The sequence below is a fragment of the Euprymna scolopes genome, chromosome 30, assembly GCF_053919585.1.
Source record: "Euprymna scolopes isolate OS-2025 chromosome 30, ASM5391958v1, whole genome shotgun sequence".
Lineage (NCBI taxonomy): Eukaryota > Metazoa > Mollusca > Cephalopoda > Sepiida > Sepiolidae > Euprymna > Euprymna scolopes.
This window is the reverse complement of record NC_136511.1, coordinates 98,924,077-98,996,165: the sequence shown is the minus strand read 5'-3', so window position 1 is coordinate 98,996,165 and position 72,089 is coordinate 98,924,077. Positions and strand designations below refer to the sequence as shown.

The 72,089-nt window shown below is 32.9% G+C and overlaps 2 protein-coding genes across 3 annotated transcripts; both read left to right on the top strand.

Annotated features, from left to right (window-relative positions):
• The first annotated feature begins 7,712 nt into the window (after window positions 1–7,712).
• On the top strand, window positions 7,713–8,201 carry LOC145254552 (uncharacterized). The gene has a single exon (XM_080113076.1). It carries the CDS (start codon window positions 7,713–7,715, stop codon window positions 8,199–8,201), a length of 489 nt encoding a protein of 162 aa, XP_079969202.1.
• A 23,810-nt stretch (window positions 8,202–32,011) lies between these two features.
• LOC145254901 (kelch-like protein 13) lies at window positions 32,012–65,819 on the top strand. 2 transcript variants are annotated; one of them, XM_080113836.1, is made up of 4 exons: window positions 32,012–32,109; window positions 52,881–52,977; window positions 55,455–55,841; window positions 63,940–65,819. In XM_080113836.1, the coding sequence occupies exons 2-4, from the start codon at window positions 52,930–52,932 to the stop codon at window positions 65,305–65,307; spliced, it is 1,803 nt and encodes a 600-aa protein (XP_079969962.1). In that variant the 5' UTR covers window positions 32,012–32,109; window positions 52,881–52,929; the 3' UTR covers window positions 65,308–65,819. The 2 variants fall into 2 exon arrangements, with proteins under 2 accessions (XP_079969962.1, XP_079969960.1); XM_080113834.1 differs by lacking the exon at window positions 52,881–52,977 and having other exon boundaries at window positions 32,017–32,109.
• The last annotated feature ends 6,270 nt before the right edge of the window (window positions 65,820–72,089 follow it).

Below are 72,089 nucleotides of genomic sequence, written 5' to 3'. Positions count from 1 at the left end.
GGGCTGATAATGTGGCCCAGGAAAACTAGTGACGAAGCACCGAAAACACATTTACCAGGGTTAATCCTCACCTGGAAATGCTGAAACCGTTCGAATAGTAGGCAGAGATGAGTGACATGTTCCTCAGGTGAGGCACTTGCCACGAGGATGTTGTCTATATAGTTATAGACGAAGTCCAAGTCACGCACTACTTCATCCATGAAGCGCTGAAATGTGCTAGCCGCGTTTCGTAAACCAAAGGGCATTCAAACTCTCCGAATGGAGTCGTTACCATAGTCTTGGGTATGTTGGCCGGATTCACTGGAATCTGATAGTAAGCCTTAACCAGGTCAAGTTTGGAGAAGGTCTTACAACAATGTAGAGAGGAAGCAAGGTCTTGTATATGTGGGATGGGGTAATGATCAGGTACCGTCATGGCATTGAGTCATCGGTAGTCCCCAGTCGGACGCCAATCTCCATCTTGTTTCGGGACCATATGCAAAGGGGAAGCCCATGGACTTGACGAGTGGTGTATTATTCCTAGCTGCAACATTGAATTCTGCCTTTGCTGCCTTAAGTTTATCAGCAGGAAGGCGGCGAGGCCGTGAGAAAACAGGAGCACCTGTGGTCTCGATGTGGTGTTTTTTGGTGTGTGTGGGTTCGCTTACCACAAAATTTAAATTTGTTAACTCCGGGTAGGAGTCTAAGGCGGTCTGATACGGGTTATCTGAAGCGGTAATGAAAAATACTGGGCTGATTAGAGGGGGTGTTTGTTTTCACACCAGGGACAGAAAGTTCTGTATTTGCGTCTATCAGCCGGCGTCTGCGCATATCCACTATCAGGTTGAAGTGATGCAGGATGTCCGCATGGGGTAGGGTAAATCTGCTATAGTGAAGACCCACTTAAAGGCTCTCCGTAATTCCAAGTCCAGAAAATGAGAAATTTGACCGTACGTGGAGATGGGGGAGTGATTTACCGCCTGCAGTGTGATGGACGACACTGGAGGCTTCTCTGTGAGAAGTTTCAGTAGCCAGATACTGCAGGCCGCTCTGGTATCAACCAAGCAACGTGCTTAGGATAGGGAGTCTGTGATGAAATAGGCGCGGTTGTTGAAAATATCCCGTGGAGAACCTGCCGTGCTCAGCTCCCCAGACCTTAGTTTCCCTGGTTCATGTATGAACAGGAGATTTTGCATTTCCGCACCTCAGCGCCATAGCGACTATGATAAAAACATAGTCCTGGCGTGTTTGAACGGCGACGGTAGTGTGGAGAAGGCGAACGGCTTTTGTAGTGGCGTCTGGGCAAATGTGACCTACCCGCATTAAGCTTCATAACCTCTTTGGTGAGGTGCTCGATAGCGTCGAGAATAGCCACAGATGTGGCGTCTCAACTTGGATCCGTAGTATATATAGAGGCTGCAGCCTGTGGATGAGGGATGGAGGCGGTAGTAGGCCCCTTAGTGAAGTATCACTTTATCTGCCGATGCCGCTATCTCATCAATGGGATGCTTCTCCAGCATAGGTGTCAGTATCACCTTAACTTGTGGAGGCAGCCTCGAAAAGAAAAGCTGCTTTATAAGAGCACTGTCAGCGGGGACGTTTTCTGCCAGCTCCTCATTCTGCGGAGCAACTCGGTTGGCATACAGTCCGTTCTGTTTGGTGGCTCTCTCAGTAAGGGTGAGTTCTTATTCCTCAAACTGGATGCTGGCCGAATTCCTTAGGTGATAGGAAGGATCAATGCGCCATACCCCTGATTGGTCAGTATGTGGCGAAATAGCACAGGGGAGAGGCATTAGGTGTGTCAGAAATTTCGTGAAAAATATTGAATAATTCCACCTCGTCTTTCCAAGCTTATAACGCCTCGAAAAATATAATTCAAGCCCTAATTATTTTTTTCAATTAAAGGAGCAAGGACCAAGGTTCATTTAAAAAAAAACCCCTAAAAAACAACGTGTTTTTTTTTAAAATGGTTTTAAACTTCGAACTTTATATGTAAATTTCTAAAAAACACTACTTTTTTTGTTTTAAATTTGAATATATTATTTATTGATCTTTTATCTTCAATTTTTGATATATAAAACTTTGGTGAGTAAATTAATTATTTACTTTTTAATAGACATTTCAAAATGGGAGGCGTGAATTAATTCGATCCCTTGTCTTTCCAAGCTTATAACTAGTCGAAAAATGTAATTCAAGCCCTATTTTTTTTTTTTTCAATTAAAGGACCAAGGATTCATTTAAAAAAACAAAAAAACAAAAAACAAAGAACGTGGTTAAAAAAAAAAAGGTTTTAAACTTCGGACTTTACAGGTAAATTTCTAAAAAACACTACTTTTTTTGTTTTAAATTTTAATATATTATTTATTGATCTTTTATCTTCAATTTGTGATATATAAAACTTTAGTGAGTAAATTAATTATTTACTTTTTAATAGACACTTGAAAAAAACGTTTGTCTAAAATATTATATTCAGTTTATTGGAGAGAGCATAAAATTTCACATTGAACCTGAAACTATCGTAAAAATTTAATCAATAGAAAAATTTTGATAGATTTTTTTAAGTTTAAAAATTGAAAAATACTGAGTTCGTAAAATTCAATTAATTTCATTACTGTTTAAAAAATATTTCTATTACTTTTAAAACAACTTTAATAGTTTATTTTTGAAGTATAATCCATAAAGAAAATAAACAACCCACTTTTAAAAGAGAAATTCCGAGTTTTTTATATTTTATTCGCAGTTTCGTGTTAGGGGTGTCAAAAATTCCTACAAAAATTCTGATACACATAGAGAGGCATTGATTCGTTTAAAAAAAAAAGTTCCATTTGTTTCTGCTACACCTTGTCTGGGGCGATTTCCATAAAAAATGAAGTAAAAGAAAAAAACAAAAAACGATTGAACCTTCAACCGACAGAAATCTTTTCCCTGAGAACTGATTGTGGTGAAGGTGAACCGAGACTTTTATCGTTACGCCATCGGTATCCAAAACAAATACATGTTTTTTTTTATTATTCTTTTATTATTCTTTTTATTTTAGGTATCGCGCAAAATAAATTGAACATCATACTTCCAAACAACAGAGATAGGGGTATTTGTTAGAACAACAAACATCAAACTGTAAATAACAAATTCGCTTTTAAAAATAGGATTTATTAAACAAGGGACATAACTCTTTACTGAGATTGAAAAGTTATCTTTCTTGAGTTGAAATGCAGTTAATATGCTGATATGTCCTTTTTTTCTTTGAATCTCTACGAGGGCAAAGTTACACATAAGATCGGTTTTTAATTTGAAGAATATTAAGCTCCCCCAAAAGGGCACTCTGTGTTGGGACAAAAATAAAAATTGGCTTAGTCTAAAAGGATTCCTACTTCTTTTTCAGAAAAGATGAAGTGCAGCTGCAGCATCAAAACAGACTATACTTTGCACAAAATATGAAAATTTACGTTCGGAAAAAAATAAGGCACAAGGCCATCAAAAGTGTGAGGGACAGGGTCGTTGGTCATATTTGGTCTAGAGTGATAACAATATTTATCTTTCTCTTAACTGGAATTATTTCAGTCACCACAATACCATGTTTACTCTCAGGACCATCATACATATCTACAAATTGTTGAATAATTTTTCAGAAATATACTTTGGATTAATTGAGAAAAAAAACCCAACCTTCTCACTAACACCACAATTCATACCAACTCCTCTTAAATTAAACCGTAATTCACGCCAACTTTCAGTGTCTATGTTCTCTATCTCAGCTGTCCAAAACTCGACTCACTGTCTTCCCCTAATTCGTCCTTCTTATCGTTATTCCTCTTATAAATAAATTAATGCCACATATATAAAGTCAAAAGGTTGTAGCAACCGAACTCGCTACAAACAGGCAAAAGCTATTTCTCTCGACGAAATTTGGAATCCATTTTCTCCCTGGCTTGTCCAATCATAAGTCAGCTCTCTATCACGTGACAGAGTATATAAAAGGCGAAATCTGAAACCATTAATTTTCTTTCTTGTTGCTTTGCCCAGAAGCACACATCGTTTGGGGCAAATGCCCCAGGCTGAATGTGAGTACTACAAACTAGCTATGGCTCTTTTCAAACGCACATTTATTTCCACATGCTGTACCCACAAGAATATAGAAATGACGAGAGACAACGCAATGGAGTTTCATTCTAGATTAATAAACAAACTTTATTTGGCATTTTTTGAGCTTCTGATTTTCCTCCTGGCTTGTCCAATCACAAGCCAGCTCTCAATCACGTGACAGAGTATATAAAAGGTGGAATCTGAAACCATTTACCCTCTTTGATCCTGACCCTGCTGGGCAGCAGACATTAGCCAGGGGCAAAAGCCCCAAGCTGAACGTGAGTACTACAAGCTAGCTATCACTCTCTTCTAACTCACATTTATTTCCACGTGCGGTATTGAAACTGACATTGTACCCAAATGAACATTCTTTATCATGCTAAAGAACTGCTCTCGATGACACACCAACACACACACACACACACACACACACACACACACACACACACACACACACACACACCCTTTGTCCTATTTCTACTATTGGACGCACGCTCCCATGACAACACGTCAACACACTGAATACCTTTTCCCTTTCTTTCTCTTTTAACCGGCTTCCTTTGTTCTGGCGACTACTACCTATAAACACATGTAAATGGAACTGAACTGTTCTCTTCTTCAACCAGCTGGCATGATATTAATTCTATCTTTATACAAGAACACTTCAACCTACTAACCCGTTTCTCTCTTGTACTCTTGTACTAACGTTACTAACAAAAATGACAAATAACATTGTTTATTAATATAGAATGAAACTCCATTGCTTTTTCTCATCTCTATAAGGTTTTCTTTTCTTCTTTTTCCTTTTCCAATCCCTTTACCTGACAGGCCAAACAGACATGCTATCACATGATTAGTTTCTTTGACTACAACTTTTTATTCACTATAATATTTTAGACTACAGACTGTCAGATACTACACTTTGCTCCTTATGTCCTCACTCAGATTGTTCACGAACCCACGTGTGTGCCCGATACTGACGGCCAGTATCCAAGTCTCCTAGACCTTTTTCTCACAACTTGCCCTGAACTGTGTTCAACTTCCCTTCTGTCTCCACTTGGATCTTCCGACCACTCTGTTGTATCAGTTAAGATAAAAATGAAATGTAATAAGTCCTCAGATGTACCTCTCCATTGTACAGTATATCGATACACTATGGTTGACTGGGATAGTTTCCGTACATTTATATCGGATCTTCCTCTGCGTTCCATGTTTAAAAAGGATGTGTCCTCTATAGTATCAGACCTGACCAAATGGTTAATTGTAGGTATACACCGTTTCATACCCTCGAAAAAAATTCCAGCAAAAACCTAACAGCCATGATTCTCCAACCTCCAATATTTCCTCCTGTATCAGAAAACACGCTATGTGATATACAAATATCTGTACATGAAGTTGCCAAGCTATTCAAAAACCTTGATTCCAGTAAAGCAACCAGCCCTAACGGTATTCCAATTATAGTACTCAAAAAACTTCAATCAGAACTAGCACCCATACTTACAAAACTGTTTAAACGTTGTCTTAAGGAGAATAGCTTCCCGTCACCCTGGAAAATCTCATCAGTATGCCCTGTATTTAAGAATTCAGGTGATCAGTCATTTCCCTCTCAATACAGGCCAATAAGTCTCCTGTGCATCATGAGTAAGTTGCTGGAATCTGTGTTAAATAGAGAAGTAATCAACCATCTCAGCAAAAATAACCTTCTTAGTGAGACGCAATATGATTTCCATTCTGTTAGATCTACAGCAGATGTGCTTACAGTTATATCTCATAAGATTAGCGAATCTCTCGACAGAGGCTACCTTTCTAGGGCGATTGTTCTTGACATATCAAAGGCCTTTGATAGAGTATGGCATAAAGGTTTACTTCACAAGATCTCCAGCTATGGTATAGCTGGAAATGTCTTCTCAATTATTAAATCATTTCTCTCTGATAGGTTCATAAGAGAAGTGGTTGATGGGCAGAAATCAGAAGCTCTCCGTATTAATGCTGGAGTCCCTCAGGCGTCCATCCTGGGCCCAACTCTCTTCCTGATCTACATTAATGATCTTCCAAATCACATCCTTACATCATTCATAGACATTTATGCTGATAACACTACTATCTATAGTAGCACATCTAAGACCGTAAATGACCAAGTTCTCTCTGATTCTCTCTGCTCTGATCTTGAGCAAGTAGTACAATGGAGAAAGAGGTGGCTTGTTACTTTTAATGCATCTAAAATCAAGCTTTTATCTTTACATCATCAACCATCTGGCATCAATTGAAATGAATGGCTCTCGTCTTGGGGAGGCCTCATGTTTTGACAAGCTTCTGGGCTTGACCTTTACTCCTGATCTGAAATGGAACGCATACATTAAATCCGTTGCCAAGGCCGCTGGAAAGATGGTGGGATCCTTCTATCGACCCAGTAGATATCTCATTGCTGATGCAATTCTCTATCTATATAAGAGCTAGGTACGTCCAAGGATGGAGTACTGTTACCACATCTGGGCAGGAGCTGCTAGAAAGGACTTATCCTGCCTTGATAGAGTTCAAAATAGACTTCATAGCCTCGTAGGGGATGTCCTTTTCTCTTCCCTGCAACCTCTTTCTCACAGAAGAAATGTTGCGAGTTTGTCTCTGTTTTATCGTTATTTTCATGGCAAGTGCTCAGCTGAGCTCCAATCTATGGTCCCCCCTCCCCAAACTTTCAGAAGAAACACCCGTCTAGCAGAAAACTCTATCATTAATTTCCCCCACTCTTTATCTATGCCTAAACTTAAATGTAAATTCCATGAACAAAGCTTATTTCTTAGAACTGTACGCCTGTGGAATTATCTTCCGTTTTCCTGCTTTCCGGCTGACTACAATTGTCTTCAAGCCTAACGTAAACAAGTTTTTGATGAATCGTTCCATATAAGTTAACAAATTTACCGAATTTCCATTATTAACGATTACAATATTGTCCAATTTCTACTGTACACTCTTTAACCCTTATCCTCGAGTGGCCTCTTGACCTTGATAGGCGGTGATGCCTATATATAAAAAAAAGGCAAAAGGCCAAGGAGATGCGGACATGTCTACAACCATTAATAACTCCCACTTAGCTTTGCCTGTGAAACTTTGTGAGTGAATTTTTCCTTTCAACAGCCTCATCACACAAATCACAAAGGTTATGCATTCCATTTATGTGTGAAGTAAAAATAAATCTGAATATAAGATGTAAAAAATGGATTTCATTTAAATTTCTAACTGAAAGTATTTGGCTACAATTTAATTTTAGTATTTTTTTCTATAGTTTATCTGCTCTGTTCTCAATCAATGAAGGGTGAATTTCTTCAGTAAAATAACAGTATAGTTAACAGCCGAGAAATTGAATATATAGTGGGTGCAATAAGCATGTAAAGCAAAAAGTTGATTTATTTTTATTACATGAAAACAAAAACAATAACAAACTGCTATTCTAATGTATTTTTGTATAATAAATACAAATCTCATATCAAAAAACGCATTCACTAGATATCTAGGATTCCAAAAGTATCCAACACAAAGAAAAATAGTTTTAATTAGCCAAATATTTGTCATGTGATGGTTCAGAGAATTATGTAAATCCAGATTACTCTTGACAGCATATTTATCTTGTTCAATTTAGTCGCACTGTTTATATAATGTCTAAAACTGGAGAATTGCCAGAAAAGACAAGAAAATTAGTTGTTCAGCTACACATGGATGGTTCAGGGCATAAGAAAATTTCAACAATGTTGAATATCCTAATTTCAACTGTCAGTGACACGATTTGTAGTTGGAAGTCCTACAAGTGCAGTTCAAATCTGCAACATTCAGGACGTCCTTCCAAAATTTTTAACCATATGACTCGACTTTTGATTCATGAAGTGAAGAAGAAGAATCCAAGAATAACTTGTTCTGAACCCCAGAAAATATTAGAAGTATCTGGGACACATATATTCAAGAACACAATCGGGACAGTGCTTCAAAAGAAAGGATTCACATCATGGAAACCAAGAAAAACTTCTTTGTTAAAGCCAATTCATGTCAAGAAACATTTGAAGAAACCTTCAAGTTTTGGGGATAAAACATTATGGTCAGATGAAACAAAAATTGAATTATTTGGTCCAAATAGTATAAGTCATGTCTGAAGACAGAAGAACTCGATGTTTTACCTAAAGAATACCAGCCCTATAGTGAAGTTTGGAGCTTGGATCATAATGGTTTGGGGTTGTATCTCTTTAGCCGACCCTGGAAAACTTCACATCATAGAAGGAAAAATGAATTCTCAAATGTATCAGGCTATACCCGACGATAATCTCTCAAAATCTGCAGAAGATTTTACGTTGCCCAATGGTTGGATATTCCAGCAGATCCCAAGCACATAACTAATGTAACTACTGCATGATTTTGAGAAAAGGAAATAGAGGTATTAGGATGGCCAAGTCAATCACCTGACCATAACCCAATTGAAAATCTTGGCAAGAATTGAAGTACAAAAGAGAGACCGAGGAATCTGACAGAATTTAAATAAATCTGCCAAGAAAGTGGGATAAAATTCCAGTTAACGTTTAAAACAATCTTGTAAGGAAGTATCCCAAACGTTTGGAAGCTGTTATGGCGTGTAAAGGCTATATTACTAAATACTAATGCTATTTTTTCTTTGTGTTGGATACTTTTTGAACCTTAGATATGACATTTATGCACTTATCTAGTGAATGCATAATTTTATATGATTTTTGATACAAGATTTGTATTTATCATACAAAAATACATTAGAATAGCACTTTGTTATGTTTTTTGTTTTTGTGTAATAAAAATAAATCAACTTTTTGCTTTGTATCGGATACTTATTGCATCCACTGTATACAGTGGGTGCAATAAGTAAAAGTCACAGGGTGCAAGGTCAGGAGAGTAGGGATGATTACGTGTCTTTTTAAAAACATTTACATAACCTTTTTATTTTTATTTATATATCTGTTTAAGCTTTTTTTTTTTTGTCAGTGTACTATAAGGAATTCAGTTGATTGCAACCCTTTCTGCGTGTTCTTTACATTACAATAGTACAACCCTGAATCCGACGACGCAATACTACACCGTTCAACACTGGAAAACTGAAACGAAGCTGTTCTGCTTGAAAAGGGCGCCATTTTCTTCTTATTCATATTTATATCGATTCTTTGCTTTAAACAACTAAAATAATTACGTGTTTACTTTTTTAATATCCCATTTTGTTGTCTCGGATTATTTTACTAAAGTAAGTAAAGCTCCATAATTTTTCAAAACTGTTTTTGTTTCTTTGTTTTTCAATATTTCATCTATATTATTTAGTAAGAGTGTTTAGCAGAAAAGCCAACAAACGACTACCCGAAAAAATAAATATACAAGAAATAAATGTTACCATAGTTAATAAAAGTTCAGTTCATGTTTTTTTGTTGTTTTGAAATAGTTTTTAATGCTCTTTACTTGAAATAATTTCAGAGAGCCGAAATTAGAACGAAATTTGAGGCGATAACTACTTAAATGAATTTTTATATAAACTACACATGCCATAATCGAATATTCCTCAAGCACAAAATAACGGAAAACATTAAAATATGTTTATAAATATTCCTTACGTTGATGAAACTCTCTTAAATTGTTAACACAGAATGCTCAGGTGCCCCTATTTCAAATTGAAAATGGGGCTCTCCATTTCAAAGTCGCTGCCATTTTGATTTTTTTTAAACCGGTTCGTGAATTAAAAAAAAAAAATTTTTTTTTACAAACTACTTAAAAATACAAACCAATGAATTTTTCTACCATAAAAGTAACTTTTATTGACTAGATAACATTTATTTCTTGTATATTTATATTATTATATATATAATATTTTCTCTTTGTAAAGAAACATCATTTTGGTGGGCACTCTTGGCTACGAATGGAAACAAAGTTCGCAAAAATTATCTTTACTTTCATCATATTTTGCTTATGGTAAAATTTTTGAGTATCAAAACCTATCTCTTTACAACCCCCTCCTTTTCATAACCTATCATACTTTCATCAATCAGTCCATTTTCTGTAGGCTGTTTTTGAACCCAGTCAATGACGGGTACTTCTGCTAGTATATATATATATATATATATATATATATATATATATATATAATAGACAACTCTTATTATTAAAAATTAATTGAAATTTAAAAAAAACAAAAAACATTATAAACCTGTAAAGACGGTATACAAAATTGTTTTAATTATACAGATACATTTGAAAGACTTTATTTCGCGAAGTTTCGAAAAATGCAATTCTTCTCATCAGAGGAAAGAGGTTTGCAAAATATGCAATAAATGTTGCAGGTTAATGCATTAAAAGAAACTATAAATATGAATCGAATCATATTTGCATAAAAATTATTAATAAACAGTTAGTGAAAATTTATAAGAATTCATAAAGATTATGAAAGCAGGAACAAGGAAAAAAAGAAAAAAGGATATGGTAAAAATCCAATTGAATAAGAAGGTGGAATCCAGGAAGAACAGGATAAATTAAAAAAAAGTCCATTGATAATCCATTCATGCGCTAAAAAATATATCTATAATATAAAGCTGAATGTGTGTGTGTGTCTGGTCACGAATAGGCTCCTATATGGTTGACTTTTTTAAAAAACTGATTACATATAATGATAGAAGATGTATCGAGACACAGGAATGGGTATGTTTGATCTGGCAGAATGGTGGTTCATTAAAATTGTGGGGTCTGCATTCGCACCTGGTCCACAAAGTATGGAAATAAAAAATTTAAAAATTAGAAAAAAAAACGTTTACAAGTGTTTTTGATATAGATGCACATAATATTTGATAAGTATGTTTTAACTTAAATAAGGATGGTATAATAAAATTGTGGGGTCTGCGTTCGTGCCTGGTCTCCATAGAATGGAAATAGGCACAAACTTTAATAAAGACTTTTCATATCTATCTGCGTAAGTATACTTTGATAATTATGTTTCAGTTTGAAGAAGTATGGTATAATAAAATTATGGGGTGTTCGTTCACACCTGACCTCATAGAATGGAAATATGTCACAAAGTTTAACAGGGTTTTTTTAATATGGATTCATAGGATATTTTGATACGTGTTTCAGTGTGAACAGGTATGTTATAATAAATTATGGGGTTTATCTATTTTATTTTTACTTTCATCATATTTTGCTTTGGTTTTGATACCCCCAAATTCAACCCAAATTTACAACCCTTCCTTTTCATAACCTATCATACTTTCATAAATCAGAGTCCATTTTATGTAGGCTGTTTTTGAACCCAGTCAACAACGGGTACTTTTGCTAGTATATATATATATTTCTTTGTTCCTTTTTCTCTCTTACTTCTCCTCTCTGCCCTGCACTAACCAAGTCTTCCGACCTGTTCCACAAATCCCAAGACTCCATCATGAAAAGTCTCCAGAAGAAAATACACAATCAAACCCAAAACTCCAACTTCCAACATAGACCCAACTACCATCAACATCTACGTTCTAACCTTCCAGAGATTGAAACCCAATTACAGGATACTAAACCAGACCTATCATTCCTAAGCGAAACTGGCATTAGAGCGACTATTTTCCTAGATGAGTTTGTAATTAACAGATAATTAACATCCAAATCTAACCCCCAAGATCGCCATGGGTATGGAATATGTGCTTACATTAAAGATAGCTTTCCATGTGGTAGGGACATCTCCAGAGAAGACCCTAAATTACACAACAGTGGAGTTACTCCAATCTCTGGTCCCCCCTCGCCAATCTTTCACGAAAAACACCCATCTAGCTGAATCCACTGTGAAAAATTTCCCCCACTCTATATCTGTGCCTAAATCAAAACGCGGATTCCATGAACAAAGCTTCTTTCTTAGGACTGCACACCTGTGGAACTCTGTTCCGTCTGCCTGCTTCCCTCCGGACTACAACTTGGATGTCTTCAAGTCTAATGTTAACAAATTCCTAATGAACCGCCCCCTTAAGTAAACACTTCATCAAATCTCCACACTAACGTAATGTACTTGCAATAACCCTTATCCTTGATAAGTGGTGATCACTGTGTAAAAAAAAAAAAAAAAAAAAAAGTTACTATTTTTAAGAACATATCTGAGAAAATTGACCACATCCTGTCTGCTCATCCTTTGGCTAACATTCACGTCAGTAGAGACGTCAATGTTCACAATGTGGAATGGTTAACTCACTCAAACAAGACAAATTTTGAGGGGAAGTTCTGTCATGATTTCTCCAATGCTTATGACCTCACTCAGATTGTTCACAAACTCACCCGTGTGCCCAATACTGACAGTCAGTATGCAAGTCTCCTAGACCTTTTTCTCACAACTTGCCTTGAGCTATGTTCATCTGTTCTGTCTCCACTGGGATCTTCCAACCCACTCAGTTGTATTAGTTAAGATAAAAATGAAATGTAATCAGTCCTCAGACGTACCTCTCAATTGTACAGTATATTGATACTCTGTGACTAACTGGGATAGCTTCTGTACATTTATATCAGATCTACATCTGCATTCCATGTTTAAAAAGGATGTGTCCTCTATAGTATCAGACCTGACTGAATGGTTACTTGTAGATATAGACCGCTTTATACCCTCCAAAAATTTCCAGCAAAAGCCTAACAGTCAGCCGTGGTTCTTACCAGAATGTGCTGCTGCCATTGCGCACAGAAATCAATTTTCCCATTACTTCTAACATAATAGATGTACTGAGACTAAAGCTGCTTTCAAGAACGCCAGCAACCACTGTAAAAGAGTAATAAATAACGTGAGAGTCGTATCCTCAGTCTGTCAAGTCCAAAGTAGCTGGGCAGCAGCTTGGTTCCCACCAATTTTGGCAAATAGCAAACAGGGTCCTGAACAGAAGTGTGTGCTCTATCCCAACTATCATCAATGGACCTGACGTAATTTCGTCAGAATCAGACAAAGCCTATGTGACCAAGACCATCAACCCCCGTATTTCCTTCTGTATCAGAAAACACACTATGCAACAAATATCTGTGCATGATGTTGCCAAGCTAATCAAAAATCTTGATTCCAGTAAAACAACTGGCCCTGATGGCATTCCAATCATAGTGCTGAAAAAGCTTCAACCAAAACTAACTCCCATACTTACAAAGATGTTTAAGCGTTGTCTTAAGAAGTGCTTCCAAACACCCTGGAAACCTCATCAGTATGCCCTGTATGTAAAACCTTGGGTAATCGGTCATCTTCCTCTCAGTGCAGACCAATAAGTCTCCTGAGTAAGTTGCTGGAATCCATATTAAATAGAGAAGTAGTCAACCACCTCAGTAGAAATAACCTTCTTAGTGACATGCAATATGGTTTCCATTCTGCTAGATCTACAGCAGATGTACTAACAGTTATATCTCATAGGATTAGCGAATCTCTCAATGCAGGTTTCTTTTCTAGGACAATTGCTCTTGACATATCAAAGGCCTTTGGTAGGATATGGCATAAAGGTCTACTTTACAAGATCTTCAACTATAATATAGCCGGAAATTTCTTTTCAATTATTAAATCATTTCTCTCTGATAGGTTCATAAGAGTAGTAGTTGATGGGCAGATATCAGAAGCTCACAATATTAATACTGGAGTCCATCAGGGGTCCATCCTGGGCCCAACTATCTTCCTTATCTACATCAATGATCTTCCAAATCACATCCTTGCATCATTCGTAGACATTTATGGTGATGACACTACTATCTATGGTAGCATATCTAAGGCCGTAAACAACCAAGTTCTCTCCAATTCTCTCTCCTCTGATCTTGAGCATGTGGTAGAATGGGAAAGAAGTGACTGCTTACTTTTAATGCATTTAAAACCAAACTTCTTTCTTTACATCATCAACGTTCTGATCCCCATCTGGCATCAATTGAAATAAATGGCTCTATTTTGAAATCTATTTTGTCTTATTACCGCTAACATGTTTGTATTGCAAATATTTTTTCTTTTCTTATTGCAGCTTTGACTTCAACTCGGAACTTAACTTTACTTATCTTGTCTTGCTTTTTCTTTTTTTTTTGTTCTGAAATCTTTTGTCAAATATGCTATTATTAACCAATACTGTTTTCTTACATTTAAAATGAAAAGAAAAAAAAAGTCACCCATGAAAACGAGAACCTTCCAAATTAAAACCTCGAACTATTATCTAAACTCAAAAAAATGTAAATTAATACAAAATAACCCAACTTCACAAATTGATAAAAGTTCATTATTGGATTTTAATTATATGGTGAAGCTCGAAGATTCAAACTCGAGATAGATAAAGCAAAAAAATAAATAAATAAATAGATAAACAAATAAATAAAAATAATAAAAGCATTAACCCCCCCAACACACACACACACACACACACACACACACACACACACACACACACACCAACCTCCACCATATCGTTTAATACCTAGAATAAAAAATCAGTTAGGTCTTCTAACTTTCTTTCTTTTTCAATATGACCTCAAGAAATATGGATCACACTTTTCAGACCCAAAGCTAAGTTAAATGTTTCTATCTATAACTTTTTGAAATTTATTTTGGCTTATTACTGCTAACATGTTTGTATTGGAAATATCTTTTTTTCTTTTCTTATTGCAGCTTTGACTTCAACTCGGAACTTAACTTTACTTATCTTGTCTTGCTTTTTCTTTTTTTTTGTTCTGAAATCTTTTGTCAAAATGCTATTATTATTAACCTATACCATTTTCTTACATTTAAAACGCAAAGAAAAAAAAAGTCACCCATGAAAACGAGAACCTTCCAAATTAAAACCTTGAACTATTACCTAAACTCCAAAAAATGTAAATTGATACAAAATAACCCGACTTCATGAATTGATAAAAGTTCCTTATTGGATTATAATTATAAGGTGAAGCTCGAAGATTCAAACTTGAGATAGATAACGTCAAAAACATCCCCGCATTAATATGGGAGGGGAGACTATCTTCAAACAGCGTCCTAAATTGATAATTGAGCACCGGACTTATACTAAGTAGATATTAATAAGTCCCTAGTACCTATTTTTTTTTTTTTTTAAATGGAGAGTAGATAATGCACTGTGGATGTGTTATCGGCAGCTCCAATAACTCTCACTTCTCCTTTTTCATCCCTCAGTGCTCAATCAAATGAGTGATTTTTCTGACAAAGAGTGAAGAAAAAGCTGCTTTCCAGGTTGGTAGTACTTTGTGAACAGTAGTCTAAGATGTCGGAAATTTTTCTATTTCTATATCTATCCTTCTGGCCATGTCACTAGTAAGGGTGCTGGAGGTAAACGTTTCATCTGGGCTGACGTAATCCGCCTGATAGTCAGGGACCCGAACCTTGGATTAACCACTAAGGAGGCTGTCCTATCAGCAGGTGCAAAGTACTGGGGCTACTGTATTGCCATTTGGTGAATGGATTCTGGACCATGCTGGAGTCTCTGGTGGGGCCTCTCGATGCCATACTTGTGGGTAATTGTTACGGCTTTACCTTATCATGTGATACAAAAACAAAATCCTTTCCTTTTCTCTCTTACTTTCCCTCTCTATCCTGCTCTAATCCAGTATGCCGACCTGTTTCACAAATCCCAAGATATTTTCCATAAATTATCTCCAGAAAAAAAACACGAATAAACATAGAGCCTCATCCTCCAACGTAGACCCCTACTACCATGTCTCCTTCTCCAACATCAGGGGTCTATGTTCCAACCTTCCAGAGATTGAAACCCAATTACAGGAGACAATACCAGACATATTCTTTCTAAGTGAAACTGGCATAGGGCCGACCACTTCCCTAGACGAGTTAAAGGATACTCTAACTTAACATCTAAATCTGACCCCCAAGATCGCCATGGGCATGGAATATGTGCCTACATTAAAGATGGCTTCCCGTGTGGCAGGGATATCTCCAGAGAAGACCCTAATTTACCGTATATGTGCTTCCGGGTTGCACTAGCTTGCACCACTGCATTTATATTTGCCCTCTATCGCGCCCACAACAGTGGAGTTACTATCTTTAAGAGCATATCTGAGAAAATAGATCACATCCTGTCTGCACATCCCTCGGCTAAGATTCACATTTGCGGTGACTTCAATGTCCATAACGTGGAATGGCTGACCCACTCAAATAAGACATGATGAGGCTCCCCTCGTTCTGTCATGATTTTGCCATTGCCTATGACCTCACTCAGATTCTTCGCAAGCCCAACCGTGTGCCCGATACTACCGATCAGTATGTAAGCCTTCTAGACCTTTTTCTCTCAACTTCCCCTGAGCTATGTTCATGTTCCATTCTATCTCCTCTAGAATCCTCCGACCACTCTGTTGTATCAGTTAAGATAAAAATGAAATGTAATAAGTCCTCATGCGTACCTCTCCGCTGTACTATATACCGATACTCTATGGCTGACTGGAATAGCTTCTGTACATTCATATCTGATCTACATCTGTATTCCATGTTTAAAAAGGATGTGTCCTCTATAGTATCAGACCTGACCGAATGGTCAATTGTAGGCATAGACCGATTCATACCATCTAAAAAATTCCAACAAAAACCTAACAACCAGCCATGGTTCTCCCCAAAATGTGCTGCTGCCATCGTGCACAGAAATCACTTTTTCCATAGCTATCAACGTAATAGATGCACTGAGAAGCGTTTCCAACCATTAATCGTAATCTCGTCATCATCAGACAAGGCCAAACTATTTGCCAAGAACTTTGCAGTTAATTCTACCCTATGCGACGAAGGCCATCAACTCCCCGTATTTCCTCCTATAACAGACAACATGCTAGGTAACATACAAATATCTGTGCGTGAGGTCGCCAAGCTAATCAAGAACCTTGATTCCAGTAAAGCAACTGGCCCTGACGGCATCCCAATTATAGTGTTAAAAAAGCTTCAACCAGAACTTTCCTCCATACTTACAAAACTGTTTAAGCGTTGCCTTAAGGAGAAGTGCTTTCCAACACCCTGGAAAACCTCATCAGTATGCTCTGTATTTAAGAATTCAGGTGATAAGTCATCTCCCTCTCAGTACAGACCAATAAGTGTCCTGTGTGTCATGAGTAAGTTGCTGGAATCCATATTAAATAGAGAAGTAGTCAACCACCTCAGTAGAAATAACCTTCTTAGTGACACGCAATATGGTTTCCGTTCTCCAAGATCTACAGCAGATGTGCTAACAGTTATATCTCATAGAGTTAGCGAATCTCTCAATGAAGGTTTCTTTTCTAGCACAATTGCTCTTGACATATCAAAGGCCTTAGATAAGGTATGACATAAAGGCCTACTTCACAAGATTTCTAGCTACGGTATAACTGAAACTGTTTTCTCAATCATTAAATCATTACTCTCTGATAGGCTCATAAGAGTAGTGGCTGATGGGCAAAAATCAGAGGCCCGCAGTATTAATGCTAGAGTCCTTCTCTTCCTAATCTACATCAATGATCTCCCAAAACACATACTTAAATCATTCATTGACATCTATGCTGATGACACGACCATCTATGGCAACATATCAAAGGCCGTAAATGACAAAGTTCTCTCTGATTCTCTCTCCTCTGATCTCGAGTGCATGGTACAGTGGGTGAAGAGGTGGCTGGTTACCTTTAATGCATCTAAAACCAAGCTTCTATCTTTACATCATCAATGCCCTGATTCCCATCTGGCATCAATTGAAATGGATGGCTCTCGTCTACGGGTGACCCCATGTTTTGACAAGCTTCTGGGTTTGACCTTTACTACTGATCTGAAATGGAACACATACATGAAGTCTGTTGCCAAGGTCGCTGGAAAAATGGTTGGATCCTTCTACCACTCCAGAAGATCTCACTACTGATGCAATTCTCTGTCTATATAAAGGCCAAGTACGTCCAAGGATGGAATACTGCTGCCACATCTGGGCAGGAGCTGCTAAAAATAGCCTATCCTGCCCTGACAGAGTACAAAATCGACTTTGTGGTTTAGTAGGGGATGCCCTTTTCTCTTCCCTGCAACCTCTCTCACACAGAAGAGACGTTGTGAGCCTATCTTTGTTTTATCTTTATTTCCATGGCAGGTGCTCGTCTGAACTCCAATCTCTAGTCCCCCCATGCCAATCTTTCATGATAAACACTCGTCTAGCTAAAACCACTGTCAATAATTTTCCCCACTTTTTATCTGTGCCTAAATCAAAACGTAGGTTCCATGAACAAAGCTTCTTTCTTAGAAGTGCACGCCTGTGAAACTCTCTACCGCTTGCCTGTTTCCCTCCTGACTTAAACATGGATGTCTTCAAGTCCAACATAAACAAATTCCTTAAGTAATGACACTTTATCAAATCGCCAATACTAATGAATACTGCAACACTATCCCATTAATTACTGTACACAAAATGACCCTTATCCCGGAGTGGCTTCTGGGCCTCAATAAGTGGTGCCCTCCATGTAAAAAAAAAACAAAAAAAACAAAAACAAATTGGGGGAGGCCTCATGTTTTGACAAGCTTCTGGGCTTGACCTTCACTCCTGATCTGAAATGGAACACATACATTAAATCCATTGCCAAGGCCGCTGGAAAGATGGTGGGATTCTTCTATCGACCCAGTAGATATCTCACTGCTGATGCAATTCTCTATCTATATAAGAGCTAGGTACGTTCAAGGATGGAGTACTGTTGCTACATCTGGGTAGGAGCTGCTAGAAAGATCTTATCCTGCCTTGACATAGTTGAAAATAGACTTTGTAGCCTAGTGGAGGATGCCCTTTTCTCTTCCTGCAATCTCTTTCCCACAGAAGAGACGTTGTGAGCTCATTTCTGCTTTATCATTATTTTCATAGCAAGTGCTCGTCTGAGCTCCATTCTATGGTCCCATTCGCCAAACTTTCAAAAAAACACTTGTTGATCTTAAACCACTGTCAATAATGTTCCCCACACTTTATCTGTGCCTAAACCTAAACACAGATTTCATGAATAAAGCTTTTTTCTTAGAACTGCACATCTTTGGAACTCTCTTCTGTTTGCCTGCTTTCCAGCTAACTATAAGTTGGTTGTCTTCATCTCTAATGTAAACAAATCCTTGATGAACCGTCCCCTTAAGTAATCCAATTTACTAAATTTCCACTACTAACGATTACTACAATATTATCCCATTGACTACTGTACACTCATAAATTCTTATCCTCAAGTGGCCTCCTGACCTTGATAAGTGGTAACTCCTATGTAAGAAAAAAAAGGGGTCTTACAGTTACAGTTTTGCCCTATTTAGTTTGAAGTGGGCCATATTTGTTTTTGTCTAGTGTAGTTTTGGTGAAGTTAGGTTTGGTGATTCCATCTTCAACATCCATATCCCTTTGTCTTATCGTGTCCTGTATGGCGTCATCAAAGTAAACCTTTTTTGTCATTGGAATTGGTATGGCATACAAATGGTTATGATTACAACAGAGTCTAGTTCCATGTAGCTTCTAGGTCCTTCCTCATTCTTAATGATGGTTCCAGGGTGCCATGTGTTATCGAGCTTGTTTAGTGTTCATACACACTGACCTGGAAATAATGATGGTAATTTTCTGGTTCCTCTATAATGATGGTTTTCATGCTTGCTAATCTGTTCATTAGTGTTACCTAATCTGTTCATTAGTGTTGCCTAATCTGTTCATTAGTGTTGCCTAATCTGTTGCAGAACAAGTTTTTTTTGCGTTTTTTTTTTTTGTTGGTTTAATATGTCTTACATGTCTATGAATCTATTGCTTCTGCCATAGTGAATGAGGTTGTGATGTGCTTTATATCCCAGGAATTGTCTGTCATGATTTCGTCTGTATGACAAAAAAAACAAGATATAATATTTCATTTTACTGTTTTGCTGTTTTGCTGGCAACACTGGTGCTGGTATTTCATCGATAATTGAGTACTTTGTATACTTGTTGATGGAGGGCAGGAATAGCTGCCCATCGGTCTCGAATAGGTCTGATGCAATGAAGTTGAGATGAAATATTGAGTGGATGCAATGGTCAATGTCTGTATGCATTTTGGTGTAAAGTGTGCTTGACTGGCACATCCTTTCAGTATCTTTGTTGATATTTATCCAGTACACACTTCATCTTGCAAGTCAGTGTTTTCTTTATACCTTAATGGGCTTGGTGGAGCTGGTATAGGCTGTCTTCCCTCATGAAGTCTAGGATGAGCATTTGTTTGCCCAAGTTCATCACGAAAGAACCATATGATCAGATATTGCAGGTAATTCACAGATATTATCTGATCATCACTGGTATATGATCTCCTTAGTTGGTTCTTTGCTGTTTTATTTCGGAGCACTTTTTGAATGAAAAATTGATGGTTGAGATATTTATACTTTATTTAAATACTAAGTTGCAATTCCGATACCCTTCCTAACATATACAGACTTAGCATAAGTCCTCAATTTCAAGAAAACCCCTTCGCTAGTTATAACCTATAACTACATATGATTAAATAAACATCTACTTTCAATCACTTCTCCTGTATTCTTCCTGATAGTATAGATATGCATAGGCACACATATATTGAATATATGTGGTATAAACCGTCCTTCATTTTGTAATAAAAACTATATTCCTCCTCTATCACATAGGTCACTTTAGTTCTCTCATTTCCCTCCCTCAACAGTTTCAATATATTACCATTCTCCTCTCCTGCAGAATTATTGCACTTGTGATGCAGCTATCGCTAGACGTATCTTTTCTTCTCTTCTGATGAGAAGCATTAGGCTTCAAAATACCATGGTATAAAGAGTTTTACTTATCTTATATCCCTAATTAGTGTATCACCATATTGATTAAATGAATAAATCCGTATGCATTTGTATTTTTATATTGTCATTTTCTTATTTTATTAATACTCTATATAAGCTCCAAAGTAATTTGTTCAGCTTTGCATTATCCCGATAAGTCTCCTGTTAAGATACGATCTTATCTTTTAACTCCTCCTATATATATATATATATATATATATATATATATATATATATATACTAGCATTTTTGCTCAGCATTGCCGAAGTGTTTGGAGATGTATGTTGAGCAAAAAAAAAAAAAAAGTGGTAATAGGAAGGCAGGCTCAAACCCGTACTGTGAAGGACGAAAAGAACGGGGAAAAAACGTGATGTCTTTGCTGTTATGACCACCATCAAACCAGGAGTGACGTAGGTTTTAATTAACGCTAGACAATCGAAAAGAGGGGATGACTTTCGAAAATATCAGCGAAAAAAGCGACCACTCCCTGTAGAAAACTGCCAAGTTGATGGTGAAGGAGTTAATGTTTCGTTGAACTTGGACCCCCTTAACAGCCAAATTTCTGTCCGAAAACGGATTACAAAAATTTTCCCGAATCTCAGTACCCTGCATATCAAATTTCGAATCTGTAGACTTAAAATTGACAGAGTTATTGTCTAGGGAAATGTACACAGACACACAGACAGACAGACACGTTCACTTTTATATAAATATATACTAGCATGAGTGCCCGGCGTTGCCCGGGTATTTGGAGATGTATGTTGAGCAAAAAAAAAAAAAAAGTGGTAAATTTTTTTAACTTTGACCCCTATTATGACCATTCAAATTTATTGCTTTGGGCTCCAATTAAGTTTATTAAGTTAGATCCATGTCCAATGAACCTATATCTAAAATTTCAAGTGTTTAGACCCAAAATTGTTGGAGGAGTTTGGTAGAGTTCTCAAAAGTCAAATCGTTGAACTTTGACCCCTTAATCGCCAAATTTCTGGCCGAAAATCAGTCACATTGATTTTCCCACATCTCAGTACTCTGTATATCAAATTTCGAGTCTGTAGACTTAAAATTGACAGAGTTATTGCGTAGGGAAATATACACACACAGACACACAGATACACAGATACACAGACAGACAGACACTTTTCACTTTGATATTTCTTATCGTTGAGCGCTTTCAGTTGAATTAAAGTCAGTCAATTTAGCTCTTATGCATAGATCATCGTATAACGATTAGATCACTATCTATTGACGTAAATGAACATTTAAAATTAAAATGTTTAAATTCAGCGTTATTTCATGCGGTTAATGGTAGCTGAATGGATTGGGTCTTCGCTAATCGAGCCAGAGATGTCTCGTGTTGCAAGGTTCAGATCGTATGACTGGTATTAATTGTGTCACCCTGCACTGAAGATTCCCGAAAGGATGAAACACTAGTGTCTGTAGGTATTTAATTATTATAGTAAAAAAATAATTATGACAGTCCCTTTAAGAAATTTGTTTCTTATCGTTGAGCACTTTCAGTTGAATTAAAGTCAGTCAATTTAGCTCTTATGCATAGATCATCGTATAACGATTAGATCACTATCTGACTGACGTAAATGAACATTTAAAATTAAAATGTTTAAATTCAGCGTTATTTCACGTGGTTAATGGTAGCCGAATGGATTGGGTCTTCGCTAATTGAGCCAGAGATGTCTCGTGTTGCGGGGTTCAGATCATTCGACTGGTATTAATTGTGACACCCTGCACTGAAGATTCCCGAAAGAATGAAACACTAGTGTCTGTAGGTATTTAATTATTATAGTAAAAAAATATATATATATATATATATATATATATATATATATATATATATATATATATATATATATATATATATATACGAATAATGAGATGAATTAGATCACAGATTAATGAATCTTGTGCTTCCAAGTCTTATGAAATATTTTTCGGAGGTTATCTCCATATAATTTTTATTGCAGAAATTCCCCATTGACCCAAAGTACCATAGGTTTGCAACAATAGATGCCACATACAAATTTATTATGTCTGGACTATTAGCCACTATTTTATGTTACTTAAGAATGCCATTTTAGACACATTTAGTGATTATAATAAAATCCTACATTTCATCTTAGGAGCAACACAATCAAAATAGCAGCATCTTTAGAGAAATTAGTTCCCATTTTTCCTCCTAAATATTAAGTCCTCTTACTGTCGCCAGTCAAGACCGTAAGGAAATATACACATTCTATAGATATTGTGCTTGCACCCTTCATAACTGGATCATAAACTCATAGACATAACATAATCTTTCCATTTCCTGATTCAAAATTAATAAATTCTACCTTCTCAAATTCCACCCATTCTCATTAGCTGAGAGCTGACAATTCGATTATTCCAGAATCTACCTCTTAATACTTAAACGAACGCTCCAGAAATGTTCAAATATGGTGACACTCTCTATAAGAAGCAATCGTTTTACAAAAATAAACTGAATACAATAATATAATAACCACTCAAATAACAGAAAATCAAATACTGATAACCTTACACTTATGCACACATAAACAACATGCCACTATCCTCCCCTCCCGAAAAAAAATTATGTACTGGTACTATTATTTATTTTTCGATTTCAGAGCAGATTAGTGATTCTTAAACGATGCTATTTTTTTTTTCTTTTACTTTGTTTCATTATGGAGCGGTTTTTTTTAAAATCTTTTTATACTTTTTTTTACATGTTACTTATCTTGTCCGCATAGGTTTTCGACTATGAGAGAGAGAGAGAAAGAGAGAGAAAGAAAGTTGGGAAGAATATATACAGAGAGAGAGAGAGAGAGAGAGAGAGAGAGAGAGAGAGAGAGAGAGGAAATAAAAACTGGTGTAGATATTGTTCGCCGTGTAATGTTTTTATGCAGAAGAAAAAACAATAAGCATTTCACAACTCTCTCTCTCTCTCTGCATACATTCTTTCCAACTCCCTCTCTTTCTCTCTCTCTCTCTCTCTCTCTCTCTCTCTCTCTCTCTGTATATATTCTTTCCAATTCTCTTTCTCTTTTGCTCGCTTTTTACATTTCTTTTTCTGCTGAAATATAAAAATATTTTACTGCGTCAACATTATCTACAACAGTTTTTATCTCCTCTCTCTCTCTCTCTCTTTCTCTCTCAATATCTGTCTGTCTGTCTCTGTCTCTCCCTCCTTCTGTATATATTATTCCCAGCTCTTTCTCTCTCTCTCTCTCTCTCTCTCTCTCTCTCACTCTCTCTTTCACTTTCTCTCTCACTCTTTCACTCGCTCTTCTCTCACTCAGATTATTATTTTTTTTGCATGCTTCTGTGTCTATGTCTTTGTTTTACCATACAGCTTGCTATGATAAATTGCTATCACAAAAGCAAAAAAAATTCATCTACTTTTCATTCTGCTTTTACTTACATATTCACAGATTGTCGTGAAACAACAACTATAGGAGATGAGGATAACAGGCCATAAATAAATAAATAAACTATTTTCTTTATTAATTATCATTAATTAACTTATGGATATTTTTATTATTAATTAACTTATGGATATTTTTCCATAATGAAAAAAAAAACAGTTTGCCACACTGATTCCTTCTTAAAAAAAATGAATCGTCTTTTTTGTGTGTGTGTGTGGGGGGGGGTCCATTTACAAAAACTGAGCCACAGCAATGCTTAGCAGGGTACGGCTAATATTTTTATATAAGACAATCCCAGTCAAATATAATTGCTCAATATACTAGATAGAGCAAATTAAAAATTACAGTTTTTATATTTCAGAAAAATATAATTTTCAAAACAAAAATTTATTGTTTGAACAAAGAATGCAACATTTAAAGTAATTTCCTTAATCCATGGATTTTCGATGTAGGCTCATCTCCTTTGAGGAAAGTCATTAGCAAAATATTAATTCTGGTTTGATATAATTTTGCAATTTATCACATACATAGAAAATATATTAAAGATTACATCTTTTTAAGGGACATAGAGAAAGAAAATAAGGGTTGAAACAAAAAAAGATATGGGATTTTGGTATCTAGTTAGAATGGTGATCCTTTAATAGAAAAAAAAATTATGTTATTGAGTTCTAGATTGGTTGAAGATTATCAAATTGAAGGTAAAATTCAATTATGTTCAATCAAGTATCCAGAGTGAAAAGCAATGTTCCTTTGCAAATGCAGAATTTTAGATTCATTAGTTCCCATTTTTTGGTAATGCAAAATCAGTAGGAAGACTTTCTCTCTTCATAAGGTAAAATCCAACTAGTCAAAATGAATATTCCAATTAGCTAAAATAGCCATGATAAATTAAAAGTAATTGAAATTTAAAACAGGTTAAAGTTGTTATTTTAAGAATGGATTTAAAAATAAAAATAGAGACTTTAAAACAAACTGTAAGTTTTTTTATTCACTTAGGTATATATATATATATATATATATATATATATATATATATATATATATATATTAAATGAAAGATGAGGAACGAAAATTATATATAACTTTATTATAGCATCAGAACAATAAGGAAAAGTAAAAGGGGAAAATTAAGAAAAAAAACCCTCTTGACGCCATGGCATTTCAAAGCTAAATGCTTCTTATCAGAAGAGGAGAAGGGCCAGAATTATATAAAATGCAAATATAGATATTTTGGATAAAGTGCTGATTCCATTAAACAAACATTAATTTTGAATTGTCTTCCTTTTTCGGTTGCATAACTTCCGGCGAGTTGGAGTGCGCTTGTGCCACAAATATATAGATATATAACTCTAATTTTCTATTAGTTTTCGAGCAATAATCTCCCTTGGTTGCCGCTCTCCTGTCTACAATATGTTGTTATCTTGTATGTTTATTAAAATCTTTAAAAATCTATGTTTTGCTCTTATTTCTTTTGTGTATCGTCAAAGATATTATGTGATTTATGTAAGTGAATTTGTTCTGTTTAAAGGAACTTGGAATTGGTTCTTTACATCTCTCCAATGTTTTCTTTTTATAGTCTCCAAATTTGATCCATTTGAACGTCTGCATAAAGAAATTATGGAATAGCTGATTTAATAACACTAATAATATTAATCATGATTCGGTAGAATTGCAATATAGTTAACAACCGATATTTTTTTACAAAAAAGCATTAAAATTTAATTTTCTATTGAACATTCTGGAACGATTTTAATTTTTTTTAATTTTTTTCGAAATTATAATTTTTATAGGATTGCTTGTTAGCATCACTAATAAAATAATTAATTGATAGTCTAATAGGAAGTATGGAATAAATAACAAAACTTCTTTTAAAACAATCAGCGGAAAGATTTATTTGGGCAGCAGAAATTGAAGGTTGGACTCTGCCTGGGTTTAGAAAAGAAAGAATAGAAAGTTCTTTAGGTGTGTCGGTCAGGCAAAGAGCAGCCTTACTTTTGTGCTGAATTCGACCAGCACATGAAGTCCTGGAGAGTATCCTGGAAATGGTCAAGTGAGCAACCGTTAGAGAAGTTGTACGATAAAGTGCCCAAATATAAGTTTTCCCCTGGAGCCCATGCAAAATACGACAAGGGACTACAGACTTGGATTGACAACGAGTGACTAGTTCCTTATCCCGAGAAGGAATTGGGTCCCCCAAAGTGCCTGATCCCACTAATGGCAGTTATCCAGCAAAACAAACAGACGGTGATGCCAGTGTTTGACTATCGGGAATTGAACGAGCACGTGGACCTTTTTACAGCTCATGTAGATGTATGCGCTGAGAAATTGAGAGAATGGTGGCAAATGCGATCTAATGTATCTGTGTTAGACCTTCGCAAGGCTTATCTTCAATGTGCATGCACCGATCACTGTGGCCCTATCAAATCGTACTTAATAAGGGGAAAAGGTATTATTTAACCTGTATGAGGGTTGGATTTAATGTGGCGTCATCGATTATGCAGATAATTGTTGATGCCGTTCTGGCTAAGAATGAGCATGTTTAGCAGGCAACATCTGCATATATTAATGATGTGTATGTGGACGAGGGAATTATGGCTGTGGTGTGTGTGAAGGAGCATCTCTGTAACTTAGCAAGGAACCAGAAAGGCTACAGGATGGTGCACGGGTGCTTGGTCTGCAGGTCTGGAAAGAGAATGACGTCTTATGTTGGAAAGGAGGGAACAAGGTCCTAGACATGCCCCACGTTGCTAAGCGGCGAAGCATATTTTCTCTGTGTGGAAAGTTAGTTGGTCACCTCCCTGTGGGCGGCTGGCTTTGTGTTTCAGTGACATTCATCAAACAGAGAGCATCCGATGTTACCACTGGATGGGATGATGAAGTTCATGATGCCCCGTCTGAACACAATGCTCAGGGAGGTCCTTACCAGGGTGCATGAGGAAGACCCAGCATAGGGCAGAGGGTGCGTCGATAGCTGAGACCTCAGTGTGTGAGTTGACGCGAGCTCTCTTGCCACTAGCGTTTCACTAGTCCATGATGGGGCTATGGTGAAGGATGCTTGTTGGTTACAACCAGAAAAGGACTCCCAGCATATAAACCTGGCAGAGCTCAATGCCGTCATCAAGGGCATAAAGTTGGCAATCCTGTGGAAATCGACTACCCTGTGACTGTTCACTGATTGTGCCTGCGTCCACAAGTGGATTTCAGATACCCTTACCAGGAGGGCAGGGTGTGAACCAAAACCATGTGCAAGATGCTTATCCAATGGCAGCTTGACACAAGAATATGCACTGTCAATGGAGGTGTCCCTGATCAAATCCAGCCTGAACAAAGCAGATTGTTTGACAAGGGCACCCCAAAGATGGCTTGACGCCACCAAGAGAGCCATTGAACCTGTACAACTTATCTGTGCTGCGTCTGTGAGCCTTGTTCGATTTAATCAAATCAAAGAAGTCCACCAGCAAAGTGGGCACTCTGGGATCAAACGGACCTTATATTTTGGGAAGTTGGTTGATTCAGAAGTGCAGAAGGCAGACGTCAGAAGAGTGGTCAAAAGCTGTATGGCTTGCCAATCCATTGACCCAACACCCGTTTGCTGGGAGAAAGGGAAGATTGAGATGAGGGAAGATTGAGATGAGGGAAGATTGAGATGAGGGACGACTGAAGTTGGTTGGCGATAGATATTTCCCACCACAACGGCGAGGATTTCCTGACTCTCATTGACTGTGGCCCATCCAGGTTTGCAATATGGCGGCTGCTGCACCGGCAAGATACAGCTGCCATCATCCGTCAGTTAAACAGGGTTTTCCTTGAACGAGGCCCCCCCAACAGAGATACTAACCGACAATGGCACTACATTCACTAGTGAGCAATTCAAAAAGTTTGCCAATGGCTGGGGAGTATGCCTGCAGTACGATGTGCCCACGTACCAAGTGGAAATGGGGTCATTGAGTGGAACCACAGGACTGTCAAGACCATCGCAGCCAGGACGGGCTGGACAGTGTCTGAAGTGGTCTACCTGTACATGACCCCCAAAAGATAATATTTCATCCTCCACGGCATCAGCCGACGCATTGTACAGGTATCACATCAGGATGAAAGGCATAGAGACAAACCCGTTGCCCGAACTGGAAACAACGAGAGATAGGCTGAAGAAAGGGGATGTTGTCTGGATTAAAAACCCATGCAGCAAGTGTACAATGTGGTACAGAATCGGATGATGAGTACACAGGCAGTGCGAGTCGACAGTGTGCCCTGTAACATTTGGGACCTGCAGCTGGCAACGCAGTTGCAACCACCCCTAGACGACACGAGTGAATTAGAGTCAGAGATCAGTGAGGTATCGTTCTGGTTTGCACCAACTTTATCTGAAAGTGACTCCGACATCAGTAGCCTTCCAATGGACACAGTTTTTTTCAACCCACAGACTGGGGATGAGAGTGCAAGCAAAGATTAGGCATGCGTCATCCACCCCCTGAACTTACATTTGTGTGCTTGCAATCTGCACCTCGCGAGGAAATCATCAATATTTTCTGTTTTGTTTTTTTTAGAGTAATTTTATAAGCAGAAACGTACAATCCGAAAATTAACTTGAGGCTCTATCTGTTCTAGGCATTTCTCCCAAATTATAGCAGGATTGCATTTATTGACCTCGTTTGTGAGTAACCAAGAATTATATCGCTTTAGCCTTTCTTTCTCGACAACAAAAGAATGTGATTCCCTTGTCTTCTGTAGTGTTTCTTATGGAAAAATACAACTCACATTGTTGCCTCACGGACTCCACCAAATTCGGTCTTTCCAAGCACATATGTGGTTCACTCGTATGATTCAAAATTATCCTTGTTATTATTAATTAAATTATTTATCAAAAGTGTGGAAGAAAAAACATTAGACAACTCACCGATCACGAGTGTAAATTTAATATAATGTTTTCATGAACACACATGGGCAAAATTCTCTTTGGCTAGTAATAAGACTGAAATATTGTCAAACTCTGTAAAGATCATTCTATTTTTTTACAGTAATAATCCAATAATTAAGATATACCGCTGCCACCATGTTGTACCTTTTTGAAATATTTGTCAGTACAAATAAGTTATAATAAAGAGAATAAATAATATCACTGAACTTCTGGAGCCATTTTTATTATTCCTCAAGGGGACATAACTTGTACAACTCAACAACAAAACAGTGTAAGATAACCCATATCATGACACACAAAGAGAAATCTTTGATGATGGCCTGTGTGAAAACTCCTAGTGAGTAATAATAAAAAGTAAATCAATATTGAATGAAAAATTGTATAGTTAAGATAGAGGAACATTACATAACGAAGAATGACAACAGGACATAAGCGTTTGGATTCATCTATGATGTATGTGAAATCTTTTATTGACTCCGCCATGACAGTGCACTCCTCTCATCCACTTGTGGAGAGCTCGGGTCAAGGATAGATAATTCAGCATTAAGTTACCATGTAATTATTATCTTTTTTAATTTATTTTGTTTTATTTATATATTTAGTTTTTTTTTTTTCTGGAGGTCTTTAAATATAGAGAGTAGTCATCTGTTACAGACAGGTCTAGACTTGACCTCTAGTCCTTTGTTTTATATTATCTCTGTTGTTTGCGGGGTTTCATTCTCTATTTGCATTCTGGGTGCAGAAGGTGATGCTGGCGTTATTTGTGTTTGAGGATGTTGGCTTTCCAGGTATACTGGTTTGGGTAGGATAGACGATTGTGGGGCATGGATGCCCATCTTGTTGTTTGGTAAGCTGTCTGGTAGGGTGTCATCATGAGCCAGGTTGCGGGTATCTGTGTTGATTTTGTGGAGGTTAATTGTGGTTCTCCTGGTACTGCCGCCCACTATGCAGTATTGTCTGTGAGGGAGGGTTTCAGCAACTGTGCTTGTGTTGTCCCAGTGTAGGGGTTTGTGTCCATGTTGATTTTGAATTGACATGTGTTCCCTGATTCTTAATGAGTTGAGTTGTTGCCTGTTTTCAGTATGTTTGGTGTTGATAACCATATCGGCGAATTCCAACCATTCATGGCAAAATTTTGTTGGGTTTGGTAAGTGGTCATTCAGGGGACAAGCAAACAGAAGTTCTGCAGGTGATGCACCTATGTCAGGTGTTGGTGTGTTGTGATGGAGTAAAAGCGCTTTTGCGACTTCATCTGTGTCCAATGAACCATTGGGGCTAATGTTTTTTGTTAGTATCTGCTTCATGTGTTTGACAGCTGCCTTGGCTCTGCCATTGCTTTGCGGGTAATAGGTTGATGACATTCACAGAGATATGGCCCATGTTTTGAGAAATGTCTTCCATTCAACAGAATGGTATGGGGGTCCACCATCACAAGTAAGTTCCTCAGGCACACCATAATTCACAAAGTATCTCCATAGAATGTTGCATACTGTGGATACCTTGGCATCTTGGTATATTGAAGATACCTCTGTCCAACCTGAATACGTCAGTGCATATCATATATTTCCATCCAACCATGCTGAAAATATTTGTCACTGTTGACTGAAATGGGTAGTCTGGGTGAACAGGCTCGAGTGTAGGTTCTTTATGGTTTGATGGGGCAATTTCGTTGTTTTTAAGAGTGTTAAAGGAAATCTCGTTTTGTAAGGAGATTTAAGTGAAGGTTTCTCCAAATATCACGTTTTGCATAAAAGACTTAACTGCAAAAAAATTCAAAGGTAATTAATCTTAGTTTTCACTCTTTTAAAGCATACAGGTCATTAGAATATTAAATTTTAATACGTTTAATGAAAATTATTAGTTGTCATGATGATGATGATGATGCTTTATTTATTTATTTATATTCAGTAGTTAAATATACTGCAAGATTACTCCATGCTAATAAAATAAAATTTTGCAACTGCGCTTTTATACAAGTAATTGAAAAAAGAAAACTCCTATTTACGAATTTATTTAAGAAATATTTCACCTTTATGTGAATATATTAACCTAAAGATAACATTAAAAAAAAAAAAATGAAAAATGGTTTTGACTTAAAATAAAAAATTCAAATATTTCGAACTTGAAATTAATGTTCAAGCAAAACCTAATAAATAAATAAATAAATAAATAAATAAATAATAATAATAATAATAATAATGATAATAATAATAATAATAATAATAATAATAATAATAATAATAATAATAATAATAATAATAATAATAATAATAATTAAATGAAACTTGTAAATTTGAGCATTAGTAAATTTGGAGTTTAATTGTATTTATTTAATTGGATTCAAATAAATATTAATTTAAAATCATATATATATATATATATATATATATATATATATATATATATATATATATATATATATATATATTTTTTTTTTTTTTTTATTGTGGTTGTTAAATTTTAAAAATGATAACATGATGTCCTTTTAAGATTTTGAAAGGAAGTTGAAATCGATTTACTTTGAATAATAAAGAGGAATATAATATAAATAAATATTGAATGAAAAATTGTAACTTTGAGCAAAAAGCTCATTATGATCATTGGACATTTTGCGTTAAATTCTATTAATTTACATTAGAATCATAGAATAAAAATGTACGAAATATCTAATTTTGTCAAATAAATAATGTCCCATTAATTGGATTACAATAAATGCTAATTTTAAATTTTAGTATTTGTTTATCTGGACTAATGACACAACATGAAGTCGTTTTATTATGTTTTAAAATGGTTCAATGAAATCTCGTCGTAAAACGAGATTTGAGCGAAGGTTTGTTCAAATCTCGCGTGATTTGCATAAGGAGTGTTTTTTTTTTATTTTGTTGTGCTCACTTGAAAACGCGATGGCGTTAGGGAAAGGAAACCATCTCGGAGATGGAGCCGACGATACTTTGGTGAGTCACCAGATCTACTTTTGTTTTTTTATTAGATTTTATGCGTGGATAAATATGTTAAAATATCATTCTTTACGAGTGCTTTTATTAAAAAAAAAAAAAAGATAAAAATTTTAAATGCAAAGCAATTCGAATTCTTATCATACGACAGATATTTGTTTCTATCCATATTATTCTAATTGAAATTCATATTTCCACTGAAAGAGATCGGAATTCGTATTTAATTTACTTCAAATAAATAGAAATTCCCAAAAGATAAATATATTAAATGCATTATTTTAGAAGAAGCAGAATTTATTTATATAATAGCTAAAAAAACAAAAAAACAAACAACAAAAAAAGCCTCTGGTAGTTTCTTATCGCATTTCTTTAATATAAAAAAAAAATTAAAAATGAAGCACTCCTTGAAAATGTATTAAAATATATTTAGAAAAAGTAGCAATTAATTAAATATTTTTTAAAAAATTATTTCAGTTTAATCACAGATAATAGATCTAATTATTTTAGTTTGAAAATCCTACGCAAAAAATAAACACTTTTTATGATCACAAAGTATTTGTTAAAACGTTTTTAATTAATTAGAAATTTAAGTAATTATTAAAATATTTCATTTGTTTTTTAGAATTACTTTTATCATTTTAAGAAATCGAAGTAATATTCTAAAAATATTTATCTTTAATTTATTCAATAATTGCACTTTTTTTATTTAAAAGAAATCTAAATTTATTCACAAAAGATCAAAGAATATTACTTTGATAAATGTTTTAGTGCTTTTTTTAAAGTTTCTTTTTCAAATGTTTAAAAATATATTTATTTTATTAGATTTATTATTTGAACGTTCATAGTAAAGACATTTTCTTAGGTAAAATTTTACCCTTTGCCCGCCCCTCGTCACAATAAAGATGTGATTTTATTGTGTGTGTACGATTGTGTGTAAAATGATAAAATATTATAAATAAAATATTTTATGATGGTTATTTTTTATTACTATCTCAATTTAACGTATAATGATCATTTACTTTTTTGGACCGCTTTTACAAAATCACATTGATTTTCTGGTACTTTATGTAGAATACGGACCATGCGGAAATAATAGTTTCATTAGAAAGTCACCTCATAATTGAATAAACAAAAGATACTATAAACATTTAATTTGAAAATCCTATCTATAATTCTGTCCGTATTCTGCATAAGCACCTATTTTCTTATAGTAAAAAAAAAAGTTAATATTTAATTTTCAATAAAAATAAGGAATTTCTTTGGAAATTAGAATCGTATTTTTTGTTTTTTTTATAAATATTTATTTTAAGAATGTGAATTTGAAAGACAAAAATAAGTCGCAGATGCGTATTTTTAAATCGTTTAATACCGGCATTTTTTTTAAAAAATTTTTCTAAGTAATTAAAATCAGTTTAGCTGAATATAAAAGTAGATTAAAAATCATTATTTAAATTACTTACAAATTTTCATATAATTTCTTTGAAGTATCAAGAAGGTCATGCTACAACACAAAACATTATTTAAGCGCATGTTTTTTTCTTGTTCCTTAAATATTTAACCCTCCCCCGCCCCCTCTCAACATTAAAAAAGGAAAAAAGGTTTCATGAAAAGAAAATAATATTAAAAAAGCCATTCTTAACATGGGGAGAGGAAGGTGTTTTGTACCTATTCTGTATTTTAACCTACAATTGAATAAAAAAAAACAAAGCTTTAATTAAACGTGGAAATACGATTTAAAAAATAGCGCAGAGATCACTCTGCATTAGCATCATTTTTCTTGCTATTTAAATATTTTTACACCACTCAACATTAAAAGGTTTCATTAAAAAAGTTTCGTATTGAACACGTATATACCAGGGTTTATATATATATATATATATATATATATATATATATATATATATATATATATATATATAATTTGATCATAAATTAAGCGACTAACTTTACGGAAGTGCAATTGACATTGATGAACTGAGAATCACTGAATCAGAGATATCTGTATATTGATATAAAAACGATTTTATATATATATATATATATATATATATATTTTTTTTTTTTTTTTTTAATAAAGTATAATTTTAAAATGCGCCTCTCTATATAAATATATTGAATTCGGATCATTTTTTTTATATTGGTATAACTTCAAATATTTAAAGACCTTTATTTCGAGACAATAGATTTCGAGAAACGAGTTTTTTTTTTTTTTTTTTTTTTTTTTCTCCTTTCAGTAAAACTTCAGTCTTTTACCCCCGTGCTGTCAACGGTTGTTGTTGTTGTTATTATTATTATTATTATTATTATTATTATTATTATTATTTATTTATTTCGCCTAATTATCCCCAAACCCTAGAAATTACCTGAATCTAAAAAGAAATATTTTAGAAGGGAGGTTTATTCAATAATTACTCTCGACTGTATTACTAGAAAATGTTTTAACTTTTGAGATGAGAATTGGTTATTCGTATATTTTGAATTCTTCGGACTACTGTTCTCATTTTGAGTTTGTTTGTTTTTTTTAATTTTCTTTTGTGAAAATAATACTAAAGATAAGAACTGTAGTTCGAATAAATAAAATGTTATTTTTCTTATGTGACACAATATTTCATAAAAAAGGTAAACAATACTATTGATGACAAATTATTTTAAAGGAAATGCAACTGAGAAATTATTCTAAAACTATTTTCATTTGTCTGCTCATTTGTGACGTGTTTGCGTTAATTAATATTTAATAAGCGTGTTGAATTAGTGTTAAACATCAGTTCTGATAAGCACAGTTGGGTATCCTTACTCTGACTAAACAAAATGACTGACTCCTAGGTACCTCCAACGCGGACCACAGTTTTAACCCCCACCTCCATATATGTGACAGGATGTAACTTTAATTTAATAACTTTTTTTTTTTACCATTTAAAAGACGCTTCAAATAAACCACTATTTAAAAATTTTCTTTACAGTATACATTATCGACAGTTCAAAACGACGTTCCTATGTAGTGACGTTTTTCAAGCCGTAAACATACCCATGTTTTAAAAATTTAATAAAAATCAAATAAGTCATATTTTCATGAAATTTTCGATATTTATTCCTTGTTAAATAAACTTACATAATAAAAGGTTTCGTCAAATATATTATATATTAGAGGAATTTTTTTTAGTCCCCCCCCCATTGCGAAAACTAAACAAAATAAATGTAGGTCCATAAAAATTTCTTAAAAAAATAGTTATATATACTAGCAGGGGTACTCAGCGTTGCTCGGATGCGTGGAACTAGTGTAGTAAGGAACCTGGGGGGGGGGGCTAAAAAAGTAGTAATTTCGAGGTTGCCCGAGTGGAGTAAGGAACCCCGGGGAGAGAGGGGGGTATTAAAACAAATTGATAGTGGGGAGGAGGCGAAACAACAGTAGGCAGGTTGGGTAGAGAGAGAGAGAGAGAGAGAGAAAAAGTGGTAGTAGACAGGCAGGCTCGAACCTGTAAGGCGAAGGAGGAAGAAAAAAACGTGATGTCTTAACCGATGTCTCCGCGCGACCGGAAGTCAAGAGCATTGAAATTAAGTGAAGTCAATCCAACGGTGACGATGACTTGCTAAAATATCGGCGAAAAAGCGACTCCTCCTTGTATGAAACTGCCCAGTTTAGGGTGAAAGAATTAATATTTTTGGCCAATTTTTCCATATTTGTCGTTCGAAGGGTCGAGCTTCAAAATGACACCGATCTCATTAGGATCCGTCGCCTCTGTCAAGTTTTTGAATTAGACATAAAATCAATATTATGTTAAAAAAAAAACTTTTTCTTGATAATTTTTTTTTTTCTTGGTAATATAATTATTTGAGGTACAACAAAAAACAGAATTCTAAAAAATTATTTTTAAAAAGCTTTAAATTATATTAAATTCCAATATTCTGCGATATGAAGTTTGAACAAAGATTTTTTTAACAGGTTTCCAATATTAAAAAAATATATTCATAATATAGGACTTTAGATATAATAAAAATCGAAAATCCACAATTGATCTAAAAAAATTTGATTTGATTATTTAAAATGATAGAGAGTGAACTTTATTTTTTGCGCCTTTTTCCCCCAAAAACGAAGGCCTTTAAACAACATTATCTTCAGATACATAAGTGTCAGCAAAAGACGTTAAAATTAATTTTATTCTATTAACTCTCATCTGTGTAGTTCGTTAAAAAATCTTTGTTTTACAATGAACATCCGCTAGCAAAAAAAATAAAACGTTACTTCCATTAACCATTATAGCACCAATGCCCTAGCAGTGTCAGAAAACGACATTAAAAATGCATGATAAAAAACTGAATAACTCGACCTCCTATCTTTCCAAGCTTATAACTACTTGAAAAATGTAATTCAAACCCTAATTTTTTTTTCAATTAAAGGAGCAAAGACCAAATTTAAAAAAAATAACAGGTTTAATAGCAAATTATGCAATATTTGTTTTTGTTTTTTTTTTTAAATCGGTTTTCTTTAAAAAAGATTTAAACAAAATCAACAAATTTTAACTTGCTTTGATAAAATATATGTATATACAAATTCCAAAAAAATCACTTACCTATAAAAAATACTATTCAATGAGTACTTCCATTCTTCATTGTTAAGAATTTATCCATATTTATATTTTATATTCCATGTATTTTTTAAATAGAATTTTTTTAAACAATTATTTGAAAAGGCTGCTATTACGTAAGCATTTTTACGGTGTTATCGAAACACCAAAGGGGTGTTTGTTCTTGTTTTGAACTACGGATGGACTGAAGGATGAAAAACCATACTTTCGCCTTAGCCGTCTAGCCTGTGCATGAAGAAATATGTCTCAGCATAGATAAAAATAGTCATATTTGCCTTAAAAACAAAACTGTCTAGGAATTTTTTTTCTTTCCTCAAAGAAATACATGAATTTTTGATTTAATATATTTTAATTTTTCTTTATCGAGTTTTTTTTTTTTTTTTTTTTTTTTAATATCTAAAAAAGAAAAAATTGAATGAAATAGAAAAAATTGTCGTCAGCATCCAATATTTATTTGACAATCTAAGCATAACATAAGCTTCCACTTAAAAAAAAAAATCAACATGGTTTTTAAAAAAAAAAAAAAAAAAGGTTTTACACTTTGGACTTTACAGCTAAATTTCCCCAAAACACTTTTTTTTTTTTTTTGTTTTAAACTAGAATATTTTATTTATTGATCTTTTATCTTCAATTTGTGATATATAAAACTGAGTAAATTAATTATTTCAAAATGGGGGGGGGGGGGTTTAAAAAAAAAAAAAGAAAAAAGTTTGTCTAAAATATTATATTCGGGTTATTGGAAAGAGCATAAAATTTCACATTGACCCTGAAAATATCATAAAAATTGAACCAATAGAAAAATTTTGATAGATTTTGATAAATTTTTAAGCTTTAAAAAGCTTAAAAATTGAAAAATATTTAACTCGTAAAATTCAATTGATTTCGTTGCATAAAAAAATGGCTGCATGGAGGCGCACCGGCACTTTGTAAATACTGTTTTTTAAAAAATAATATTTCTATTTTTTAAACAACTATTAGTTTATTTTGGAAGTATATTCCATAAAGAAAATAAACAACCCACTTTAAAAAGAGAAATTACGAGTTTTTTTATATTTTATTCGCAGTTTTGTGTTAGGGATGTCAAAAATTCCCCCAAAATTCTGATACACCTACGAATGCCCATCCATAGAAATTGACACAGAAAATAGTAAACACACGAAATGACATTGTTGTTATTGTGTAAAACGCTGACGTTTTACACAAAGCTGTGGAGGTACCTACGACTTCCGTTACTTTATTCGCAACCAATATTTACAAGAACTTTACAGACTTAAGTTATCCTTACGATTACTGATTCCACTTCACTTCCGGTTGCCAATATCAATATTTAAAAAAATAAAAACGTTATTTAGAAAAGCCCTCAAGTCTTCCTTTACTCATTCTGTCCTTTCACCTAAACAGAATACCGCAAAAAATCGATTAAAAACAGAACCGGTAATCGTAAAGATAACCACTATTTAAAAAAAAAAAATAATGCAAATGGATAAACAAAAACAAATTATTTTTGACCAATTTTACAACTTTTTCCTTTAATAAGAATAAAAGGGTGCTTGTACACTTTTGCCACTGTGCTGAAATGTTATTTTGAAAGCCATTCTTAACATGGGGAGGGAGGGTGTTTGTAAATATTCTGTGCTTCCACCTAACAATTTAATAATAATAAAAAAAAAAGATGCCTGAAAAAACTATTTAAAAATAGCGTGGTGGCAAAAGTGCACGAGCACCAAAAAAAAAAGATATAGCACAGTTCAATAAGTGCACGAGTACCATTTAATGTTTACCTTTTCTTTTTAATTCTTTCTGGGAATGTTCAGAAAGCATTTTTAGGTTTATTATAATATATTCTACACAGACACTTATTTACAGGCTCTATCTATGCCCGGGCGTCTTTGTTTTTTTTAAGGTAGATTAATATCTCCACTTCATTTTTAGTTAGTTTCCTTTTTAATTCAATTCATTTTGTATCTTTTGTTTATTAAATTGCTAAGTGAATGTATAGAAAATAAAATGTCCCCTACCGTTGTTAAGAATGGATATTATCCATAAAAAAACATTCTTAACATAGCGGAAATGGAGACAGGAATGATGTAGGTACATGCAGAATGAATGGACGATCTCCAAAATGTTTATATATTTTGACCCTTAACTTAAAAATTCACCAAAATCAACCAATTGTAAGTAAATTTTCTGTATTTACTAACGATCACAGAATATAATGAACCTATTTTTAAAAATGTTTTTTTTTAATCTAAGTGAAAATGCATTTATGTAACCAACAAAAAAGAAACACCTTCACTAAAGTTATAATTTTAAGTACTAAAAAAGTACATTTATTTATGAAAATAAAGCATCATAGATGTTAAACATTTTTAATTTTTTATTTTGTTTTTAATATCTCGGGAACATTATGAAAAAAGCCCTTACAGTTTGTGTAAATGGAATCAATATAACTTAAAAAAAAAAAAAAAAAATTCTAACTGATGATGTTATGTAATTAAGCATTATTTAATATTTTCATTAAAAAATATAATTGCAAAAAATATTTCATGTGATTTTAATAAGTTTCCGCGAAAATTGCAAATGTATTATTTCGCTTGTACGCATGAACTTGTAAATATCATTTTTATATTCTTGTAAATAAATAAAAAAAAAAATCATTGAGATCCAGGGCCACTAAAAAAAAATGTAAAAAAAAAGTTCCTACTAACGGTTAATTTGAAGTATAAGTGGGCAGAACCGTGAAAAAATGAATAAAAAGTTTATTTAATAAATCTTTTTCTTTCAAATTTGGATTCTATTTAATTAAGTTTTTAGCTTATATTTAATGAGTAATAAAATTAAGTGTTAATGGAGTACTGTAATTGTTGAAATTGACTTTTTGAACATTTTACAAACATTTTATTTGAAGTTCTGGAAAACTAATAATTATTTTTCCAAAAAATTTAAAAGTTAATTTATTCAAACTTAAAATTTGGATTTAAAAAAAAAAAATTTTTTTAACATGCAAATATCCATTTTCTTTTAATTTTAGAGACTACCTTTGGTCTGTTATCTTTCAAACAGAATCCAAATTTAGACGTATACTAAAATAAGTAGGGGTCAGTTCTTTTCGACCATTTTGGCTATACCTACATAACGGTAAGGTTCTTGAGCCTATGGACTGTGCTATTTTTTTAGATAGGTTTTCAATTTTTACTGTATTTTTTGTTTATCAAATTGTTAGATGAAAGTACATAATTACCTCCCTTCCTCTATTAAGACTATTTTTCAAAATAGATATAACACTAATTTTCAACACCCATAACAAAAAAAATTAAAATTTTATAAACTAATAAAATTAGTTCATTGTAATTTTTACTCTATATTGAAGAAGGATCAAAGTTTAAATCCCATATAAACATTATTTATTTTACACTCCATAAAACAAGCAAAATTTTATTTGAACATCGCAAAATGACAAAACTTAAAACTGACAAAACAAAGCAATGGCAGCAAATTTTTCATAAATACAAGAAAAACAGCCAAATTAAACATTAAAAATATAGGGAAAAACGTAAAAAATGTACATTATATTTTGTTAAAGTTTTGGTTCAATCATTAGTTAAGTGAAATATAACAGTAAAGGTCTTACCTTTGTCTTAAAATATAAAAAAGACATAGGTGTATATGTAGAAAGCATATCACATTTAAGCAGACAACACCTAAAACAATTAACTTCCGGTTCCTATGGATGGCCCTAAATGACAAATTTTCCTTGTTGATAACAATTTATTAAGTTTTAATATCGTAATTTGTAACCTGAAAAAGTAATCTTTAAATTATTTTTATTAAATTCTTCATTTTAGGAAACATTAATTTTTAATTCATAAAACTAAGCATTATTTAAATTTTAACTAAATCCTTAAATCAACTTTATCGGAAACTTATTTTCAATTCAAAGTCTTTGTATGAAATCTATATAATTATAAAACTCAACTGACCTTGTAACGGGTGTTATAACCCAACATCCGGTTTACGACTCCGGTTGTGCATGCTTACATAAACAAATCAACGCGACAATTAAAAATATTGTTTTACTTTGTACGTTTTCAGCGTCCCAATTGTTTTTTCCCCCGTTTAAATTAAGATATATCAACATTTGAATGTAACTTTCTGTTCAGTGGACATTTACCTAAAAGTATGGCAAACACTCAATGGCTGTAAGTTATTTTTTTTTTCAAAATTAAACAATTATAAACAGAACTACTCATAGAAATCTATCTATTCTTTATTCATTTTAATATACTTTCATAGGAATCTTTCTGTTATGTCACACAACACTATTTTCTTCAAGTCACAAGTGTCATGCTCATACATTAATTCCATAGCTAATATAACATACTGACCCAACGGGTCACGGGTAGTCTGGTTATAAACTAAGTCACTTTTTTATTTAATATTAACAGATTGTAAAATTAGCCATGCCCCCAAAATTAACTCTGAACTTGTAATTGTTTTATTTACTTGGTTTATTATGTTTTTGTTCTAACAAAGAAGAAACAAGTAATATAGGTTATGTGATTATTTTTATTAGTAAGATGCAAAGATGGACAAATTGGTCTTTCATAGAAAAAATTATTTGCATTCGATTTCTAAATATATTTTTACTTGCTCATTGACGAAAAAAGGGCATCCATTTAAACAAAGAAAAAAAATTTAATTATTAGCAGTAAGATTGTTTGTTCATAAGTTTTAAGAGTTAATCTTCCACTTTTTTAGACTGAAAAAAAAAAAAAAAATTCAATCATTAAAAAAAAAAAATGAAATATTTTGAAATTTCAAAGGCAAAAATATTAAAATGTAAATAATAAAAATTTTTGTGAAACTTAAATAATTTTAATATATTTTCCAACTTTTTTTTTTTTTTTTTTTTTTCTGGAAAATCTGCATCAAAATTAAGTATTTTATTTCATCATTCCAGTATATTTTCATATGTGAAAAAAAAACTAGGATGCCCCCCCCCCATCGTTTGATAAGATAGCATAGGGGAACAAAATATGAGAATTTATATATATATATATATATATATATATATATATATATATATATATATATATATATATATATATATATATATTAATTTCAGTTTACATATAGGTCAGCCTTTTTTAAAAAAATAAAAATTCACGAAATTGATCAATTATTTGATTTTTGAGAGAATTTAAAAAATCATGTTTTCATTGTTTGCGTCAAAATACGTAGAAATAAGATTCGTTTTTTTTGTTGAAAATTCACCTATTTTACAGGAGGTAAAAAAATTTTTTTCTTTTGATCTTAAGAATACAACAAAAATTGTGAGGACTCAATTTTATTTTACAAGGTTTTTGCTGTTTATAATGGGGATCGAAAATTCTGCCCTTATTAGTGTCATGCCTAGTTTCTAAATCATAACGTTATTTCAACACTGTCCATATTCTGCTGAAATTAGTATGAAAATTACCAAAACATTGTTTGGTTATTTATTAAATTGGGTTAAAGGTCGATAGCGTAAACAAACAAAGCAATAAAAGAAAAGCTTGTGTATAAACGATAAATATATATATATATTTTTTTTTAATACTATTTCTAGTTAAAATCTATATTAGTACAACATGCAAAAGAAAAGTGTGTAAATATGCTAAAAGAATCGTGATTTTCACAAAATGGAGTCTTACAGAATGTCGCCATGTTCTTTTCACTTTTTAATTTCTCAAGACGAAAACTGCATTAAATGTCTTTCTTTATATAAGATTGATTTTTTTTTTTTTTTTAACTCAAATGTTCTTGGTGTCATCCTAATTTTAATTTTTGAAGAAACTATTAGATCGATCTTTAACATTATCCCAAACTGTTATAAATTATTTGACATTCTTTATAAAATAATCGGATATAAAAAAAAAAAAAGACCTCCGAGTTTTTAAATCTTTTAATACATGAGAAGTTGCTAAGAATTTTATAACCAGAAATTAGTTTTAATTCAAATATTATTAAATGTTTTAAAATTCTTTTTGAAAGGTCATTTTTTTTTTTTTTTTTTTTTTTTTTTTTCAACGATTAATAAAGTATTAAAATAGCTGAGTATGAAGAATGACAAACATTGGAAACCAAGGATTTAAAAAAAATTTTTTTTTAAACTCTATCAAAATAAAGATAGACGACGTCCGTTTTAAAATCTGAGATATTATAATCTAAGGAGCATAAGGAAATTTCTCCCAAATAGTAAACTTGTCGAGAAACCCCATGAAAAAAAGCCTTTCTTGGGCATACACAAGCGCACGCACCCATTTTGCCTTTTATATAATAGACTAGCAGGGGTGCCCAGCGTTGCCTGGATGTTTGGACGTGTGTGTTGAGAAAAAATGTTTTAGTAGGCAGGTAGGCCCGAACCCTTTACGCAGAGGTGAAAAAGAAAGTGAAAAAACCTGACATCTTGCTGCTCGGCCACGATGTGACAGGAATTGAAAAGCGCTTTAATTTAACGATTAAAAAGTTAAGTGGCAGGTGCTTAAATTTAATGAAGTCAAACATCGTTCCATATGGGGGGAAACTTAACTTTGGTTGCAAGCCAGTTTCTGCATATTTATTTGTTTCTCCAAAGATGTTGGGGAAAACCAGCTCCTCATAAAAAGGGGAGTGTCCAATTGAATAGCAATTGTCTGATATGGTGGGTTTTGGCTGCATTGATTAAAACTTGTTGCTTTTTTGGACGTCTGGCCCAAGTGCCAGGGAGACTCCTTTGTAAACGGATTCAGTTTCCCTTATATACAGAAAAGCTAAATAAACTCGTGTAGAATGACAAATACTGTGAAAATAGCATGTAAAAGTTGTTCAAATAAAAGATAAACGTGACCTCATTTTGTAAATCGTAGATATTATAATCTAGTGAATATATAAAAAGTTCTAAGAAACAGTGACCGCCTCCCCCCTCCAAAAGTCTTTGCTGGACATACAAAAAAAATGCACACACTAACACACACTTTGCCTTTTTCATATAGATGAAAGTTTTTTTGATTTTTCTCAAGTAAAATTTTGATATATTCAATAGCTGTGGTAATTTTGTGTTGAATGAAATATTTGGTAAAATTCAGTTGTAAGTTCCTCTTCTGGAGGTTGAAGTGGCATCACAAGTTGATTTTTTTTTTTCTTTTTTTTTTTCTTTTTTTTTTTCTTTTTAGATAATTGTTATTTCATCAACTTGCATGAAAAGAGCCAAAACCGTTTGAGTTATGCAAATACCATCAGTAGTTTAAAAGTTATGAGAATTTTAAGTGCCAAAATTTATGCTTTTCCACAGACCTTTTTTATTTAGTGGGCTAAATTACGGACCTCAACATTTCAAAAAATTTGATATTTCGCCACCATTTATTTTTCAAGCTATTCTCATGAAACTTGGCACTCTTATGTAAAATTGTGTGCTCTTTCTGATTATGCAATCAAATCTGATGTATCTCTTTACCATAAGCCATGAATTATAAATTCAGATGTACAAATTTCAATTTTTTTTTTAAACTGCCGCATAGTATCATACAATGGGTGTCTATTCATGAACAAAACTAAGTATTATAATGGTATTTGAATATAGCTTTGAGAGCAGGCATTTTCCTGCCTTCTCACCAAAGGAGAGCTTAATCTGGGGTGTAGCCATTGAATGTCTAAAGAGCATTCATGGCCGGGATTTACTACTCCCCTAAAAAAAAAAAATTGAGTAGATATGAATTAATTTCCGAAATAAATCGAAAATTTTTCGTATAGTTTGGGATTTTTGTAAAAGATAGAAATTCCCATAGTCGACCAGAACTTATACATTTTGGGACCAGTCCAATTTTCAATTTTGTAAGTCCTCTCTATCTGGCCTAAAATATACCTCTATTTTCTGAGATACAACCATAAATTGTACTCTACATGAATCCTTGATGTAGCTTTCACAGTATCAGGATACCAGGAATCCTGATAAGCAACAACTATATATTCACCAGTTGATGGTAATTTTTGTAATTTCTATTCTGTTGTTTTACTGAAAATTCAACTATGTAAACAAAGAAATTTTTTATCTTGTTTCCACCTTAACATTTAAAATGATTATTTTTATAGGTTTTAGGGTATGCTGAAAACGAATATTGCATTTAAATTTTCTGCAAATAAGTAGTTTTCCGGATATTAAGCAATGTCATTTCTTATGTTATCGCTGGTGGCCATCTTGGTAAGCGCGAATGCGCAAACATAACCCTGAGAAACTATGCGCAAAATGCATGTACCAAGATGGCCACCAGCGATAACATAAGAAATGACATTTCTTAATATCCGGAAAGCTACTTATTTGCGGAAAATATAAATGCGATATTCGTTTTCAGCATACCCGAAAACCTTAAAAGATAGTTATTTTAAAGAAAAATGTTAAGGTGGAAACAAGGTAAAAATTTACAAAATGCATCACAATGAAATTTATCAAACTGCCTAATTATTATTATTATTAGTGTTAGTGTTAGGACGATTCCTAAATTTTTTCCTATTCCAGGAAAATGTTGATTAACGATTCCGATACTAAGTATGATTCCGATTCCCGTGGAATTGTTGTTTTGAAAAATACCATTATATAATTGAAAGTTTTTGTGTAGCGAAAAAATTTGGTACAGCAAAAAAGTGGAAATACTATTAAGGGAATTTCGAAAATGATTTGATTTTTTTCGTAAAATTTATTTCATCGAAGATAAAAGTCAAAACAAATATTTTCGCTATGAATTGAACATGCACCATGAAATTAATAACAATCAGTTTAAGGAGTTATTTTATATATTAAAAATATATAAAGAAAAAGGAAGTCATGATTAATTCAACAAAAATACAATAACATCAAATTTCAAGGGGAATAACATGTTTTGTTTATCTTTTTAATATTCATTTTTTTTTGTTTTATTTTCTCTTTATCTTCGATAACTCTTTAAAATTTAACTTTTTTTGGCAGCTTCAATTTCTGACTGATTTTTATTCCGCTTTCTAGAATATTCTTATTCAATCATCTCAAATTATTCCTATTTATTTAAAAAAAATATTTTTAGCAATAATAATGTTATTTTTTAAATCTAAATTGGTTTATTTCTATATTTATTTTTATTATATAATTTTATACTTATCTTTTCATGTTTATTCCTATTTAATGTCTTATTTTACCTTTTTATTTCTATATAAAAAAGTAAATTTTTGGTAATTGTTTATTTCTATTGTTAAATAAAAGTAATTCATTAAACTTTCAAAATCGCCTCTGCCTTAATGCTGTTTCTGATAACCTTTTTATTTTTATTTTTTGTTGGGTGTTGGGAAGCATTTACCTATGCTCACATCACGACTGTGATACCAGGCATCGGTGAATGTCGACCAAGCCCCTACAATCCTTTAGTTGAACGGCTCTGAGTGACTAGTTAGTTTGCAAAGTTAAGATTCAAAGTATTAAAAATAAAGTTTTTTCCTTTTTTAACAAATTTTTCACATTTTTCATGTTTTTGTTGTGCAAAGAAGTTCCAAAAATGTTTAATTGCTTCATTCGCAAAATATTTTATTGAAATGTAAATTTCTAAAAGAAAAAAAAAGTAAAATTCACTTACCACATTTATTTAACAGATAGCAAAATGATTGTTTTCTTTTGTAGTTTTTGAAAGACCTTAAGCGGAACCGTCAGTCAGCATATGTAATTCTAACGTTTTTGTTTTTGGATACTTCAAAAAAGCCGACCGACTGTCAAAGTTTTGCGAACTGATACCATGTGGTCAGTTTCACTTTAGTTTTAGAAATATTTCCTGAAACTGCCTTCGTTCAGGAAATAGAAAGTACATATATTGTTCTATTAAACCTTTTCTTGTTTAAATTAATTTAACTTTGCTGGTTTTATTTGTTAAAAATATAAAGGTTGACGGGACATTTTTCATTTACTAATGAGATTTTTCATTCATTTACTAATGGAATAGTGTCGGTAAAAAAAAAAAACAAAAAAACTGCACCTCCACTTTTTTTTTTCCTTAGTCGCCAGTTGGAAAAACCACTGATTTTTAACCTGATGTACTCGCAATGAGAGCACTGTAAAATATTAAGTAGTCCTCAACTTTTTCATGGGATTGACGTAGTTAGGCTGTTTTATATGTAAATAAACTTCGCTCACAAATGAAAACAATGTTACTTTGCAGCCCCTAAAGTTTTGCAACAGTGCAAACAGATAACTAATCATGTGCCTCGAAGTTTCGAAACAGACAGCACCTATGTATGTGACAGAATAAGAAAACTCATTAAGATTAGGTACGGGCAAAAATGGGCGGATAGAAATAGGGGAAACCTAGTTTTGAAAGCCGATTTATCATAACTTTTTTTTGTAGGTTTCTATTTTTTTGAGTGTATTTGAAAGATTAAGGACTACAATTAATTTCCTAAAGGAAAAAAAAAATATTTGTACACATGAAAAATTATGAAAAATGTTTTCACGACGAGCTAACCAATTCAGCTAAATTTTGAAGTTAAATAAATTCATTATAAAAAATCTTTTAAAAGATAAATATTAGTTTTCTGGGTCTATTTCAAAGATAATTAGTAAAGTAAAATCCTAAGATATTGAATTAAATTAAAAAAAAAAAAAACCACCTTGTTTGTACAAAAAATAGCTTAATTAGACCCAAAAAGCAAGTAATTCTGCCATTCGCCAAAATGCGACAAATAAAGATTTGTAAACACGATTATACGGAAGCCCAAAATTTCAGCCAATCGAAACGCTGTTTCAAAATGAAGTCATGATATTAAAAGGCAGTAGGGGGTGTCAGTTTTCACTTACCCCCCTCCCCCTCCCCAGATGTCCATCCGTACATTCCTATTCTGAACGTTTGTATCGATTTTTATCATTTTTTAATTTAATTATTTTTCTATATTCCGGTTTTTAAATTACATTTTTTTTTTTTTTTTTTTAATTGTTCAATATTATATAAAAATTATGCTACACCAAAAGTTTTAGATTCATGCGAGCAAGGAAATTATTAAAATATTGCATATAAAAATTATGCGAAATCTGTAATTTAAAAAAAAAAAAATTAGAAATATTTTTGCTATTTTTTTGTGTGTGAAAATAAACAAACAACGCTTAATTCAATGGTAATATCGGTAGTTTGAGAAATTAATTTTTCTTAGTTATATCAAATTCATTAATATGGATTTTAGTGATTATTTTCGTAATGTTCCTGTAAAAATTAAATAATATTTAAAAATTGTTATAATTTATAATGCTTTATTTTCATAAAGCAAAAAAATTTTTTTTTTTTTTTTTTTTTTTTTTTTTACTACAGAAAACCATAACTTTAGTAAGGGTATTTTTTGTTTAAACAAAATGATACATTTCCACTAAGATTTAAATAAAAATAATGGGTTCATTATATTCCGTGATCATTTTATAAATACTGAAAATTTAATTAAAATTGGTTAATTCCCTGATTTTTCATGAATTTTTAAGTAGAGGGATTAAGGTCAAAATGTTTATACATTTTGAGCATCGGCATCCATTTTGCCCGTACCTAATTAAGATAAAGATTACCTTTTTAAAGTAGTTAATAAAATTCTTGTATCTCATATTAAATATGTTATGAAAAGTTCTATGACGTTTTTATCATAAATTTTTGACAGCATTATTGACTTCAAACAAACAGTTTAAATTAAAAATATAAGAGAATCGTAATGAAAGAATCGTAAATCTAAGGTATGTGATTCCCCCCCCCCAAAAAAAAAAATACACGGTTCTTACGATTCCGATTAATCATCCCACCACTAATTATTATTTTAAATCTCTTCAGTTAAAAAAGAAAACCTGGTTTGTTTTACAGATTTGAAAAAATTGTCTTGACAATGAGTTAAAAAAAATTCAAGTTTCACAATATATTTTATTTGTTAGGTGAAAGTACACAATAGTTAACAAAGCACCCTTCCTTCCCCATGTTAAGAATGGGTTTCTAAATGATATTTCAGCATGGTAGCATAAGTGCACAAAAACCTTTTATTTGTTATATTTTTTTTTTTTTTTTTTTTTTTTACCACTAAAAAACAAATGTATGTACTTAGTACATTTTGTTTTTTAATGTACATGTATACTAAAAGCATTAAAAACGACAAAATAGTATTGTTTGAGAATCAAATGTGAAAACTTAATCATTTTTTTAAATTGACAAACTCTGAATAAAAAATGAAACTCTTTTTTTCTGCTTTCGTTTTGAAAGCAGAAAAAAGTTTTCTATTTTAAGAGAATACAAACTCGTTAATATACTGACAGCGATGTAACCATAGCATAGCGAGCTGTTTCCTTTTAAGTGGATTTGAATTTCAATAAAAGATAACATTTTAAAGAAATTTCCTCACAATTAATAATTATACAATATTTACATATTGTACATGAAAATAATTCTGAAACTATTATCTATATGAAAATGGATATATACTGATTTATTTTATCAATTTTGAAATATTCTTCAACTTTGCTCAGTCGTAACTTTTCTTCCTGTGGTTGTAAAAATATAAATCAAAGTCCAGTAGAGATGGATATCTATGCTGTAAATTTTCAGCTATATCCAATCAAATTTGACCCCGTGCATGTGTATCCAAACATAATGTATGAAATGTAAACATTGAAAAAAGTTTCCCTTTTTGCTGTCACCATTTTTTTACCGTTTTTTTCATTTTTAACTTGAAGCATAAAAACATTGAATGCATAAAAGAAAATAACATCATTGGAATGCTTATTCTATTCTCTTTCCATCAATATAATTCTTTTAAAAATTGACCAACAAATAAAAAAGATATGACTTGTTGAAGCACATTAGGTATGTAATATTACCTATGTCCACGAAAATACAGCATGCGCTTGTAATGCTAGTTGAAGGTTGAGGGTGACCCTCAAAAATGTAATTGTGAATTATTTAGGACTTTTATCCAATGATGACTGATGGAATGAGAGTATACTATCCCTGTAGATTAAATAAAGGGTTCTGTTTAAAATTCTATGCAAATTCTCTTGAGTTTGGCAAAATACACTTAAAGGTCAGAGGTTATCTAGATAAAGATGTTGTGAAAATAACATGCAAAATGAGAACAGTAGTTTGAAGAAAGCAAATACTCAATCCTCATCTAAAAAATTCACAAAGATAATATTTTACTTTAAATAATATGGGGTTCAGGGCTGGGAACATGTATAAAAAAAAAATGTAAAATCCTTGTGTACAGTGCACTAAAATTCATGAACAGCGCATGATGTACAATTGTTTAGAAAAATGAACATCATGAGTTATGATGCATATATGTCCACCTCAACTTAATATATCTGTCCACCTCAACTTAATATATCTGTCCACCTCAACTTAATATATCTGTCCACCTCAACTTAATATATCTGTCCACCTCAACTTAATATATCTGTCCACCTCAACTTAATATATATATCTGTCCACCTCAACTTAATATATATATCTGTCCACCTCAACTTAATATATATATCTGTCCACCTCAACTTAATATATATATCTGTCCACCTCAACTTAATATATATATCTGTCCACCTCAACTTAATATATATATCTGTCCACCTCAACTTAATATATATATCTGTCCACCTCAACTTAATATATATATCTGTCCACCTCAACTTAATATATATATCTGTCCACCTCAACTTAATATATATATCTGTCCACCTCAACTTAATATATATATCTGTCCACCTCAACTTAATATATATATCTGTCCACCTCAACTTAATATATATATCTGTCCACCTCAACTTAATATATATATCTGTCCACCTCAACTTAATATATATATCTGTCCACCTCAACTTAATATATATATCTGTCCACCTCAACTTAATATATATATCTGTCCACCTCAACTTAATATATATATATCTGTCCACCTCAACTTAATATATATATCTGTCCACCTCAACTTAATATATATATATCTGTCCACCTCAACTTAATATATATATATCTGTCCACCTCAACTTAATATATATATATCTGTCCACCTCAACTTAATATATATATATCTGTCCACCTCAACTTAATATATATATATCTGTCCACCTCAACTTAATATATATATATCTGTCCACCTCAACTTAATATATATATATATCTGTCCACCTCAACTTAATATATATATATATCTGTCCACCTCAACTTAATATATATATATCTGTCCACCTCAACTTAATATATATATATCTGTCCACCTCAACTTAATATATATATATCTGTCCACCTCAACTTAATATATATATATCTGTCCACCTCAACTTAATATATATATATCTGTCCACCTCAACTTAATATATATATATCTGTCCACCTCAACTTAATATATATATATCTGTCCACCTCAACTTAATATATATATATCTGTCCACCTCAACTTAATATATATATATCTGTCCACCTCAACTTAATATATATATATCTGTCCACCTCAACTTAATATATATATATCTGTCCACCTCAACTTAATATATATATATCTGTCCACCTCAACTTAATATATATATATCTGTCCACCTCAACTTAATATATATATATCTGTCCACCTCAACTTAATATATATATATCTGTCCACCTCAACTTAATATATATATATCTGTCCACCTCAACTTAATATATATATATCTGTCCACCTCAACTTAATATATATATATCTGTCCACCTCAACTTAATATATATATATCTGTCCACCTCAACTTAATATATATATATCTGTCCACCTCAACTTAATATATATGTATCTGTCCACCTCAACTTAATATATATGTATCTGTCCACCTCCACTTAATATATATGTATCTGTCCACCTCCACTTAATATATATGTATCTGTCCACCTCCACTTAATATATATGTATCTGTCCACCTCCACTTAATATATATGTATCTGTCCACCTCCACTTAATATATATGTATCTGTCCACCTCCACTTAATATATATGTATCTGTCCACCTCCACTTAATATATATGTATCTGTCCACCTCCACTTAATATATATGTATCTGTCCACCTCCACTTAATATATATGTATCTGTCCACCTCCACTTAATATATATGTATCTGTCCACCTCCACTTAATATATATGTATCTGTCCACCTCCACTTAATATATATGTATCTGTCCACCTCCACTTAATATATATGTATCTGTCCACCTCCACTTAATATATATGTATCTGTCCACCTCCACTTAATATATATGTATCTGTCCACCTCCACTTAATATATATATATCTGTCCACCTCCACTTAATATATATATATCTGTCCACCTCCACTTAATATATATATATATGTCCACCTCAACTTTATATATATATATATATATGTCCACCTCACAGAAGTGACATCAGAAGCGCGCATATTTGCTTTGGTCAGTTCGATTTATTGTTTGTTTTTTTTTTTTTTTTTTTTTTTTTTCATGCTGCTACAAGGGATAGAAAACTGAAGATTTATGGTTCTTGTCCAGAATTCCACCAAGAAAAACAAAAATAAAGAAAAATGTATGTTGTACATAACTGAGAAAGCAAAAATATCATTTTAAAAAAATCACGTAAATGTTATTATATAAATACCATTACTGATGAAGGAGTTTTATTTTGTAAAAAGTTCAAATTTTATGATTGTTTTGCTTGCCATTTTGAAAAAAATCTCCAACAACGGAGGTAACTCAACAGTAATTTGTTGTAATGCCTATTTCCATTAATCACTTAATGATTTTCTTTATAAAAATAAAACTATTAGGTTGGTGCAAAAATGTTTTTTAATGTGTAGTTGAACGTCAAAAAATGACAAGTTTTATACCAACCTAATACTTAATCTATATGATTTTTGGAATATGTTTTGTTTCATACATCATACAAAGTTGTTTTTTCCTTTAGTATAGTAGGAATTCTGGACAAGAATCTTATTCATTTTCTATCCCTTGTAGCATAAAAAAAAAAAACTGACCAAAGTGACTATGCAGAAAAATGCATGAAAACAAATTCCAAAACTGCTTGATTGATTTTTCTCTGGTTTGGAGTTAAGATGCATAAGGGTTTTAAGATTAATGAAGACAAAATTTTTATTTAAAATGTTGTGCAACTGTTTTGAATAATTAAGTCTATTTTAAATCATTTTTGTAGAAAACCCACGACTGACATGAGGGAATTATTCTGACAGGATGAATATATAATGCTCAAAACAACTCCCAACAAGTCCTCCTTCAAGATGGTTTTTCTTGTAAGTTTTAGTTCCATGGTGATAATTTGTCAAATAATTAAGATCCATAGCTGAATGCACACAAAGCAAATTTATGTGACTGTATAATTACATGTTGCAATGGTTCATATCGTGTTCTTATACATGAACTACATTTTGTCCATTCTTATCCAGAATTTGCCCTATATAAAAAAATAAAGAAAAATATGTTTGTACATAGCCATGATGTAATGAAAATATCATATTCCAAAAATCGCAAAATTGATCTAATAGTTTTATTCAAGGAAATGAAATTTTATGAGTAAACGAAAAGTTACTGTTTTGTCCACCATTTTTAAAACCATCTAAAAAAAAAAAAAAAAAAAATGAAAGATTACTCAATAATAAATTAAACTTGCGAGATTTATGTTGTAATGTTTACGAATTCCTGTTAATCACTTAAGATTTTCTTTATAAAAGTAAAACTACTTGGTCAATTTTTGGAATATATTTTTGTTTCGTCATGGATACACATCCTACATATTTTTGTTTTTTAATATAGGGAAATTCTGGACATTTTGTCAAAATAAAATTTAAACCAAGTTAATAATATTAATTAATTAGTTAATATATATTACTACCAGCATCCTTACAAAAACAGACCATATAAACAAATTTCAATAAATATTTCTATGTTTACTGATGCTTGTCTAGATGTGTTTAAAGCCTAATTAATAGACAGAAAAAGCTATTTAGTAAGAATTATCTCTCTTTTGTATGTGTGTACGTATGTATTCACTTTTTCCATAAGCGTCTTACAAGCGTTTCATTGTTTGTATTGCCAATGCTGCCATCACACAAATCATTGGAGATAAATATTAAAGACCATCACACATAAGTGGATGGAATAAAGAAAAAAGAAAAAAGTCTGCCTCAAATAAGGGAAAACATAATTTTGAATTTTTGGAATTTGTTTTTTTCACCCTTGAAGCAACTCCCCTCCCTTTTTTTTTTTCTCGTTTGCTTGCTGATAATACATCTTCATTGAGCTTATTATTCTTAATGATTTTGATATTTATAAGGAATATATACCTTAAAGAATATACATTTTTATATTCACTCAAGATATATATATACATATATATATTGCCAGGCACAATCTGAAAGGACAGTCAGCCATACAAGTAGGATGGCAAGTATAATTACTGTGAAATAAGTGGTCGTTATCAAACAAGATCACTTGCATTGCAAAAAATCTGCATAGATTATCAAAATTATTTTTGTAAGATTTTTTTTTTTTGTAGACGATTTTGTAAAATGTTGAATTGTATTACACAACTCTATTGTTTATACTTCTAATCAATTTGTCTAAACGAATAGACTGATTATTTCCATATTGCAAAATTCTTGTGATGTTGATAAAATGATTTTTACACATTTCCATTGTGTGTATGTGTGAGAAGGCATTCTTTATAAATTTCCATTCATGAAAATGTCAACAATTCATATGTAATCGTTACAAGCTTTATTGATAAATATAGTTGATATTAGTAAGTTTCCTTTTTAGTGATTTAATTTCTTATAATCTCACCTTGTTATAAAGAAACATTTGTATATGTACCTGTAATGAAACGAAAATATACTATTCCAAAAATCATGTAAATTAAGTAGTTTTATTTTATAAGAACAAAAAATAAAGTGTTACATTATTTTGATTATGAAAAAAATAATTAGAAAAAATTCTTGAATTAATTTATTTTTAAAAATTTCAAATACACTCTTTAAAATCTGAATTTAAAAAAAAAAAAAAATGCACGTTACTCAGTTCTTTTTTACACAGTGAATGTCAACATTTAGAATCATTTGAACAAGAATTTGCCGTTATTGTTGTAGCAGAATTGTTCTTTATCTGAGACGAGACCACTAAAAGCTAACAAAAATACTAACTATAAACACTTATAATTGCATGTGGTGATTGTAGCCGAGACATCAGGGCTATAGTCTTTCCATCTACCATGCCACTTAATACGGATTCTACAATCAGAATTGTTCATTCTATGGCCGAATCAGAAGTCTCCTCTTTAAGAGATTCGTTGAAGGGGATGATCTTCCATCACCTCCCGATTTTCGTATTGGAGACGAATTAAGCGGAAGCAGGTCAAACACATCTAGCCTTTTGAGATGTGTCGCTTTCATCAGCCAGGTTGTGCAGCTATAGAGGAGGATTGTCATTATATTGAGTGCTAAAACAGAATTTGCACAGCCACGATTTAATCTTTTCTAGGCCATTGTCTTTGCAATAAGCTGAATTTTTACTTTGCAGTGAGCGCATGCCAATCATGACATAATTTTGTGATCACTGTGTCACAGCCACAATAAAACTATAAATTTATTTTCCAGCACTCTGTATAAAGACAAAAAGGTCATTGATGTTTGTTTTTTTTTTTTGTTTTTTTTATTCATTTTTTTTTTCAAAAATTGTAATTATATCTTTTTTTTTTTTTTTTGTCTCTTTCTAGGACGTCCATCCGAAAGAACCAAAGCAGCAATGCCGCCGATCTGACTTCGATAGTCTCATTCCCATGATTAACATTCAATCGGAGCGTCATGGTTGCAAGTTAATGCATGGCTATCAAAAACTACGTGAGGATAGTCATCTTTTTGACTACACCATCCACGTCGAAAATGAGAGCATCCACGTGCACAAGACGTTGCTGGCTGCCAGCAGTGACTACTTTAATGCCATGTTAACTGGGAGCATGAGAGAAAGCCGTGAAAACTCTGTCACTTTACTCGGGTTGACCGCCATCGGGGTTCATGCCGTTATTAACTTTGCATATACGGGCTTGTTGGAAATCACAAGTGATACTATCGATGACATTCTACTAGCAGCTAGTCATTTGCAGGTAAGAGAAATGTGTTCTCCTTTTTCACTTTTCTTTTTCATGAAGTCATTCAGTAAATAATGATAAAGTTCAGAAACCTACGGCATAATCACATTGACATATCAATTCTCATTAGATCACTAAAGTTAAGCAGCACTGAGTCTGGTCAGTACCAGATAGGTGACCATTTGGAAATACTGAACGTATATAGAAAAACGTTAACACCTCCCAGCAAGAACTACAAAAACCTGACATCTTCCCTGACTAGAATATATGTGCAACTGGGGAGCGATTGTGAATTTAATATTCCTTTAACACTTTCTCCTACGGAAGGAAGTCGCTTGAACTTACCTAGAATGAATGCTGCTGGTTGGCATTGGGAAATTCAGCAGCACCTTTGCTAATCATTTAGTTTTTTTCATGTTACCAATTTACTTGAGATAATTGGATACGGTTAATATACTGACATCAAGTGCCTGCCACATTTCTGATAATTTGATGCCTTTTTTATCCCACAATTCTGTTTTAGAGTGCATGACTCTACCTTCATCTTCAAGGCTCTCATCGCAATGATAAAATTTCTTGCTACTCAGATCATTTGTTGGCTATTCTTCCCTGCTGATATTGGCAATTGTTTGGGAAGCATTATGACAGTTTCCTTTTTTATCTTCCTTATCAAGGGATGGAGGCAAAGTTTATATGCTTCTATTCTGAAATAAACTTAAATCAAAGATGGTCCTGACGACATCAAAGGATATTCAGTGGCGATGCCCCATTTGGGGACAGTGGGAAATGTAGAATTGCTTTTTAGTTACCATTACTCCCAGGTCCACTTTGACCCGAGAGTGATGATGCCTGCTAGGGCATCTGGTGCTACCAGATTATCAGCCTAAAGATACTGGCTTCCTGACCAAAAATACATCAAACATTGATGTTATTTTTCTCCCTTTCTTTCCCTTTGCAAAACTCAATCATGTCATGCAAAGTCAAAAAGAGCAATTTTCTGCTACACAACAACCAAACCAAATTCCATGAATTTGAAAACATAAAAAAACTTAAAGCATTAAAAACTTTTCCAAAATAACTGATTTTGGCATTAAAGCACCCAAAAATGGCTGATATGCTGTAAAATAAGTTTGGTCCGTAGGATCAGTTTTTTCAGTGCTATTATGTCCTAATTTGGAAAGAAAATGCTGACTTATTTCTCGGGGAATCTATTATGTAAATGAATTGTGTGTGTATGTCCAGAGGAATGGGTTTAATAGAGCGGGGGAAAGAGAAAGAGAAAAAGATAGATGGAAGTTTTGGGTAACATTGGATAATCCTGCTAGTTTTTTTTTTCTTTTTTTAAATAAAGCTAAGCATATTATATTGCCAATAACATAATACAACAATAACAAATGAAAATTTCATAGTCAGAATCAAAGTTTGATTTGTCAGTTTAAATGTTGTTTGGGTCTGACTTTAGAAAGCCGGACAAGTTGTATAAAACACTGCTTTTTCACAAGGTGGTTTAATAAACAAAATTGGCAAGTTATTTTTCAAACAACTCTATAAAATTTATTGACAAAATCCATTTGACTTGGCTGTTTTGTCTGTCGATTCAATATAATTGGACTGGCTCATTCTAAAAAAGCTATTGAAAATGAAGCTATAGACAGGCTATAATCATAGCTAAGATGAACACACAGCTTTATAAACGGATTAGGTAATAAAGAAAAGTGTTAAGATGAATCGGCTGAATAAGAAAATAAAAGTTAATGACCAAATCAATGTATTTGATTTGGTTTTAAGTTCTCCATACGTTAAGGAAGGTTCAGATATTTATCAACACCTGTTTCCGGTTGAAACATCAATAGTCATCCGAATGCCATGTACTTGGCCCAATTCTATCCATGTCCCTAATTTGAGAGAATTCAAATTTAATTCCATAAATTATTTATCACTTGATTTCTTCATCTACTCAATAATGGAAGTGACACTTTCTTTGTCCTACTTTAAATTCCCAAATAGATTTTTATAAATAAAGTCTTTTATTTACAGTCATTTTATTAGTGTAGGGGGTGGAGGACACAAAAAGTCAAAGCAGGTGCTACTTAAACCCTCCCAACTCTTTCTAAATAAGACTGCCCACTGCTTTCCGGATTGTTTAGAAACAAGTAAACCAATCTTGAAATTGGGATGGGATCTAGATGGAAGGGAAAAAAGAAAAGAATGTGGGGGAGGAGTTTGGAGAATGATTGATGTCCTAAGATGAATGGGGGCTTCCTATTTGCATGAGAGAGAAACATTCACTTGACTAGTTAAGAGATTAAAAGCTTACCTTTATGGCTGCGCTCCAAGAGGACCAGGAACCGCAAATGCCATGCTCAAGCAAGGAACATTTACTCTTATTTGACTCCTCTGCGTACACACACTCGTTACTTGTATCCACCTTTCAAAAACCATTGGGTATGTAATCTCTATCACATCTGATCTTGTGCTTCAAGAACGTGATCAGATCCTGATCAGCAAAAGATTCAACCCCTTAGTTTTCATTCAGACGTGACATACCACCATGCTATGGCTAGGGTTGTAAAAAACACCAACTGTCTTATGGCAGCCTGGCATTACTGCTTATATAGGAAGCGTTCAGCAGGTGAAGACGCTTGGGACTGATACAAGCTGTCCCCTTGTTGACATATCCTTAGTACCGCCAGAGTTTGCAAAATTCAAAGAAAGCGCATTCCAGCATTTTTTTCTATTAGTCCCACAGCAAGGACACCCAACCAAATTCCAGAACTGTGTTGTATAGTATTGAGGGGTAATGTGTACCAGTTTAATCACCAGGTCAGAAAACTCTGTTGAGATGACTCGAACCTAGCACCCAACGCCCCTCGAAGCAGATCTCCTCTTCTGACCATTCCAACCACTAAATAAGTTGGTCATCACTGGCTTTCCTTACTAATCCCCTATGGAGTTGTCTTCACACCGGAAACTGTCCTTCTTACTAAGAACTGAGACTTTTTGTATCTAACATAGTGATTCCATTGAACCGTTCAGCACTCAATGTGTTGAAAGTAAATTGTTTTGAACTACCTGTCTTGGAGCTGAGGAGTCTCTCTTCCAGAGGTAGGCAGTGCTGGGCCAACCCATTCCCTTCGTATTGATTGTTCCTGATTTTACGTATAGATTGGCTTTTGGAAACTGGTTTAATGACACTGTATGTATGGACTTAAAAGGATTCAGACATAACCAATATTGGATTTTACACCTAATTGACACATCCACTAAGTTGGATGATTCATCACTGCCGCTACTTGACAACTGGTTCGTATTTAGGGCAGGCCAGACATCCTCATTGATTGAAACCAAGAAAGGTGAAGAAATTATTTGCAACATTTTCAATGTGGATAGCCTATTTTGGAGTTCCCAAACACTTCTTGAGTGATAATGATGGAGAATTTATTAACGTTGGTTACAGAGAGATGATTGAAAAATTGAATATTGAAACCTGCATTACAGCCGCTGAAAGTTCATTCAGTAATGGCAGTGTGGGACGTCACAATCTAATAATGGCTGAAGCAATGGAGAAAACATTGGAAGATGAGAAGTGTGAACCAGAAATAGCTTTTGCTTGGGCTGTTAGTGCCAAAAATGCTCTTCAGAATCATTTTGAACATAGCCCAAATGAGCTTGTTTTTGAATCCAACATAAATACGCTAGATCAGTTACCCACATTCGACACTTCAACCACCAGTGATATGGTTAGAATAAATTTAAATGCCTTGCATTCTGCGAGAAAAAAGGTTCATGGGAGCTGAATCAAGTGAAAAAATTCGGAGAGTACTGCAATTGAATATAAGACATTATGTGGATGAACAATTTGTGACAGGGGACAGTGTTTACTATAGAAGACAAAACTATAAATGGTGGCATGGCCCTGCCAACGTTTTGGGTAAAGAGGGTCCATATGTATTGATCTTACATAGAAGAGCATTCTACAGAATGCATCCTTATAACTTGAAGATAAAGGACTTTTGAAGGCCAAAGAATAAAGAAAATACAATTCCCTTAAATGAGATGAATGACAATGTAGACTATGGGTATCATTGCGCACAGATCGTTAACTTTCTCTGGCAATTAACAACCATAAAAAAAAGGGTTTTCTATTTTTGTGTACCCCCCCCCCCCAAAAAAAAAAAAAAAAAAAAACAACCTGACTGAACAAAAAGTCTTGAAAATAAAATACAAAAACAAAGAAAAACAAAAAAATTGTACTTACACCTAACATTTATGCGGGTAAACAACCTTTTTTTGAAGATAACAATATTTAAATAACTTGCTGTTGATAAATATTTTGCAAAAAAAATAAATACTAAAATAAATTAAATAAACATTTTCTTTTTTTCAGGGTAAGTTTTTTTGTTATTTTTTTGATAATTTGCATTTTTTACGGTTTGTTTTGCTTCTTTCTTTAGTTTGCATCTGTTATGCCGCTCGGCTGACACCGATGATTGCCGGTTTTGCCCGATCCGGGCTTGACGGGAAATCACGAGAATTCGGGTCAAATATATGTACCTATATATTTATAATAGGTCACAATCGTTGCCGATTTATAGGATTTTTCTCGATTTATTTTTTTTCAAAAAGAAATTTGGAAAATATATTGAAATTAAGTATTTTATAATTTTCGCCTTTAAAATTTCGAAATATTTCCAAAATTATTATTTTTTTTTTTTTTTAATTTTTTTTTATTGAATTTTTCAAATTCCATGAAGAAAACATTTGGAAGATTGCCTCTTAAAACTTATTAATAAGCAGGCAATCTTACTGTTAATAATTTAAAAATCGATATATTTAGAGATCAAATGCGAATACTTTTTTTCTGTGGAAGACCAATTTGTTCATCTTTACATCTCACTAATAAAAATCGTCATGTAACTTCTATTGTTTCTTCGTTGTTAGAACAAAAATATAATTTCTGAACCAAGTAACTGAAACAGTTACAAGTTCAGAGTTAATTTTTTGGGGCATGGCTGATTTTATAATCTGTTAATACTAAATAAAAAGTGACTTTTAGTTTCTAATTTCATACAAAACTTTTGAATTGCAAATAAGTTTCCAATAAAGTTGATTTAAGGATTTAGTTAAAATTTAAATAATGCTTAGTTTTAGGAATTAAAAATTAATATTTCCTAGAATAAAGAATTTAATAGAAATAATTTAAAGATTATTTTTTTTCAGGCTACAAATTATGATATTGAAAATTAATAAATTGTTATCCACAAGAAAAATTTGTCACTTAGGGTCGTCCATAGGAACTGGAAGTTAATTGTTTTAGGTGTTGTCTGCTTAAATGTGATGTCTTCTTGATATACATACCTATGTCTTTTTCATAATATTTTTAAATAAAAGTAAGACTTTAATGTTTCACTATTTTATAGTTTAATTTGACTATTTTTCTTGTATTTACGAAAAATTTGCCACCATTGCTATTTTGTCTTCTTTTAAGGTTTTGCCATTTTGTAATGTTCAAATTAAATTTTGCTGGTTTTATGGAGTGTAAAATGTTTATATGCGATTTAAACCCTGATCCTCCTCCAATGTAGAGTAAAAATTACAATGAATTTTATTAGTTTTTACTTGTATTTTTTGTTATAGCTGTTGAAAATTAGTGTCATATATATATATATATATACACACACACACACACACACACACACACAGGGTAACCCCCAAAAATGGGCCCCCAGATCTAATTAGGCCCTGTTTCTTAGTGTTTTGTCTGAATGAAATGAAACTTTGGTCATAACTAGTTTATTATATTCAAAACATCACATCCAAACACTAGGGTCTTTGGCCTTTTTTTTTCTCCGTTCTACAGCATATGTTCTAGATGGCCTCTTTTAGCTTTTGTCTTTTTTTGGGTCACCCTTTATAACTCTTATAAATTTTCTTTTTGTGTGTAGTGATATTCAAAACCTTTTTTTTTTTTTTTTTTTTTTTTTTTTTTTTTTTTAAGAAAATACATCTTTGTTATATGGATTGTGGAATTGCATTCATCTGAAAAAGATCTTGTTAATTTGCATATTTTTTTAAACATTCATTTTAATTCCCTATTTTTTCTGTTTTCTTATGGGATGATCATCTTTAATTAACTATTATTCATGTAGATATTCTACATGATTTATACTTGCATAATATTTCTGTAAAAAGTTTATAGTAAACACAAAACCTCTTACTATAAATATTTGTGTGTGTATATATATATATATATATATATGTATATATGGCGGAAGTGAGGAAGCATGGCTTTGGAAGTCTTTTTACCCGAATACGATGTTCAGCATGTTAAAAATATACCTTTTGTTGTAAAAATCAAATGGAAAAACATCTGAAGAAGTTATTGGGGACAGGATATTTTTATGGGCACATAAATCGTAAAATTGCCTTCCCACTAACGAAACAGCTGTAATGGAAAAAAAATCCAGGAAATAAACGAAGGTTATAAAAAAGAAAATGTGAGTCTTTGAATTTTCAACAAAATTTTTGCACTAGTGTGTGTGTGTGTGTGTGTGTGTGTGTGTGTGAGGAGGGCGGCTAGTCTCCCAGAAGGATTTTAATCCTTCTAAGACCTTCTAAAGGGCGAATGAACCCTTTTTCGGGGTCAACAGCCAACTAGCACCGTGTATATTTGTGTGTATGTATATGTGTTGGGGTGGAGAGGGCTCCAGTAAGCCGTGGTGAAGACGACCTTTCTAGGAGAAGCAAATCTGATTTAAAAAACCATAAAGCAGGAAAACCAGTACCCGCATTAAGCTGGTCTGTAGTTTAATTTGTTGCTGGCTATCTTCCTCTTGCTTGTTGCTGGATTTCAACATTTTGAACCGAGAGAGAAACTTAATATGTAGAGTATTCCAATTCATGCGAAACTTTATATTTCGGTTTTAGCTGAGGGAAAAACAGTGCAAAACTAAAAAAAAAAAAAAAAAAAAATGGAATTTGCTAAGTAAAAGTCGAATGATGACATAAATATGCATACGTAGCGTAATAGCTATTAGTTCATGTTTTAACTTTTAGCCTTGTAGCAAACCAGTTTTCATAGTGCAGATATTAATGTCAAAGGAAAAAATAAATTGTAAGCTAAACGTCTTGGTTTTGATTCTTGGTGGTAGTACACAAGTCTTTTTTTTTTTTTTTTAAATCATTACTATATATTGGGTTCAATATAATATGATAATAAGTACAAAATCTGTATTTATCAAAATATCATATTTAAGCCTACTAATGTGTGTGTCTCTCTTTATATCTATTTTGCTTGTTTTTGTCTTCCATACTCAACACCAACAACTTGCCATTTCTTGCATTGTGATAGCCTTTTAATACTTCTCTAAATACATATCACACACAATGCTTCAAGAAAAGTACATCTTAAAAATATAAGTGTGTGTGTGTGACCTTATCTGCCTTAGGATCGGTCTCTACTGAACTATTCTGTCAGTTTTTTTTTTGTCTACACACTTGAAACTTGATACATAGGGTATTTGGACAAATTTGTTTTTTTTTTTAATTTTTTTTTTTTTTTTTTAAATAGCTTCTTAAATGGTTAAAATAAAAAAAAAATAAACAATTGGAACTTAAGTTAACTTGAATTGTTCTTTTATACATGCACAAATATACATTTAGACCTTTTACGTTTTTTTTTTTTTTTGTATTTGTGTTACGGCATAATACAGATGGTCAAATAAGGCGGGAGATCTATGTTTTAGTTTTAGCTGATGGCACCCTTAATTTTATTTATTTTGAACTTTTGAAATGACTAATGTACATTGGATGCAATGTAATAATCGAGAAGTGACTCTTTAATAAGAGACCTGCATGAATTAAGCTATCATAGTTTAACATATTTTATGACCTGGTCATGCCTGGGAGCCACTATTACATTTAGGTCCAATATAATAATCTATGGAGAATTGGCTCTATAATAATAAGCACAAGATCTGCATAAATTAAAATATTTATGACCAAGCAATGGCAGGTGTGCTAGTGTATATTTAAAAACAAAGTGTCTTAATATTGTTTTTATTTTTTGTGTCAAAATGTTTTTCTAACCTTTATTTTTTTTCTTTTCCTCAAGGTAATTGATTCAGTTGAATTGTGCACAGAATATTTGGTGCGGTCCATCAACTTAGACAGCTGTGTCGATGTCCTTATTCTTGCCGATGTCTATTCCTTGATGAAAGCCCAAGAAAAGTCTCGGGACTTCATACGAGAAAATTTTGAAAAAATTGTCAGTACCGAAAAGTACTACCAGTTGACCCACTGCCAATTGGCGTTCCTTTTGGCTGGAGATAACCTGCGCGTCACTTCAGAGTATCAATTGGGCATGTTTGTACTTGATTGGGTGAATTTTGATGAGAAAGAACGCAGGCAATACCTTCCTCAGCTTTTAGAAAACATTCGCTTACCACTGTTGCGACTAGACGAACTCGATAAGCTTGCTCGCCTGCCAGTCATGCGCAATATTTCTGGATGCAGCCGACTTTTCCGAGAAGCTCAGGACTATAACAGGGATATTGGTAAGCAACCAATGTACCAAACAAAACGTACCCAAGTCCGTTCTGAGAAGGTCAGTTTAGTTTTATGCCACGGCGAGTCTCCAAAAAGCTACACTTTTAAAACTGAAAAATTCACAACCTTGCGTAATCCATTGATTCCAATGTACAACCCCGGAGTTATTGTCGTTGATAACTTCATGTATGTATGTGGTGGGACGTGTAACAATGATCACAATTTTAATGCATCGCCTCGTTGTTTCCGTTTCGACCCTCGTTTTGATACCTGGACAGAATTTACCAGACTTATGGAGTCTCGAAAGGACTTTGTTATGGTTGCCGTGAACAAGGTCTTGTATGCAGTGGGAGGTAAAGATAAAAATAACATCTCTTGCACGATGGAAAGCTACACAGTTGAGACAAATCAATGGACTTGGAGAGCTCCGATGAACATAGCTGTCTATGGACATGCAGGAGACGTATGCAGAGGCAAGATTTACGTCTGTGGGGGCCAGACGGTAACAGGTTGTGTTAATAACTTCCTCTGTTATGACCCCGCGACTAATACATGGGATGACAGGTCACGGATGCTGCGGCCACGCTGTAACCACATCTTGGCATGTGTTAAGGATAAATTCTATGCTATTGGTGGCAACGTGGAAGATAGTCATGGCCTGGCTAGTCCTATCGACCTCATTGAGTCCTACGAGCCCAACACGGATCAGTGGACCACAATGGAGGTTACAATTAGTATTCGTAAAGCAGGGTCATTTGTACGTGACAATAAAATTTACATCACAGGCGGACTCAAAGAACAACGGCTTCTTGAAATTATCCAAGAGTATGATCCTGATAAGAAGACATTAAAAACATCACATACGTTCCCATTTGTCATATTGGGGAGGGCATGTTGTTTGCTTACTTTGAACAGATGTGAACCATTTCGGTAATAATGGCTGCATTTTTAGTCTGTCCTGACCTTGCAGATTCAAAAAAGTTTTAAAGATCAGATGATAAAAATATCTAAAGTATTTGATTGGTTGGGATGTCAAAGTTTGAATCTCTAAATATCAATAAAAAGAAAATAAATTTTTTTTAATTTGATGTGCAGCATCACTGGTGTCCTTCTGAGCTATCGATATACAGGATGACGTCTACTCATACCATAACCTGACTATTTCATAATTTATCTCGTCTTATCCGACTAATCAAAACAAAATGTCTCCCCCCCCCCCTCTTCGTTTTAAGCCATCAAAATAGTTTTTGAAGGAAAAATATGCAAATATATGTAACTTTTAAGTCAAATGCCTGTTTTAAGGCAATTTTTTTTTTCTTTAAAAGCTAAATTTTAAAACGCAAAGAGACAGACATTTTACACCATGTGTGGTAAAGATATGAATCCTCTGCTCCCCACCCCCTCTTACAAGCTATGGGTAAAATAAAATCGTTTAATCATTTACAATAGATATTGTGCTTCGGAATACACCTTAAAAAGGGTTGATATGCCAGATGAACCGTTTACAGTAGCCATTGTATTTAGCCATTAAAAAAATCGGTTGATATACCATAAAATAAACAAAGCATTTTTTAAAACGCAGAATTCAGGATATGAACATAATTTTGTATTTGCTTTGTCTACAATCTGTTTCGGCATTAAAATAATAAATTTAAAAAAGGGATTGTTGATATACCGTAAATTGGACAACACAAACAAATTGATGACTTGCCTATAATTGATGTTGTGCATTAAATCGCCCAAAAAACGCATCAATGATTTGTCTACAATAAATAGTATACTTCAATGTTAAAAAAGGTTGATATGCAGTAAGGCAGATGAGTGTAACCAATGAGTTATCATATAATTTGGCGAATTAGAAATGATTCTTGATTTGGTGTAATGTTATCATCTCTGATAAGTCCAATTCATCCATAGTTTTTATTTCTACTGCTGAGTTTAATCGAGTGGCTCAAAATCAATCTGCTGCAAAAAACAACAAAAATGGATGTTTTGTTACAGTCACCACGATAGAAAAAAAAATTAGATTCCCTTATTTTTTTTTTTTTTTTTTTAAATTGTTTTTTGGTGCATATACTCTTATATTCTGGATGCGTTTCTATAACAAAATAGTTTTTATTCGGACGCCTATTCTCATTTTGGTTATTTTTCGCAAGCGTTATAACTTGGAAACTCTTCAGAATTTCAAATTGAACTCTTTATTTCATCCACACAGATTGTTCTTGATTTCTCAACCATGACCAAATAGAAATTAATTATGTGATTCTGCTTTATTGTTGCCTATAATAAGGATTGAACCATGAACCTTCAGAGAATTTACAACTGATTTAATTCTTTGAACTGAAACAACATTATGCAGGATTGGTTGAGCGGACTCTTCTCGAAGAACACAGTATCCCAGATGAATGCAGATCATGCGCAACAGTCCATATCGGCAAAGATAGTAATCAGCAACCAGTTGTGGAACCTGTGGTGAACACTATGGACCTGTGGGCTAGAACTAGGTTCAACATCAGCTTTGATAGTCTCCTGGACGTCTTCGCCAGCTATGGAGTGGTTTTGAAGCTATTGCTTCGTCGATGATGAACTTTCCTAATTCTTACTGTAGCCAATAATAACCAAAAATAACACTTTTACCATAAAGGGTTTAGTTTGAATTCTGTGTAGGTTTCAGAATTCCAAAACCATTTTCATTTATTTACTTACTACTCTAGATAGCATTACATATTCAGCCATGTGAGGAGTCTCAAAAAAACAATTATTTGCTGTAAAACTAATTTCATCTAAAGTTTAATGGAAAATTGCCTTTTTCTTACATAAAAATAAGTTCTTGCTCTCTAAATATTCTATAAATGATTTAAACATTTTTAAAAACAGCATTTTTACTGTAGATTTTTAATATTTTTATTTCTTTATTTATTGAAATAGTTTAAAGAAATAATTATTTCATTTTAAAAATAATTTCCAAATAAAAAAAATCGAAGGGCATATTTTAAAACTATGAAGATTTATTCCATTTTGGAACAATTTTAAAATGTTGAAAAGTAAAATTTTCGACAATGATCTTCTTTTTTATGATTATTAAAGATAGCATGTGTACAAATGAAGCAGTTTTGCCGATAAAAAAAAAGTTATCAAAAATGTTTAAATGGTGCAAATTTAAAAACTACGGCTTATATGTGAAAGAATTATTTAAATTAAAAAAAAATTTTTTTTTTTAAAGATTAATGAAAATTATTGTAATTTGTAATTAAAGGTTGGAAGTAATGATACTTTTTAGCCAAATCATAGCTGAAACAATTTTAGACATTTTCTAGAATAAAAATCATGTAATGGATTTTAGAATTCTAGACATAAAGTTGCGCAGCAGTATATGTTCATTTTAAACCTTTTTAAGGGGGACATAAAAGTTGTGTAAAACAGTTTTTGCAGTATTCTGGTTCCATGTATACGAGTACATTCTCTCTCAAAAATGATGGGAAAAATTGTTTCACTTGTGTTCACACGAATATCCATATTATTTCTAAGGTTCTTGTCAAGAATTCCCCAATATTAAAAATAAAAGAATCTCTATGATGTACATACCTGTGATGAAACAAAAATGTCATCTTTCGAGAATTATGTAAATTGATCAAGTAGTTTTTGTTTTTTTGTTTTTTTTTACTGAAAAAAATCTAATTTTGTGAGGAAATGAGAAGTGTCTTGTTCCACCATCTTGAATAAACAAAGGGAGATAACTCAATTCGAACTTCCAGAACTTTTGTTTGTTTTCAGCCTTGTAATGGCTATGATTTACCATTAATTGCTTAAAATGATTTTCTATATATAAAAAAAACTTGTAGTGTAGGCTGTTTGTTGAAGGTCTGTAAGCATCTTCAGAGATATTCGTCACCAATCTTGTATACGTCAAATGTGTTCGCACGACTCTGAATAAGAGAAGCATATTTAAAGGAAAGACATCAAAGAAGGAGAACGTTAAAACAGTTACAATAAGACATTTTATTTAATTTGAAATATGTAGGAAGAATAAGAGTTGTTTACAAGCGTAAGCATGCTTTTTAATTTGTGATGCTGTGTGTATATATGTCCATCGTGTATGTGTGTGGTGTTCACAAGAGTTTGTTAGTGTATACATTGTGTCATCTTACCTTAAAACGAAAGTGTGTATGTTTTATCTTTTAAACATAAGTATTGCTTGTCGAGGCAAACAGACAAGTGCGTCTGTCTACATGGACGGTTCAGACGAAAAAGGAAGTAGAGATAGGTAGATGGAAGTGGATACAGAGAATGTGCAACAAGAAGTAGACACCACTTGTCGAATAAATCTTAAGTTGAGATGAGGGCAAATAATCGGTGTGTATTGAGTAACATTTGTGTGTGAGCTACCTATTCGGATATCAATCTGCAAAACATCTCATGATACTCCCTGCCAGATAGCCAGTGCTAAGTAGAAAAGAGGTTGTGACAGGAAAGAATATCAGATTTCAAAGCCTGTGTAATTGTGTGGAAAGGTCACAGGACAACTGTTGTGATTTGTAGTTGTAGATTACATTGTGTTACCGAGTCTAGGAAGCATGCGCAAGTGGTCTGCACAGTTGGTCAAAGTTAATCGAAATTAGTTGTGTACAGTCGCAAGTTAGTCTGCGGGAAATTTATCTGTTCCAAGGAAACACACTGTCGAGATCAAGTGCGCAAGGTCGTAAATTAGTGCATGAAAATAATTCTGTTTCGTTGAAACCGAAGTTCAAATGATTAGTGTAACCGGTGGGTTGGTTGGATCATTGAATGCTCAGGAATCAGTTTTGTAGTGTGCATTTTTGCTACTTAATTCATGTTGGTTGGGGTAACTTCTGTCATTAAGATTGAATTCCTGGAGTTTACAGTGTTTGGCGAATGTTTTTTGTGAGTTTGCTTGTCGCGTTTGTTGCTGGACAGGATTGATATGCCATAAGATGTTGCTGAACTTGACTTACTTTTCAACATCGATATAAAGTCAAAAACTCGTTGAGATGACGTTTTGTGCATGAGACAACCCGAGTCACGTATGTTGACGGCAGTTTTTTTATTTCTTTTCGTATACACAAATGGAGAGTAAAAAATTTTTTTTTTTAAATGTGCCATTTTACTCTGCATGTTTGGAGTCATGGGTGTTTATACTAGGTTGCGTTGTTTGTCTTGCTGTCACTTGTTCTCTTCTGGAAGTTGAAACAGCGTGAGAGTTGCTAATATGAAGTTTTCAGTGGGCTTGTTACCGCTTGTTCTCTGATATAAAAAGCGGGAATACATTTTTTTTTTTTTTTTTTTACTAAATGCACACATGGTGAAAAAAAAAAAAATAGACAACGAAAGAAGGTTAGTTTGTGACCCGTAGTTAAAACACGTGATGGAATGTTTTCATCAACATAGTGAAATGATAAGTAAATTCTGGCATTTCAGACGTGATTTGAAGTTAGAAAGTAGAGAAAATTGTTAATGTGTTTCACCATTTTTGATTGTGAAAATGCACCATGTTGTTGGCAAGAAAAGTGAACAAAGTCGCCGTCAATGGTCACCATTCTAGCACAGGCTGTTTGCCAGTTTGTGGAAGGTAAGCATGTTGAGAAAAGAAATATTCATCGCCGATTTTGTATACGCCAGATACACATGTTCGTATGACTCAAAATAAGAGAATGACAACATTAAGAGAAGCACATTTAAAGGAGAACATTAAAACGGAGTTACAATATATACAAATTAGATGTTTTATTTAACTTGAAATAGGTAAGAAAATAAGAGTGTTTTGTGTAAACGTGGGGGTGTACATGCGTAAGCATGCCTTTTAATTTGTAATGTTTGTAGTATGTTGTGTTTACAAGAGTTTTAGTTGTTGTGTCTGCACAAATAATTAACAAGAACACGGAAAGTAAAGGTATACAATAATATATTAGGAAGAAAAGTTATATACATATTTACATGTCTTCAGATATAATTCAGTTGGAGATATTCCGGCAGGTGGCGTGTTGCATGTCTTACTGGAGGCAGCATAAGCGTCTTGCCTATTTGGCGGTCGTTATCGGACTCCCCCGTTATTGGTGATTGATACCTTTATATATCTCACTCACCCACCTATGTTAATTAGTAGGCGTCTCCACAACATTAGTGTATACATTGTGTCATCTTATCTTAAAATAAAAGTGCATACGTTTTATATTTAAATGTAAATATTGCCTGTCGAGACAAACAGAAAAGTGCATCTGTTCTACATAGACTGTTCAGATAAAAAAGAGGTAGAGATAGACGGAAGTGGATATAGAGAATGCGCAACAGGAAGTCGACGCCACCTGTCGGATCAATGTAAAACTGAACAAGAGCAAATAACTGGTGCGCGTTGAGTAATGTTTATGTACGAGTTACCTATCCGCATATCAGTCTGCGACTGCCCATAAACTTGATCAATTGACATGATTTTTGGAATTATTTTTTTTTGTTTCACAACAGGTACAACCATTATAAAGGTATATATATATATATATATTTCTAGATAAGAACCAAATTTTTTATTTCTTAAGCCCATTAAATTCCCCTTCTAACAATCTGTTAATCACTTTCAAGCCATAATATTTGGGTGGCATGAATATCTTTCCATAATATTAATAATTGGCACATGTGTATTATACAAATAAGATTTCTATTAAGTAATAAGGAGATGCTTTATAAAAATATTACAAATGTATTTTCATAAATTCGCTTCACAATAGTGCCATATTTTTGCTGCAGCAGTCAAAAGACCACATGACCGTAACTATGTAATAGAATATAATAAAAACTGCACATGGATTCTAAATATGTATCAATTATATCAAAATACTGTCATAATTTCTATTCCTGAAATGGGTCTTGTCCAGAATTCCCCTACATTTAAAAAAAAAAAAAAAAAAAAAAAAAAAAAATCTGTATGATTTATACCTGTGATAAAACAAAAAATATATCCTAAATATTTTCGTTTTATTTTTAAAGAATTTATGGAAGTTCATAGCAATTGCAAAAATCTCACAAGTTTACCCCCCAAGTGTGGACACGGAATCGTTTTTCTTTTTATTCATGAATATAACAATTTAAAAATAGAATCATTTTTAATTCACTTGATTTTTTGTTTACTTTTGCAGTGGAAAAATATTCCCATTATCAAAACATAAAACAAAGATAGCATTAGAACACCGGAATTTATACGGCAAATACAGTGCACCATAAATGGTAAGCCTAGAAAATTCATGAGGTTTATTGCAAAAGAATATTGTGTCAGAATGAATTTGAAATTTTATTCGCAGAAGCATGAAATACAAGTCTTCTACGACGCGTAAAGGTTATTTTGCATCAGAAAACACAAAAATTGCTTAAATTTTAAAATTTCCATGAATACCTGACTTAACATTTGATTCCCTCCTCAAATCTCAATGTTTTAAAACTATGTATAGATCATAGTTGAGAAACGGCTTAATGAACATCTTCATAACACTGTGTCAGTTTGTCTAGAATTCCCCTATATAAAAAAACAAAAATAAAAAAATCTTTAAAATCTACGTACCAGTGATGAAATGAAAATATCATATTCCAAAAAGTATGTAAATCAACCAAGTAGTTTTATTTTTAAAAAGAAAATCATTTGTAAGCAATTAATGGGAATAGGCATTACAAATTTCACAAGTTTGAATTATTGTTGAGTTACCTTATAAAAAA

Excerpts from the sequence above, each read along its gene's own strand:
- LOC145254552 (XM_080113076.1), top strand. The coding sequence starts at position 7,713 with ATGTCTAAAACTGGAGAATTGCCAGAAAAGACAAGAAAATTAGTTGTT.
- LOC145254901 (XM_080113834.1), top strand. The coding sequence starts at position 32,059 with ATGGCGTTAGGGAAAGGAAACCATCTCGGAGATGGAGCCGACGATACT. Across the intron at positions 32,110-55,454 it reads ATGGAGCCGACGATACTTTG|GACGTCCATCCGAAAGAACC; the intron begins GTGAGTCACCAG and ends GTCTCTTTCTAG. Across the intron at positions 55,842-63,939 it reads TAGCAGCTAGTCATTTGCAG|GTAATTGATTCAGTTGAATT; the intron begins GTAAGAGAAATG and ends CTTTTCCTCAAG.